This window comes from Cebidichthys violaceus, unplaced genomic scaffold (genome assembly GCF_023349555.1).
Source record: "Cebidichthys violaceus isolate CVI_PGR_0920_01 unplaced genomic scaffold, fCebVio1.0.p SCAF_4, whole genome shotgun sequence".
Lineage (NCBI taxonomy): Eukaryota > Metazoa > Chordata > Actinopteri > Perciformes > Stichaeidae > Cebidichthys > Cebidichthys violaceus.
The window spans coordinates 14,770,374-14,840,683 of NW_027176594.1; the positions used below are offsets into that span (position 1 = coordinate 14,770,374).

Below are 70,310 nucleotides of genomic sequence, written 5' to 3' on the forward strand. Positions count from 1 at the left end.
CCCCTGTTCAAAAAGAGGGACCAGAGGGTGTGTGCCAATTACCGCGGTATCACACTACTCAGCCTCCCTGGTAAAGTCTACTCCAAGGTGCTGGAAAGGAGGGTTCGGCCGATAGTCGAACCTCGGATTGAAGAGAAACAATGCGGATTCCGTCCTGGCCGTGGAACAACGGACCAGCTCTTCACTCTCGCAAGGATCCAGGAGGGGGCTTGGGAATACGCCCATCTGGTCTACATGTGTTTTGGCGGACCTGGAGAAGGCGTATGACCGGGTCCCCCGGGAGATACTGTGGGAGGTGCTGCGGGAGTATGGGGTGAGGGGGCCACTTCTGGGGGCCATCCAATCCCTGTACGCCCAAAGCGAGAGCTGTGTCCGGGTTCTCGGCAGTAAGTCGGACTCGTTTCCGGTGAGGGTTGGCCTCCGCCAGGGCTGTGCTTTGTCACCAATCCTTTTTGTGGTATTCATGGACAGGATATCGAGGCGTAGTCGTGGGGAGGAGTGTTTACAGTTCGGTGGGCTGAGGATTGCATCGCTGCTGTTTGCAGATGATGTGGTCCTGATGTCTTCATCGGGCTGTGACCTCCAGCACTCACTGGATCGGTCTACCACTCTACCGCACCGTTGTGACAAAAAGAGAGCTGAGCCGCAAGGCAAAGCTCTCTATCTACCGGGCAATCTTCGTTCCTACCCTCACCTATGGTCATGTGGACTGGGTCATGACCGAAAGAATTAGATCGCGGGTACAAGCGGCCGAAATGGGTTTCCTCAGGAGGGTGGCTGGCATCTCCCTTAGAGATAGGGTGAGTAGTTCGGTCATCCGTGAGGGACTCGGAGTAGAGCCGCTGCTCCTTTGCGTGGAAAGGAGCCAGTTGAGGTGGTTCGGGCATCTGGTAAGGATGCCACCTGGGCGCCTCCCTAGGGAGGTGTTCCAGGCACGACCAGCTGGGAGGAGACCCCGAGGGAGGCCCAGGACCAGGTGGAGGGACTATATCTCCAAACTGGCCTGGGAGCGCCTCGGGATCCTCCAGTCAGAGCTGGCTGATGTGGCTCGGGAAAGGGAAGTTTGGGGTCCCCTGCTGGAGCTGTTGCCCCCGCGACCCGATCTCGGATAAGTGGGTGAAGATGAGAGAACAAACTGCTCTTAACTCAACAGTATTAGCATAACTTCACATGCACGTTACTGCCCCGGTACAGACTCCCTCCACTTCCATGCTTCACCTACATTCCCCTGGGTCCTAAGTCCCTCCAAGTACAGCTTCGTATCACTTTATGTACCAACTACTTTTATAACAAATACCACACATATTACACGGTACTCAGCGTTGCATATGTGTCTGGCCAAAAAAAGCAAAAAATAAATGATTAGTTTAAATTATTATTTTTATTTTTTAAAGTTGTTTTGTTTGGAATATGGATAATAAGCATATACTTTAGTTATCCTACTGATAATTTAACAAACAAAACTTGACGTAGATAGGTTTGCAGTTTTCAAGGTGTATATTTCAAATTACATCTATTACACACATGAAAATAAAGTTGTGAACACAGGCTGGATATTTATGATCAGAATCATTATAACTGTATTTTAACTGCTACTGTGTAAAGGACTACTGCTGTTAAAAAGAAACTGATTTCTTTAAAGTGTGCAAACCAAATGTTATTGCACTTTTGTTCATATAGCAGTACTTTTAAAATAAAAGTGCACAATACGCTACTTTTGAATTCATTATTGAACATTGTGCATAACAATGCGATTAATCGCGATTAATTGTAGAAAATAATGCGATTAATTGCGATTAAAAATTGTAATCGTTGCCCAGCACTAATTTAAAACAAAAAAATGAAGACGAAAGTGGTGTCAAACCAAACCCACCTACTGCTGAAGCATATAATTTGCAGATTATAAGGCTATATTTTCATTTGCACTTTATTTCAATTCTATTTAGAGTTTATTTAATTTGAAAGTCATTATTTTGAATGTATATATTTTATTACCACATATTTATTTATCAAATTTCCATTTTTTTCTCAGCTTTTTTGAGAGTCCCTCCTTTTTTTCTGTAGTAAAACCTAATTATTAATTATTTTTGTGTTAATAAGCCTGACTTGAGCCTTTAAATTTGTTCTTGTATTACCTATATGTGTGCCATGAATTGTTAGCCTGTTGGGTGTCTTGTTGTATGCAGGTTTACATACACATAATAAATAAATGTGATGATCACATTGTATCATGTCATTTACTGTATTTGACAAGGTTGTTGCTTGTTAAACTGTAAGTGAATTTGATTTAGTTATTGAATACAAATCAAACCTAGAGTGAGATCAATTAGTTAAACCAATACAGTGTTAATATTTGAATGGGCCCCGGGCCACTTTGTACTTGAAAAGTTGGGCCCGAGGTGAAAAAGGTTAAGAACTCCTGTCCTAGGTAACTTTGCCTGGGTAAAAAAAAATGGATCCCGCTGCGTGCATGCTTCAAATACATTTTGAAGTATGTTTTTTTTCTTCCCAGGTAAAGGCTTTGATGACGTTATGATTGTTTGTGTAACCAAATAAAAGCTGACATATGAAGAGTCAACATGGCTGTTGGAGAATGTTGTCCTCCTATTGCCCATATTTGTTTCAAATTCAAATCCTCAGTCAAGATACCTTTGATGATATACATTTTTTGTTCTTCAATTATTTTAAATACATTAGGGTAAGTACAGAGGCCTAGATACAAAAATCGGCCATATGTACTTGTCAATTCAATTAAACAGGGAAGTCACAAACCTTTCACATTAAGGGATATATGTTTATAGTGCACCGGCACTCACTTGCTGCTATACTATAAATCTTTTTTAAAAAGGACTTGCTGTCAAAATAAAACTTAGGCTTGTGGATAATTAACTCAAAGGGTCATGTTTGACATGAGGTACACCAAGTTAAATTGCACATTTTGAGTAAAGTTCAAATTACAGGGGACTATAGGGACAGAAATACATTTTACCCTTATTGCAATTGCTGCAATTCTAAATAATCACCAGTAGAGGTCGACAAACGTTAACAATTGTTTTGTTTTTGTTTTTTTACCAGCTTTTAAAGTAATTTGATTTTATAAATACTCTGATTCCTTTAAAATCATGTCATGTGTTTTATGTTCTCTTGCTTTTCACAGTTGTTCTGATTAGACCTCTGCTCAGGTTAAAAATGGGCAGAGCTATGGTGTAAAATAATGTGCCTCCATCTACTAATAAGAATGATCAAAGTGTAATTCGTCCTACCTTAACAGATGCACTAGAGCTGTTAATCAAGCTCAGTTTCAAACTACCGGTTTGTGCACACAGACACAAGCCTAAGAAGAGGCCGATCCAGGGATTTAAAAAGTAATTTAAATCACCTTTGTGAGTGTTTTCTGGGTGTGCACAGGCTTTCAAATCTGTATTTTGGCAGCACTATCTTTTGTCATTGGCAACCTCCAACTGTAATCTACATTGTTGGACCTCATCTGACTGAAGGCTGTCTAGTTAGTGTCTCAGGAGATGATACTCAGCATAAGTATATATTTACTGACTGGCCCATCAGTCAGTATACAGAGGCTACAGAGACAGAGGCTTCCTGGCTACAGTTTAGATTTATGATACACCTAGATAGCTTTTTTTCCGTTATTTGTTTAGTGTAATGATGTTGCTGTTTATGTGGTGTTTTGGATTGTTTGTTTATGAATTGGCTAACACTGAGGACACCTGTGGTTACATGTATGAGTCGGCAGCTACAGGATCTCATAGACAATGTTGAAGCACTTTAACGTTTGGATCTGTATGAAACTCATCAGTACGAAACATAAAGTGTGTTTGATAAAAACTAAATCCACCAGCTTTTTTTAAGCAACTACTGAGCCTTTTTTAAAAGAATGAAACTATATATTTGTGTTTTTAAAGATATTTATTTTACTAGAAGCTGACAGATGAAGGTGTCGATAAGTAGAATAAAAATGATCCCTTGACATCACAGGACATGTTATAAGGTCTGCATGTTTTTCATGAATTTGTTTTCACAATAAAACCCTCACAAGTAAGAGGGGAAGCAGCAGCAGTTTATCACAACATGTAACAAACAAGCAGAACATCAATGTGTTTATGGAGCAGCCGTCAGGTAAAGTTAGTGATGTCAGAAGAACAGGGTCATCAATGAAAAATAATCACTTAGACCATTGATTAGCTGAGAATGATTTTAAGGATTAGGGAACTTTTTGTAGAGTCTGTGATGTTTGGCTTTGAGATACACATCAAAGTAGTTCTTGTTTACAATGTGTTACTCTCTTATCTCACGGAAGCCGGACGATTACAACCGGAGAGCAGCCCTTCAGAGTGTTCTTTTGTTTGTAGAGGGTGAATGAGTGTCATAGAGCTGTTCATAGAACAGTTTACTGTTAAAGACTGCACCCCTTCTCAACAGTAAAGTCTAAGGGATTTAGGTAACAACTAATAAGTCTGTCAGTGTATATTGATTTGTTTCATACATAGTTATTAATAAGGGGAGCAGCTGTGTTGTTATAAGTTAGTGTTAGAAGTTATTTCGAAGCTGCTAGTCCCACTACCACTCCAACCAACACACCTTGAGTTTAAATAGTTTAATAGTTCAATAATAGTAGCTCTCAACTCCAAATATATCTTAATATATAATAATAATAATATACTACCTGTAGAAATGTTCTCAGAGTTGCCATTGAAACAGTAGAGTCAACAATAGTAAGTTATTTAAACATTTCTGCTGTTGCTGTTTAACACTATTTGTTAACATATGAATAATAAAGCAATGTTGATTCTTTTTTAGATTAATTATCTTTTTTTTCACAAAATAATCAATAAGAACCGATAAGAGTATTGATAGTACTAGCTGTCCGAGCCCGGAGCGGACGACAACGGCTGTCTTGCGGCTGGCAGTCCTGCAGCGACGGCGGCCGGTCGCTCCGAGCCCGGAGTGGACGGCGGTGGCGGCTAACGGTCTGTCTTGCAGCTGGTAGTCCTGCTGTAGTGGCGGCCGGTCACTCCGAGCCCGGAGTGGACGGCGGCGGCGGTGGTGGTGATGGTCTGGCTTGTGTCTGGCAGTCCTGCGGGCCTGGAGTCCGAGCCCGGAGTCGACGGCTGTCTTGCGGCTGGCAGTCCTGCGGCTGGCAGTCTTGCGACTAGCCCGGAGTCGACGGCGGCGGTGGTGGCGATGGTCTGGCAGTGCTACGGCGGCGGTGGCCGGTCGCTCCGAGCCCGGAGTGGACGGCGGCGGTGGCAATGGTTTGTCTTGCAGCTGGTAGTCCTGCGGTAGTGGCGGCCGGTCGCTCCGAGCCCGGAGAGGACGGCGGCGGCGGTAGTGGTGATGGTCTGGCTTGTGTCTGGCAGTCCTGCGGCGGCCGGTCGCTCCGAGCCCGGAGTGGACGGCGGCGGTGGCGATGGTCTGGCTTGTGTCTGGCAGGCCTAAGGCGGTGGCGTCCGGTCGCTCCGAGCCCGGAGTCGACCGCTGTCTTGCGGCTGGCAGTCTTGCGGCTGGCAGTCCTGCGGCGACAGCGGCCGGTTGTTCCGAGCCCGGAGTCGACGGCGGCGACGGCGGCGGCGGCGGCAGCGGTGGCAATATACTCTACATATACATATACTCTAATCTGCAAGGTCTACCTAGAGGGCATCGGGCCTCTCTCCTTACATAGAGAAATAGAGTAATAGAGGCTGAATCTGATTTGATAAGAGCTCTCCTTAAAACAAGCTGCACTGTAGGCAGAGCAACTGAGGAAGACAGGAGCTGTGCAATGAGACAATAAGCTAATGGGAAAAAAATTATAATACTTGTGGTGTGAGAACTTATTAAATTATAAAATAACTATAAGCTATAACTTTGTGATTCTGTTTAGGCCAGCAGAGAAGGCTTAGCTGGCCCTGATGGCCAACCACTGCAAATACCACACATATTACATGGTACTCAGCGTTGCATATGTGTCTGACCAAAAAAAGCAAAAAAGAAATGATTAATTTAAATTATTTTTTTAGATTTTTTAAAGTTGTTTTGTTTGGAATATGTATAATACGCATATCATTTAGTTATCCTACTGAGAATTTAACAAACATAAAAAAACATGACAGATAGGTTTGCAGTTTTCAAGGTGTGTATTTCAAATTGCATCTATTACACATGAAAATTAAATTGTGAACACCGGCTGAATATCTATGATCAGAATCATTTTAACTGTATTTTAACTGCTACTGTGTAAAGGAATACTGCTGTTAAAAAGAACCTGATTTGTTTAAAGTGTTTGCAAACCAAATGTTATTGCACTTTTGTTCATATAGCAGTACTTTTAAAATAAAAGTGCACAATACACTACTTTTGAATTCATTATTGAACATTGCGCATAACAATGCCTTTAATCGCAGAAAATCATGCGATTAATCGCGATTAAAATGTTAATCTTTGCCCAGCACTAATTTAAAACAAAAAAATGAAGACGAAAGTGGTGACAAACCCCCCGAAAAGTCTAAATTTACAATCCTGACTTCATTAAGTACGGCTTTGTGAACGGAGGTAACGAGGCAGAGCCGAGAGCCCAGTGTGTGGACTGTTGTGACTGTTGTTATTGTTATTTGTCACAGATATGAAGAACAACTTCTGGTTCTGCCATGCAAAAATGAAGACTGCTGAAGCATATAATTCGCAGATTATAAGGCTATATTTTCATTTGCACTTTATTTCAATTCTATTTATAGTTTATTTAATTTGAAACGTATTATTTTGAATGTATTTTATTACCACATATTTATCAAATTTCCATTTTTTTCTCCATTTTTTTGAGAGTCCCTCCTTTTTTTCTGTAGTAAAACCTAATTATTAGTTATTTTTGTGTTAATAAGCCTGACTTGAGCCCAAGTATTACCTTGATTTGTTCCATGAATTGTTAGCCTGTTGGGTGTCTTGTTGTATGCAGGTTTACATACACATGATAAATAAATGTGATGATCACATTGTATCATACCATTTATTTGACAAGGTTTTTGCTTGTTAAACTGTAAGTGAATTTGTTATTGAATACAAATCAAACCAAGAGTGAGATCAATTAGTTAAACCAATACAGTGTTAATATTTGAATTGGCCCCGGGCCACTTTGTACTTGAAAAGTTGGGCCCCGAGGTCAAAAAGGTTAAGAATCCCTGCTCTATATGGTATTCAGTGCATTAACATAGCAGTAAATATATATTTGCTATGTAAAGATGAAGTGGAGTAATGTCCACCCTCTGCTCCCACCGTGGCACTCACGGGTACTCTTTCTTCCCACAGCTCACTGATTTTAGGGATTAAATACGAGGACGCACACACAAACACACACTTCAGAGAAACTGTGCAACTGCTAAAATATTAACAGCAGGCAGCAGACTTCTAAGATACCTGGCCCGCCACAGTGCATTTCAAACAATCTTCAAAGGCAGAAGCTACAAGGTGATAGAACTGTTGTCTGCTGATACTCAGCAGTCTGTACTGCAGGGCAGCAGGAAGATACCGGGCTGAGAAAAGAGTTCAACTTGACTTACCCATGTTTCTAATATCCAATCAAACGCCACTGCCAGTCCAGGTATTCAATGTGTTTTATCTCAAGCACAGCATCAGCATAAGGGTGCTCTACTAAGTACTAAAGATGCTTGATATAAAGGGGTTGAATAATTTTGATTAAAAGTGGCATTTTGTGTTGAATTTTGGAGAAACCACTTGTAACATCAGTAATATTGAGCTATTTAAATCGTCCTTGTTTGAGTTGTTTATTGAAAACAGCTGAAAGTTCTAATTTTCAATGGGGGTTGAATAATTTTGAGTGCAACTGTATGTATTTTAATTGATGCACTTTCCCATCGAGTATGTTTTCTTTAGTGTATAATCACCTGAAAATAACGGTTGTGTTTTCGTTACTTTAAAATGAGCTGGCACTGGCTCTAGATTGAAACATTTACACATCACTTTGGCCACTGTAGTTCTCCTACAGGATTGGCACATGGGAGGAGTTTCAGTTGGTTGCAATCTGCAACCTCACCGGTATGTTGCCAAATCCATCACACTGCACCTTTAAAATGTACCCATCTAACACTTTAGTTCATGACACCTTCAATTGACTAAATTCCCTCCATCGTCATCTCTATCAGTTCTACTGGCAAAGTTAGCATTCCACAAAAAGTACTGTCTGTTGTTGAGTTGCATTGTGGGTAATGTAGGCGCCCAGTTTTGACAAGGGAGAAGAATGCATGGAATATAAAAGACGATAACTCTGCTTCTGCTGCATTGATTTTGATCCTTTTATTTGAATATTTGAACTGTCCATCATGAGTCCGACAGTGATGAATAGATGGAGTACTGTTAAGAAGATCATCTCGTACTGTACCATGCCATCATCAGCCAAACATGGGTTCAACTGTTACTATTCACTGTTCAAATTGTCCCTGATAATTAAAGTGCTGTGTTACAGAAGTATCATTTCTGTTTAAATGCATGCACACTGCTCTGTCAGCACTCCGTCAATATCTATTAAAATACATAAAATCATTTAGGAGTCCAAGTTAAAGCACCAAGGTGAGTGTTAACAGCACAGTATGAATACAAACACATTTTTAAAAAAAATATTTCAAATCAGCAGCGTAACGTGGCGTTTTGGTGTTCGCTATATCTTCGAGGTGTGTTCATCGGCTGGTCTGGCTGGCTGTGTCAACACTTTGGTCTGCAGGAAGTCAGACACAAGTGGAGCAACGACTTCAGGGTCATTCAGGTGGACGTGATGATCGCCTGGTACGGTCACCAACGTGTGCTGAAAGAAAGAGACGGGAATATTAAACGAGGGATTTGAGTGTCACAGTTTAACCTGCAACTGTTTTCTTCTGACCACCTGGGGGCAGCAGAAACCCAACGTTGTTGATGTGGTGAACAGGTCATCAAACAGTTGGATATTTACACATCAAGCAGTAATGGAGCAACATTAGCATTCATTTGGAGTCGTGTTTCGGGTCAGATGATCAATCCAAGTCCAATGTTCTCTCTCTTTTAGCTCTGATTTTGGTCTCCACCAACTCCTGAGGGAAATATCTCTCTATAGCTGCTAAATGCTCCGCTATGTTCACCAGCTACTCTCTGACTGTGTTTGTCATTTGGTGCAGGTAGTGTTCACTGGGTTTTTAGAGCATTCTTATTATAAACTGCCTGCTGCAGCTGAAAGCGACACTATGAACCATGCATGGTGATCCAGAACAGTTGCAACAGCTAAACAATGAGCTGAAAGACTCTATAAAAGCCGCAGATTCAGGTGATGATTCACTATGAGCGACTATGAGGATATGTTCTCTGAGATATTGAGGTCGAACTACGCAGCGACTTTTGCATCTGTCTGTCTGTCTACTGTAAGCACAATTACACACACAGGCTTAACAGCTAAAAATAAACACAAAGATGCAAGCGTACCTTACTTACACAAACACGCTGTAAAAATACACTCACTTTTCTGTCCCTGTAGGCCTGGACAATCGTTGATGCGGATTTCTTATTGTGTCCAACAAATAATTTCTCAAAGCCGTCCTCTGCTCTGGAAAGACAAAGAAGAAAGAGAAGATAGCATGTATGTTTCCTAGTATTGCACTGAGATTAGCACATGTGATAAAGAATCTGGGGTGGAGGAATTACTTACAGAACAACTAGAATTGGGGCTTTTATCTCAGACTGCAACTCCAGACTTTGCTCCAAACTGATGCGCACTATATTTTTCTGAAAACAAAAAAGACAAAACAATACAATGCTGCACATGGATTTTGAGGGCGACACCCGTGGGACAGATAAAAAGAATAAAGTGCAGTGGTGCAGTTCAGCAAAAACCTACCAGATTAATACGAAGGTCTCGGGTAAACGCCATACCTGCAAGAGATAAATACATTCTATTATCAGCATGGGAATAAAAACTCATTCAAAGTAAATTAAGTTTGTTCCAAGATGAGCGCCCATAACAAACATTCCAGAGGAGGGATGTGAAGACGTACCTCCTTCAACTTGAACTAGACCTCGCTCTAAAAGGATGTGCACTGACCGCTCAGACAGAGTCGGGTTTGCAGCCGACAGCCTGGAAGAAAATAAAAAGGCTTTAAGAAAACACTTGTACAACCATGACTGGATGATCGGACGTTCAGTAGTCCATTTAAAACAACATGAAGAGGAAAGATGTAACACCTTTCTACTGCGTTTTCATAAGTGTAAACTCTTCTCTTCTTCTCCTCTGACTGCTTTTCAAACTGGAACATCTCATCCATCCCCTGCCTCATCACTTTAAACATTTCTTTCTGTAAGAAAAAGAAGAAAAAAAAAGACGTCAGTGATGCGGGACAGCGCGGCTCTTCACAGAGAAATATTATGGAGTGAGGCAATTACAGTATATGAATGCTAAGCACCGACCCAAAGGACAAAACTGTGTCAGATTTAATGACAATGGTGAACAATTTTTTTTTTTTTTTTAAATGCAATGCCTTTCAAAATAACCTGTATATTATTTTCCATTTACTCACAATCTAGAATTCATTAGACATTGGGTTAGACATTAGACAAGAGTCTCAAACTCAGAATATCTGGGGGGCACGATGGACGTTGTTCTCTCCTAGAGGGCGCTCCGATAATAATAATAATAATAATAATAATAATAATAATACATTTTATTTATATAGCGCTTTAAAAAAGGCACTCAAAGACACTTTACATGGTAAAAACAGAAACAATAAAAGCAATTATAATAAGAACAAAATAGATGATAGATGATCATAACAGTAAAGAACAACATGAAAAAAAGAAAAAGAAAGCATACATAACTGACTTTACAGGTTAAAAGTAGATTTAAATAGATGAGTTTTCAGTGCAGTTTTGAAAGTGGCGAGTGACAGATAATGTCTGAGGTGTCGGGGGAGGGAGTTCCAGAGGGAAGGGGAAATAGTGTGATGTTATTTCAACAACACATTTGAACTCTGAGTAACTCGTCTTTCCTTCTCCTCCGTAGCTGCTCTGCATGTTTAGTGGAGTGGTGCCAGAGTTTCTGCTAGTTAAATTTAAGACTTTTTTAATAAGATATTTAATACCCGTTTCCTGATCATACGAGGCAAAGCATGATGGAAAGCCGGCGTGGATGATATGACCTAGAATTGTTGATCATTTTCTGTAATTCTTTGCCGTATATAACAATAATTAACAATGACATAATCAATTAAGAGAATGCAACCTGGATACGCGGTATAAAATGAATAGATCGATTAATCACTAAAAGGGGGGAATGCAAAATTCCAAAACACAAGACCTCCCTTGGCAAGTCATCCTTCTCTTTTATCGTCATAAAACAATGAAATAATCTCCCAACAGAACTTAAAAACATCTACACATTTTAAAACTTTCTTCCACCTGACGAGACATTGGATACTCAAACAGCAAACTTCTTTGCTCACTATTTCACTATTCTACGGGCGGAAAATGACAATCTGCTAAGACCTGGTACATTAAATCTCTCCATATTATATACAACGTTAATATTCTTTGTGCATTCACCCTGTTCAAATAACAAAAAGAAATGTCCACTTCTGTTAAATCTGTCCGTGCTCGGCTTCAGGTTTTTGTGACTGGTAGCTGAACAGATAGTTTGGTGATAAATGTGAAATAAAATAAAAATATTTGAAGTTAATAATTACATCAACAGTAAAAGACTGTAACAATGCATTCTCAACATGTGGGAGGACCGAGGAAGTCCATTGTATTTTCCCTCACTCTTAACTAAGCAACAAATTACAGCTTTGAGGAAACCGAAGTGTAATAACTGAAAGTACCTGATCTACAGGTAAGAATCCATAAGAGTCCAGCAGTACGACAGAATCCACCATCTCAGGATACAGTGCACTGAACTGTGGAAAACACAACAACAGGGACTAAATACCACACGGTACAGCAAAATACTCTCTACAGAGTCAGTATACGTGTAGTGTGCAAACAGTAGCATGCCATGACACTGTCACTTACCATTCCAGCAACGTTACCACCTGAAATAAAAAATATATATTTTTTATACTGTAAATATAACTTAACATGAACATTTCAAATGCTCCCATTCTGCTGTTAAGCTGCACTCACCCATACTGTGGCCTATGATGGAGAAGTGGCTCCAGTGCAGAGCTGTGGGAATCATTTCACAGATCATCAACCAGGTTCAGTATCTCACCACAGAACACTCAGGCTCTTATTAGTTGAGAGACAACGTCACTGCTGTGGTTTCTGCAATACAGATGCACTAGAGCTGGGTGGTAGTATTAGAATATGTCACAATAGTAACCCTTCCTCAGAGGGTAAAGGCGTATTGGTTGTCATTTTTGTCATCTGCTATAAAAAAATAACTGTGAACAAAACTCTTCAAGTTTGTAAAGGAAAGACCATTCAATAACCAAAAAACTGTTTATAATAAAAATATACTTGGAATCCTTCCTTTTGGTTCACATGTTCATATAATAGAGATATGTTTCCATTGAAAGTTAACGATCACTAATAATGAATCACCACCCAGACCCAGGGAACACTGAATTTGTGGGGTGACGTGTTCTACAATTTCGTGAACTCACTCACCTTCAACGACTCTGCGCACGTCCATCACATACTCAGGAAAAGAGTAGAAGACTCCGGGATGACGATGAGACGACAAGCCGTGACCCGCCAGATCCACCGCCACGTATCTGCACTCTGAGAGGACGGACAAGGAGGAGAGCTGAGTCTCACCAAGCGACTGTCGCATATCTCTTTAAGCAAACAATTACCTGTATTAGACTAAAACATTTTTTTTTATGAAGCAAATATGGGTATGGAATTAGAAAAGAAAAGTAACCAAGCTCAATTATCAGGAGAGTGTTTAGTCAGGAGGAAAGTTAGTCAAATCGGAGGGCTTCTTTGCTTCTCTGTCGAAAAACGTGTTTTTAATGAGTGACATTAAAATTGACGTATTTTCTTTTCAAACAAACGCTGTGGCCCCAGCAGCTCCTGGGCACTGCTGTCACTTTGAGGCTTACGGGGCCAAATGTGTGAGTCTGTTTGCTTCCATAGCTACAGTGTATGACAGAGCACACATTTCTCTTCACGTTGACCTAAAATGATACACGAAGAGTGAACATTGCGGAAAATAGAGCAAGTTAGAGATGATTATTAATGAAGATTTTAAAACTCCAGTCCACTCTCGCTCTGAACCTTCTGATGCATACACACTAATGTCCCAATCAGACTTTTACTAAGCTACGGAGAAGGTTCAATATTTTAGAAAGTTATAACTGGATTTGACAGAATAATATGCCCATAATGTATGAAAAATGCCCAAATACAAGTCCCCAAAGCACCAGTGAGCTTCTTATTGTGAGGAAACAGTGTTGACCACCCATCATGCAAAATCTATACATTACACTGATTTGCTAAAGGTCACACTTTGATGTAATTAACCAAACACCATAAACCTGTCTGAGCTGGATGACTTTGTAAAAGACAGCCCTAATTCAGAAAATAAAGGGGACATCCCAAGTCTCTTAATTGCATCCCCGTTTCCCTCACTTGCTTTTCCTTGCGTCTTAGCTCCTCCCACCAGGGATGCATGGAGAGACGGAAGGAAACCATACGAGGAGAGAGGAAACAAGGAAATATGTTTTGAGAGAAATGAGACATCCTTTCCTCTGAAGCGCCACGTGAAGCAACGACTGTTTCTGATGACAGCGGCCGCTGATCACAGCTGGATCACAGCTGATCACAGCTGGATCAGCTGTCAGTCGGCTTTAACAGCTGGAAAGACTTTTGAGGAGTTTGTGTCTGCACACATGATCACTCTACTTAATAATAGTAACTAATAATACTAATAAAGACACAGTAATCATCACTGCCAGAGTGGAGGTGTTTTATCTCTGTAGTCTGGTACCTGTTTAACAAACTGCATTGAGTATATCTTCTGTGTTCTGTGTCCTGTTTATAAGCGCATGATCGATTTCTAGCAGTGGAATGCATTTGTCTTGTTTATTAATTATTTGCGTCTGTATGTTTTGAAATTCTGATCGTGAAGTCATTATTAAATAACTAAGAATATAATTATGGTTTCTCTTGAACACTGGAATTAATTTATTAGGCTCAATGTTTCGGCAGGAATTATCAGGCTCACATGACTAAAATTATGACATGATGTAAAAAGTGTTTCGTCTCTCTCTCTGACTTTAATTGTATCCATTATAATAATAGTAAATGAAGAAAGTTGTTTGTGGTCCTTCTGTTGTTCAGACCTCCAATGAACATATATTTTAACCAGATGGTGAATCAGAAAACTAATCAAATATAAAGCTTGAGTTTAATCTGATCTGTCTTCCGTCATGTATGAAACTCCAGTGATATTTACTAAAATCAGATCAGGCCGATCAGCTGCAGCGTCCAATCACATAACTGATGAACAATGAGGGGGCGTGTCAGCCACTAAAACACTCCCTGAAAGGCTGTTCTAGTGCGTCCTCGCTCATGGCTCCTCAGAGATCCCTCTTCGCTCCTCAAAGCAGAAATACGAGCTTTGGGACGGCCGTCAATATGGCGGAGCAGAACAACGTCCGGTTCAAGCGAGGAGCGAGGAAATGACAAATAAGACTTGGAATATACCCATAATTTCCCAAAAGGTATAACTTGTTTCTTCGGTGTTTACACTGTGAGTGGCAGCAGGAATTGATTGACAGATGTTGCATATAAATATATATATATATATATATATATATACATATATAATGCGAGTACGTTTTACATGAACAACAATTACCTTTGGGTAGAAGGGGAATGAGAGTGTTGAACGTGCCACAGTTATCAGCCCAGCCGTGCAGGCACAGCACAGGACGACCGTGATCAGGACCCCAGACTTTCCCTCTGATCTCTCCCCATGGTACTGGTATAGAGAGCTCTGAAACTGGACATGAAACACTCTTGTTTAGTTATGCTTATGACAAGCTGAAACCTCTTTATATGTTCAACCGACAGTCCAAACAAAAAGATATTCAATTTCCAATAGTATAAGACAGGGAAATGAAGCAGACACTCTCCTTTTGAGAAGTTGGAACCACCGGATGTTTTGCAATTTTACTTAAGAGATCACTAAATCCATTCATCATTGAATATCAGGATTGTTGATTAATTTTCTTCACAACACAAATGCAGTCTTTCTTCTTCTTTTTAGTACATCTGACTATTCTGCAAGCAAAGTATCTTCTACCTACATTCATTTCTAACCCAGTTGAACTGCTTTTTTAAGTAAGATACATATGGATCATAGTGATGAAAAATTTATGAAAACATAAAGTCCTTGTCCACGTTTACTTGTATTTGTCCATCTCTTCGCTATAGTCGTGCTCACTGTGTGTTATCATTATTGTGTTCAATAAAGAGCATTAATAAACTTTTTTCTTAAGGACACCCAACCATGCAAAGTTCTTGTTAACTTTTACAGTGGAGCAATAGAAAGCATCCTGACATGGTCTGTGCACGGCCCAGGACAAACCGCCCAGAACATAACGGGTCATCTACTGACAATCCCTGAAATGGGTGACAAGAGGTGACTGCAAAGAGCCCAGAGGATATTAAAAGGCAACGACTGAGCAGCTTCTTTCTTCTGGCTGTGAGACTCATCAACTCATCCTCAAAATATAATTTACTTTTGCTTTGTTTTTTTTTGTGTGTTTTGGGATCACAAACTGCATTTCGTTGCCCAACCCTGTTGAACTATGACATTAAATTAACCTTGTTGTAACCTTGTACTGGACCGTGGTGAAGTTGCCTCAGTCTGCAGCTCATACACAAACATTATTAAAACTATGCAAAACATTTCCTATTTTCTGTAACAGTCATAGTTTTAAAAACGTCTGTTTGCTAACAAACACGCCTAAGTTTCTCCATGCAGACAGACATGTTGGTTACCTGTTTGTTTCATCGCACTGGAATGCAGGTGTCTGACACCCTTCAAAGCCTGCAACATGTTGGAGAACACCTCTGCTGAAGAAACGATTTAAATAAAACCTATACGAGTGGGAAAATATCTTTAAACTTGGAACTTTAACACGGTTTCAGCCTTTTCCGAGCTCAACAGCGGTATTTCCGGGTGCTGAAAGCCCACGTGATGCTAGCTAAAGATACTATTGGATAGTATAGTAGATAGTCGAGCGTGGAGTTAGTGTCTAGACCAATCATCTTTAAGAAGAGGCGGGGCACGGTAACCTGCAGTGGTTTTTCTTTGACCATGGCTTTTACTGCCACAGTGTTCACAGTTCACTAGCTTTCTGACACGTCCTGTGAGAATACTGTATACAACAGCAAGAAGAGAACACACAGAAGCAGGGCATGGCACTCTAAGATTGTTAGATAAAAACAGAAAGAGTGCAGGAAACTGTGTTGAACATACAGTGAGACTTAAAAAGGCATTTAAACATTGAAAAAGATGCAAGGAATTATACAAATACATAAAAGTGGTACTATAAAAGAGTAGAATACAATAAAAGATACAACTGAATAAAGAGTTAAAACCATAAAATAAAAGTTACAGCAGTACAAGATATGAATGAATAGCGACATTAAAAGTCTTTCCTCTAGATTTATGGTTCATAACATTGCAGCAGGTCAGAAATGTATTTAGGCCCTAAACCATTCAGTACTCTTTAAACCAACACTAAAATATGTTTCCACGGGCATTTTAGGTGAGACATAAGCAATTCTCTAACAAAATCTTAATTCATATTTGAACAGCGCTGCCATTGTTGACAGTTTGATCGGAGTCCACAAGCTTCATGAGCAGTGATTGACAGCTGCGTTGGAGATCAGTTTTAACCACTACATAGTTTTAGTGAGGAGTGGTGGCTGAGAGCTGGGACACTCTCACATGCCCTAACATGTACTAAAAGGCATATATATTATTATAATATATAACATAATAAAAAAGTAGGGTTTATTGCAGGGTTGTTGTATTAGACAACATTAGTTTTAGCTATAGCACAGTCGAAACACTTCATGCTGGGTCTGACGACATCTTTAAACTGTTCGAAGATCACTTTAATGTGACATGGCAGACAGAACATGACTACATCCTTCATATAAACTGATCTCCCATTGAGCGGGTCAATATTGAAAAGAAAAAAAATTCAATAAAAGAAATCTGTATGTTTTCTCCCAAGTTTTCAGCTTCTTGCCTAAACACAAACATGGTGACCTTGCTGGCGATAATCTAAAAACAAATGTGGAATCAGAAGTTTCCAGATTATGTTTGGAGGTGTCAACATTTGAAGAGACGTGCGGTGAGAGAGGTAGATGAATGAGAGGTCTGGAATAATTTGGTGACAGGATGGAGGGAGGGAGTATAAAAGGTCAGCTTGGAGGGGGGAAGTCAGGCAAAGAAGAATTTGGTTTAATCACACAGGATATTTTACTACTCTGCAGGTAGGTACTGTCTTTTTTAATCTTAGAATAATTCACATTTATTGATTTAGGTCATACTGACAGGGAATGAAAGTGATACTAGTTTCTGGAAAATCACATTAGGTTCAAGCTGAATTTGGTTATAATTTGGCAAACTTGGTCATTTATCATACATTAAAGATGCAGATACATTTTCCTCATGGAGATTGTTTTTGAGGAATTAAAGCAGTTTTAAGTTACACAGTCATCTCATATAGTAAACAAAAAACAAAGTGTAGTGCGTTGAAGGGAAGATATGTTTTGTTTACATGCTCTTTATTATCACGTGACAGCTTTCAGAGCATCAGAACCAAAAGAGCGTCTGATTTCACTTTACATGAATTATTCAGGGCTACAGTTACTTTACAGACTCGGCGAGGGCAGCCGAGGTAACGTAGCCACCTTATTTATGACTCACTCCTGAATGCAATGGTTTCTGGCTGCTGGCCATCAAATCAAACAGGAGAAGGTGTTACCTGATGTGATAAAGGAACTTTGTTTTTCTCTAATTGTTCCTTCATGTCCTGTGATGGAATCTGTTTGTATTCTTCAAATCAGTGTTTTTGTGACCCATTTCTCCATCTCCTCAGATCATGGCTGACTTTGACATGGTGCTGAAGTGTTGGGGTCCGGTTGAGGCCGACTATGCCGCCTATGGGAGCCTGGTTCTGACCCGGTCAGTGGCTCTGACAAGATAAGATTACTCTTTCCTCTAGGTTGGGTGGTTTGCAGGGAAAATGCAACGCAGGATGCTTTTATTTATTCACTCAACTGTCCAGTAATATTTTTGCGTACGTTTTATTTCCCAGTGTGAGGACGTGACCGTTGTATCTACAACCCCTGGTGTCTGTTTACAGTTTATTCACAGAGCACCCAGACACCCAGAAGCTGTTCCCCAAGTTTACCGGCATCGCCCAGGGTGACCTGGCTGCTGACGCGGGGGTTTCTGCCCACGGTGCCACGGTGCTGAAGAAGCTGGGTGAGCTGCTGAGGGCCAAAGGCAACCACGCCGCCATCCTCAAACCTCTGGCCAACAGCCACGCCACCAAGCACAAGATCCCCATCAATAACTTCAAGGTGGGATCGAAGCACAAAGGGGGGGGTCTTGATAGTCCATCGTGGTTTTGATCCTTCCTCCCACGTGCATTTCTTTGTGTTGCCCCAATCTGATTTCACAGTAACACTTTGTGTGATTTTCTCCTCAGCTGATTGCAGAGGTCATTGGTACAGTCATGGGAGAGAAGGCAGGGCTGGATGCCGGCGGGCAGCAGGCCCTGAGGAACGTGATGGCCGTCGTCATCACTGACATGGAGGCCGACTACAAGCAGCTGGGCTTTACCGGCTGACGGTGGAAGTCACATAAAGTCATAGCAGGGTCGGATGACAGAGAAGAAAATGTTCCACCTGCAAGATTAAAGATAATAAAAATCTTCTGTAACCATACATCAACTAAAATGCAATGAAAGGATATTCATTACAGCACCACCTAGAATTACTGCCTCATATATTACTATAGAGTTAAAGATCATAGGAAACATAATGTATCTTTTACTGTAATCTTTCATTATGACCACCTTTTTATTTCTGTTAAATAATTAATTTCTCTTCCAGGATTCTTGACTAACAAACTGTAAACCCTTGTCAAATATTACCAATAAAATAAACTATATGGCACTACTCTGCTCATTCATTTTTAGTCACATTTCCAAGTTGATGAGTCTGTTATTTGTCACCTCCTGTGTCTTTGATGTTAAGGGTAATAGAGCTGTAAATTGGTCCTGTTAAAATGAATTGCTGCTCATTAGAAAATAATAAAGTACAAGGGGACTGATGTCTTTGTTAAAAACATGTACTCTGAAAGACAATCCAGCATCTGACAGATAGGAATCAGGTCAAGTCTGAAACCTTTAGCATCAAGTGTTCTGGACACGCACAAACAAATACAAGACACACAAGTCAAAAAAACTAACACTTGAACCCGTCACACAGCAATGTCACCAGAGACCCTCGTGCACAGAATTATCTTTAGTCATTTAGATGCAATGTGGACATGGCCTCTGCTTCATTAAAATGCTCATCATTTTGGTGATACTATAATATGAAGCCATTGAATGCGAGGTTGATCTATGCTTGTAACCCCCGGTCACAGATGGTGCAAGTCTATTCATTTTGTCAATTAGTTGAGTATTTAAAAAGGACAAATCAAACAAACACACAAACACGAAACACTTCAATTAACTCATGACCCCTGCAGGTCTATCTGACAAATGTCAGACAACAGCCAAAAAATGTTCACGACAATTTGCAGAAATATAGAATTTTTTTTCCATTATGAAAGAAATCTTCAGCCACGCTGGCAGCATTGCTTTATGGGGGGCAAAGCCAGACCGTCAGTCCACCACTTAAAGACTGATGTATCTGTTGCCATAACGATCCCCAGAGGGTGGATCCAGCTCTTCAAACTTTTTCTCCATCTGATCCAGTGACTCTACAACTACAGCTTTCCTGTTGTCCAACCTTGATTAATGGACAAATACCTGCTAAACGAAAGCCACATCCATGTATTTAGTGCTAATGTTAATTTCACAAATGCTGCTAAACATCTAAATGAAACCATAATAATTATTTTGCTCAAAGCACCGCATTTGTTTTGGCTAGCCGGACAATAATTACTATTTATGTTGACTTCAATGTGTAATAGACGGTGGGAGGATTCAGTGTTATCGTTGACCTTCCTTCTGACTTGATGCCTTAACATTGTTTGTTTGAATGATGGATAATTGCCATGTTGATAATCTAACTATTAATAGTGTGTGTGCGTGTTTGTGTGCGTGCGTCAGTGCATGCATGCAGACGTGACAGACGGCACAGAGCCTCTGGTCACACTCTGAAGGACGCACTGCTGCTGCTGCTGCCCCCCCCCCCCCCCCTCTGAAGCCTGATCCAAATGTTGGTCCAACAGAGGTCACACATTTTACTGGTACTGAGGACAGAAGACTCAAATCCAATCTGTGACAAACAGGAACATTTAATCTGTAATTTCATTGTGTTGACACTCAGTTTTTCTGTCAAAAGCATCGCTCTACAAATTATTTACATAAAAAGCATATTGTGCTGTATTCTAATTATATACACTGTGCATTACGGAGATAATCTGCTGTTTGGAATGAAGCTGTGCAGCATCAGGTTCTTATTGGCCCTGATATAGAACGAGCAGTCTTTCATTTGTTGATGTCAGGGCACAGTATAATCTAAAGGCCCTGCACACCCACAGGTGTTTGTTTTTTTTATAAATCTGGCTGATTACACGTCTGGTTAGGGTAAGAGGAGCTACCATTGAAACAACATTGTGTTAATCAAGCAGAGTGTAAACACATGCAGCCAAAAACAATTAAAATCATCTATGTGGCTGTTAAAGAAATGGACATTTAATGTAGCTGTAAGACACTCCATCCAGCTGTCAAAAACTAACAGAGCTTAGATTTGTGATCTTTCGCTGCAGGGAGGCCTTTGGACTCGCTACAGCAGGAAAAGCACAGGTGTCAGTGATAACCTTAACGATGGCTCTGCAGCCATGTGGACGGGTCACAGTCGGGTGAACACAGGTGTAATTAATAACACTAATTAGGGCCCTGTTGCATTAAGTCCTTGTATGGTGCATGTTGGCTCACAGGAATGGCTGCGACAATAGAATGGGACCATAATTCATTTCAAATCAGTCACACCTGTGTTCACCCTGATATGACACGTTGGCTGCTGTGAAAATGGGCCTGTACCAGGAGCCCGAACACTGAAGCAGCTACTCTAAATGTTCTTATTCACATACGTTTTCCTACTGGGACATGTCAACAATGTCTTCTTCTTTACAGATCAGGAGGAACAGAACAGAAACCTCCGCAGCTAAAATCCAAAGCACAATCACGTAATGTGAAATGGAAAAAAAAGAAAATATAATTTGGAAGAGTCCACTACTGCAAATAAATATACACACGAGACGAGACATCCCTCCAGAGAAAGTTAATCGAAGCTCGGCTGCTCGATGTCCGGGGGCATGGTGCTGCGGGTCAGGTTGGACAGGTAGAGCGCGGTAGCCATGGGAACAAGGCCGGCTGCCACCTTCAGGATGGTCAGCAGCCTCTCTGTGGCATTGGTCACGCCGTCTGGTGTCTGGAGGGGAAGAACATCAGACGAGAAACAGAAAAACACGCTATAGACGGAGAACATTTGCTGTTCTGACCTCTGACTGCAGAACACTATTTAAACGGTATTTAATCAACATGAACAAACGGCTTCCCCAGGGTTCATGCGGGACGTTCAATTTGAGACCTTTTTAAAGCCACGTAGAACGCAATTTAATACCGTGTGGCCGGTTCCATGATCAAACATAATTTCACAGTAAATTACTTGACTATTTTTATAATAAAATAATCTTTTACGTGTTTTTTCTTGCTGTAAGAGCTTCCGCTTCTTATTGTTCTTGTATAGGGCGGTAAACTAAATATCACTGGGTTTTAGACTGGTGCTCGGACAAAACAAGATATTCTCACATTTCTCACTATTTTCTGACATTTTATAGACAAAACAATTAATCAAGAACAGAAATCAATAATGAAAATAATCCTTAGTCGCAGCCCTAATACCCAACATCACCTTCTATGGTCTCTTTTTGTTGTAGAAACTACATTCAAGGACTTTTTTAAAAATGACTTTAAGACCTACAGATAACCCGTTTCCACTTTGGCGATAGATAGAAAAAAGTATGTAAATCTATGTCTTTCCCTCATGATGCACATGCTACATGTGCTAAACGCAGATAAGTCTCTGAAATGATGTCTTAGGTTTAAACTATCCTCACTAACGTTGATACAAACCTGATCCTCTGCGAACAGCAGGGGGCAGTGCAGCGACGCTGCCAGCTTTCTGGCGACGTCCAGACGCTCGACGGGGACAGCAGCGCTGCGAGCTACAACAGACAGATCGGGTCATGTTAACTACATAGGGAGGGATGACACCTGATATTACCAATACAGAAGTATCCATTTTACGGTTTGTTCTCCATTTCATGGCTTTTGCTCAAACAAATAAGTCGCCATACCATTAGTGACCATGAAGCAGACTTTCCCGAGGAAATATCCAGGGTCCAAACACTTCAGGGAAGCTTCTGCCGACTGGAAACTGTGAAATAACAAAAGGTCACACGATAAACTGTTACATCATATATTTTAAAGGTTCTCTATACGGTATTGATACAGAGCATTGATATGGCAGTAAATATATATATTTGCTATGTAAAGATGAAGTGGAGTAATGTCCACCTGAGTAGAGAATGAAGTCAATTTCCCTCTGTGTCTATGTGTGCTTTTAGTTTGAGAGCACTAAATATGCTCTGAATTTAATATTTAGCCCCTTTTAATATCTAGAGTTATCAAAGCAGTGGATGCATTGCTATCGAGTTAAAATTCCTCTATATATTAAATAACAGACGGGGTAAGTGTGACACTTAAATGTGTGGTTGAAGAGAAAGAAACTGTGACAGAGAGACTCAATTTGTTTACGGACAACATACAAGTAGAATTCATCGGGTTTCATTCGAGCAAACTAATAAAGAAGAAGGATTTGAAAGATACCTGAGCTCTGAGGTCAGGTTGATGATGAACACCACAAGGTCTATCCTCGGACGGCTCTCCTCATTCTCCATGGGCAGAGGCAGACTCTTGGCCAGTCTCCTGATGGATGGGTACAATAAAGGCCGAGTGTGGTCACTGATATGTAGCAAACAGAGGCGGTAATTCTGTGGTCACGTCACATAGGACAGATGGGAACGAGGTCTACAACTGAAGCCGGTGTCAAAATGGCACTATGCAGGTATCGGTACTAGTTCCTCGGAATAGCAGATGGTGTTTCCAGTTGTGTGCCTAATGACCATATCCTCTAACGTACCGGCTGACCTCAGCAGTTTATAAAGGACATCAGTACTCACACGTTGACGGTGAACGCGGTCTCCTCCACCAGAGCGTCGGCTAAACTCTGCTGAAACTGCTCCTCGCTCTCCACCAGCTGGAAGACAAACACTCCAAGTCAGCACATAACTGGACTATAACACTGTGCACTATAACACACACACACACACACACACACACACACACACACACATAAAAAAATAGTCTAAAGATACAGTCTAAAAACATGGGTTATTATGTACATAGTTTAATTTAAATTATTTATTAGTCCTGAAGAGTTAAACTATCCATTATTGCATAAAAAAGGTTAAAATTAGTCAAATAGTGTACTTGTATGTAGCAACTTTAATTTTTTTTTTTTAATTTATGATAATCTTGGAAGGACTATGATCTTATACTCAAGTAAAAGTAACAATACTATGACATTAAAATACTCTATTACCAGTTAAAGTACTGCATTAAAGAAAAGTACTAAAAGTAAAAGTACTCATTATGCAGAATTATGCGCAATTTCACAATGTTTGATATCACTGAACTATAATCAGTGATGAATTAACGAGTTAATCACTTTAGTGTTGCAGCTGGTAATGGGGGAAATAATTATTTTAATACACTGCTGAGCTAACATAATTATAGTTACAATATATATATCAATGTATTAGTTGATTTATATTTTGTATGAATAATATGCAAAGTAACAGCTAACATTTTAATGTAACAGTGGAGTAAAAAAATAAATAATATCCACCAAAATGTAACGTTACATGTGTGGAGTAGAAGTATAAAGAAGCAGAAAATGGGAATGCTCAATAAGAGTATCTCTGAACTGCAATTAAGTGGAACTACTAGTAAATCTACTTTGCACCACTGTGAAATGAAGAGTTGTGAACATGGGGACGTTATTAAGTCAGACAGGATACAACGTCACTAGACGAGGTATTACATGTGCTTTGTTTAAATAAAAGTATAGCTTTATATCAGGGTATCTCTCCAGAACAGACCACAGGAACGGTGCCATTGAATGATGGCTGAGCTAGCCTAACGTTACCTCACTTATAAACACTTAGCCTCTCTCCTCTTAGCTCACCCTGAGCAGCTAAACCTGACTCAACACCGCACCCGCTGCTTAGTTTAACGCCAGCTTAATGAACCACAAACTCACCAAGATGTTCGCGGAGTTCAAACCAGGCAGCTTACTGAACGGCTTCAGCAGCGACATCCCGATAGAAACACTCCCCGTTTCATAAATGGAGCAGACAAATGCAATCTCTGGTCGTTTCAGGCGTTATCTTGTCGCGCTTCTTTTCCGAATGTGCGTCTGACGTCATGACGTTTTCCCTACATCGGCAGTCGACGTAGTGACCTTTACCCAGCAAAGGCAGCTCTCTTCTGCCACCTACAGGACGCTGGGTGTTTCTGAATCGCTAATCCAGGATTTATCTGCAGCGGGTACTCCTCTCAGCTAAAAAGGAGTACAGCAACTGGACTTAAGTACAATTTTGAGGTACTTATACTTTATATTCTCCATATTATGTACTTAAGGCTACACCCTTTTTTTGAGGCAAATATTGTACATTTCAATTCACTTTTTTTGTTAACTAGCTAGTTTTTCAGATTAATATTATTGCAAATATATAATCAATTAATGCATTATGATGCATTTGTCCTAAATTAAGCCACCCGGAAGTACATAAATAGGTTAGCCCCACCTTTAGAAGCTGCAACATTAGTAATGCTTACACAATAACATATCAATAATTATAATATATATTATTCTGAAATGATTTCTTGTTTTTAACTTAGTTTTGAATGCAGGTTTTTTTTTTTTTTTTTTATATACATTTATTTCTACCCTGCACAAATCATCCCGAGCCATGATCCTGCAATGACTGAGATACATTTTCTGGTTTTACCAGGATGATTTTTATAGTCAAAAACAACTTTAACATTTATACTATTGATAAATGACAGGACCAAAAAAGCTAAAATACAAACCTTAACCTTTTGGACTTCATTGAAGGTAAAAGGAGCTCTAGCTCCAACACAAGCTCTAACCTCAACACTGAAGTTGTATCACAAACAATACAACATGCTTAATTTGTCTAAACTCTTTCGCACAAACAGGAGGTGAAGTCAAAGAGAAATTTGAATAGAACAGAACATTTTATTCACGTAATGGTGGCACAGCAAAGTAGATTCCCCCAGTACATCCAGGTCGTATCACAGCAAACAGGAGTCCCTGGGTCTTTCAGTGTCAGTACGTACATATGCACATCATCTATATGCATTCACATGTCAGGAACTGAGTGGAAATATTTGGATGACTTCTTTCAGGGGCGGACAAGTGAGTTTATTAAGTAGTAGGAGCTCATCACTGCATCCCAAATTTAAAAAGGCAGGCTCCTGGATGGGTATCAGAACTCTCAAATGAGATTGTTATGGCTTGAAGGCAGCAAATCAAACACAAACATCAGAAGTGCCTTCGGTCATTCTCAGCTCACCTTCAAACATTACAGCCGGGGACGCCACGTTAAAGAGTCCAACCCATGTAAATGAATCCGCAGCCGCCGAGACAGACGGATTTCTTATGGAACAGGAAACACAGTGTCAACGTCGACGGTTGTGACTAATGATTTTTTTTTTTTAAAATAACGAAATAAAAAGAGACTCAAAGTAGGGCTGCCGACTCATCGCTCACTCGTCACTGTCAAAATAACTTTACATAGGATCGACAAAATGAAAAAAAAGAAAAAAAAAAAAAAAGAAGAGAGAGACTATACTGCTTCCACAATTCATATTTATAAAAGTTGGTTTTGCATGTTTTCCTTCACCGCCACCACGGAAGTTGTTCCCTCATCCCCATGTTAAGATTCCACCGTCCACCCCGCTGATGTACACGTCCCGCTCTTACCGTGAACGCACGCGCGCGCGCGCGCGCGCGCACGCACGCACGCACACACACACACACACACACACACACACACACACACACACACACACACACACACACACACACACACACACACACACACACACACACACACACACACACACACACACACACACACACACACACACACACACACACACACACACACACACTCATCTCCCCATGCTCCTTTTTTAGCAAATAATGTATCCAATCCGAAGACTTTGGAGGCGTCCACTCCTGCTCATATCTCCCCAGACTCTCGCTCCTCGGAGCTGGAGCGCCGGTCTCGCTCGTACGACAGGGATCTCTCCCGGTCCCTGGTCCTGGCTGTGGCAGTGTCCGCGGAGGGTGGGGGGGGCTTCTCCCCACCCTCCCAGTCTCCGTACTCCGCCCTGTCCTCACGCCAGCCCTCTCCTGCTGCGCCCTGTCTGGACATCTCCTGGGAAGGCGAGGGCTCTCTGTCGCGAGTGTGAGATGATCTTTCTCTGGAGGACCTGGGGTGGGAAAGAAACCATCGGCCATCATGATTGATCATGACAGTCATCATGAAGAGTGCGCACAAGATCGACGACCTGGTATTATTGATTTGAAAGATAGTTGCCGATATCTCAGACTAGCATGGTGAAAGTTCAATTTCACTTCATGAACTTGTGCCTTAATATTTCCATCTTCAACCATCTTTTAAAACAATGAAAAACTATATTTTTAATTATTGGATCGTAGTCGGTGGCTGTTGCATTAAAGCAAAAGTAGTAATGTTAAAATCAGTTATCAGATCAATATAAAAATGAATCTAGAGCTGAACTAAAATTATTATGACTATTGATTAGTCTGTGGAATATTTTCATGATCAACTGATTATTTTACTCCAATGAATGGCAGAGAATGTTGGTCAAATGCCCGTCACAACTGTTAACAGGAGGACGGTTGTCGTGATGGATAGAAGCCACACCTCTTCCTCTTGGGCCTGTGAGAGTGGGAGCGCGAGCGATGCCGCTCCTTGTGTCGATGTTTCCTCTCTCTCTCCCGATCCCGGTCGCCGCCGCCGCCGCCTTCTTCTCTGGAACGAGAGGAGTGGTGGCGTCTTGAGCGATGGGAGGACGAAGTCGAGGTGCCTCCGTCCCTAGAAAAATAGTTTTAAGGAAAAAGATTTAAGTAAAAAGAAAGCTGCACTGCTACAAGAAATAGATCATCAGATTAATGCGTGACACTGAAGCATCTCGTCTCATAGTCAGTTTAGTTGGTAGATGACTGCCTACACAACAGCTACTGTCATTAAAGACATGACATTTGCTGTGTGACATGGCACACGTGGTCTTTTTTAGTTTAGGTTTTAATAAACTACCAATACATGTATAACGTGTTTCTATGTTAGAGCTGTGGTTGTTCTTGATTTCAGGTAAGGTAACCAGAAGTTAATTTCTTTAGGTCCACCACTGCGACTGTTTTCGTAATCTCGATTAATCAATTAGTTGTTTTGTCAATAAAATGTCAGAAAATGGGGAAATAAATGACAATCACTGCTCCGCCAAAACCCAAGATGGCGTTGTCCACAACTCAAAGATATTCAGTTTACGGTCATAGGGTACATTCTAAGTCATTTCCTCACTCCTCGATCCTTGCTGGAATCGGAAGTTGTTCTGCTCCGCCATATTAACGGCCGTCTCAAAGCTCTTATTTAGCTCGAAGGAGCGAGGAGAGAGGAGGGATCTCCGAGGAGAGAGGAGGGATCTCCGAGGAGCCATGAGCGAGGATGATAGAAGAGTAAAGAAACCAGAAACACATTTAAGAAGCTTGAATCGGATTAATTGATTATCAAAATAGTTGCCAATTAATTCAATAGTTGACAACTAATTGCTTCATGGTTGCAGCTCTAACACAGTGTGTTGGTATTCCAGCAATATTTGCAAAATATCTTACAACTTCTCCAATATAAAACACTGCTGTACGACAGCTAGCATTGCAAACCGTTACACCTTTGTGATCAAATTTGAAACACTAAAAAGACTTGATGTAATGAAAGACTGTCTGAATAACAACAATGGACACTCACTATAAAACCACAACATGCCAATCTTGCATGGAATACACACAAATATGTGCTGAAGTAGGGCCGCAACTAACGATTATTTTAATAATCGATTAATCTGTCGATGAATTGGCGGGGAAAAGGCGAGTGAATAAAAACGTGTCTTTAGTCTTGCAAACTATTCCACCCCTGCTTTACTACTGTTATTAACGAGCTAACGCTAACTTGTCATGCTTGTCAAGCTGGATAAGTTGTAAACAGCAGCACCAGGAGAGCTACTGGAGGGACGTTACGTTCCTCACTTCAAAATGGAACAACAGTAGGATTCTGTGGTGACTTAACCTGCTGTTGAACTCTTCCTCTTCACCAAGGACTCCAACAGGTTTACGTTTTAGGTGTTGAATCATCGCCGTGGTGCTCCCGTGTCGTGCCATGTCGCTTTTGCATATCTTGCAATTAACACACTTTTTCGATTTATTTAGTGTGAAATGCTCCCACACCTTGGACTTAGGTCGTACTGATTTCTCTTCCTCCACCGTGTGTTTCAGAACGTTACAGGTCTCTCCGATGGTCTTTCCTCTACCTCCACTCTGCTCTGCACTCAACTCAACTTTTTAAAAAATACTCAAAACATCTCAGCGACGTGTTGAGTGGCGTAATCGCACGACGCAACGAATCAATAATGAAATTCGTTGCCAAAGCTTTTAATAATCGATTTTAGCGATTCGTTGTTGCAGATAAAGTACACTTGCTACACGCGCGCACGCGCGCACACACACACACACACACACACACACACACTTTACAGCAGTATGTTGCACCATGAATCTGTAGATTTTGTGAAATCATGAGTCACTGAACAAACTCCTTGAGTGAATCGGTTGAAAGCAGACATACCTGTATCGTTCTCCACTTCTAGATCTGGACCTAAGACAGGAACACAGTTCGGTTTACACAGGACACTGAGCTTTTTCTTTGCACGCAACAACGTTAAGTCAGACCGTTTCTTACCTCCTCCGCTCCCGGTCGCGCTCTCTCTCCCATTCACGCTCTCTCGCTCCCTCTCTTTCACGCTCGCGCTCCCTTTCTTTTTCGCGCTCCCGCTCTCTTTCCCCCTCTCTCTCTCGTTCCCGCTCCAGCTCCCACTCTCGCTCCCTTTCGTCGTCTCTTTCTCGTTCCTCTCGTCTTCTCGACCGCATTCGTTCTTGTTTTTCTATAACTGCTTTCTGGATGAAACAAAAATAGAACAAAACTGAGCACAACAAAATGGAAACAACTAAAATGTCTCATTGAACAATAATCGTGCAAATTAAAAGTAGTTCTGTTCTAGTGCTCCCCTCACCCTCAGCTTTTCAAGCTTCTCGCGGATTTCAATGAACCCGATGTGCAGTTTGCCCCCAAAGTGGTCGGCTAGACGGCGATCGTTGTCGTGAAGACCCAAGTAGGCAGAGCACACCTCGCACACTCTGAGTTTTTGTTGCTGAAAGCTGGAGGCTGGCATGGAGTTTCTGTACACATCCTGTAACGACAAAAGGCAATGAGGCCGTGGCGCTGGAATTAAAGTACAGACACACAATAAAAAAAAAGAAAAAGATTTTAACTTGTATTTAATCTCGACTGCAAAATACGCCGTTGTCAACTTTCTGACCTCTGCTTCTTTCTTCAAGCCTCGAGTCTTCTCGACCATCTCCAGCACCTGCTGGGCCTCGTCTACGTTCCCCTCGCCCCCGAGCTGCTCCGCCCGGGCCAGCAGCTTCCCGATCTCTTCGTTCAGCTCGTGGACACGTTCAGCCTTTTTCACCGCAGGAGAGACAGAGGGGGACATTTTTTTATTTCTACACACTTTGCACAGATTCATGATAACCACTTATTCTCTGTCATAAAGCACAGCTTTCCAAAAAAAATAGAAAAAAAGAAGAGTTTCTCACCTTTGCAGCCACTTCAGCGCTGATCTCATCCTGCGTCTCTGCTAGTCTCTTCTTGGCCAGCTCGGTTCTGCGGTCGCAGTCAGCAATGAAAGACTGGAGATGTTCGGCAGCCTGCAAGAAAAACACACAAGTTAAATGAGTTTCAGTGTGTAGGACATACAAATTAACCAGATTAAACTTAAAATTCATCTTAAAACGTCTTTTAAAAAACTAAATTTGCTATGCATGCATCTTTTTCTTCTTAATAACTTTCTGAGACACACTAGTTTCCTTAGTGCTGCTTTAATTAGACCTCCAACTTCTTATGCAGTTACTCACGATTTCACAGCAGCACTTAGACCAAAACTCCGATTTACTTGGAAATGTGAGAAGCAAGCATAGAAAGCCAGAGTTGGTCTGGCTTGTAAATTTGGCACGTGTGACTCAGTTTATGACAGAAAGTTGCATAACTCTTTGACTGAGTGCAGTGGAGACAAAGAACACAACTACTACTTTCTCGAGAGCTATACATGATGGGGTGTTAGGGTGTGTGTGTGTGTGTACTACTCACATCAAGCTCGAAGAAGTACTCCTGTTCTTTAGAGGCAATCTCGAAGTCCGCTCTGAGGGCCAGGTCATGGACTTTCATACACTCTCCCAGATCCATTCTCTGCAGAAAAACATCCACGTACTGCGTTTGTGTGCTTCATCACTCATCTTGAGATTTGTCATTCCAATAATTCCCTATTTGTTAAAATGTCATCCTGCCTTAGAACATTACACATTAAGGAGTGTAAACGTGATATCCTTTGAATCACAGAGCTGCACGGCCAGGTCCTCGACACAGACTGTGTTTCTATATGGTTATGTACAGCACACTAACAAAGCATTGAGACACAGGCACCTCTTTGTACACCCGCTTATTTAATTTGAAAATTAATAGTGATTAAAGTGTTGACTCCGCTTTAACTCAAGGGTGTTTGCATTCACATTTTGATGAATAGTGTTGGAAATGTAGCCCTTTTTCCCCTTAATCTCTCTCACTCTCAATTTGAGGGGACAGAAAGTAATTGGACAAGTTAAAAGTTACATTCAATTGTTTAAAGGCAAAATATGGCTGTAGTCTGTGATCCAAACCACAGCTGACATTTGAAACTGTTTCTACTGATGCTATGTCAGGCCCTGTACTGTAGCCATCCTCCCGTCTCACTATCAGGACTTCCATCCCATCCTAAGACAGTGAGACATTTGAATGGGGATCAGATGTGTCCTCCACTGTGCACAACCTAAACATGCACATGACGTTATGCAATTTTTAGTTCAATGTGCTGGAGTAGGACCAAACCTGTGATAACAGCTGTCCTAATTATTTCTGACTGCAGTAAATGATATATGATGCGTGTGAACATGATACTCACGGTGCCAGACAGAATATCATGAGGACAGGAATCCAGGAGGTGACTTTTGCAGACCCGCTCATCTGTGAATTTGATTCTCTGCCGCATGGAATCTCCTTAAAAAAAAAAGAAGCACAAGAGCACTTGTAAGCCAGTGCACCGACTGAAACATGGCACGATACGTACTAAATCACTGAGGTTCAGACTTGCCATGAATGAGTCACCTTGCCAGTAAATCCTAAAAGTTAACTGCTCAAATAGAGTCTGATAAAATGACAACATCTGGTGGAAAGAAAGGGAGCCACGGGTAAAAGAGCACACGGACCATGATTAAATACAGCGCTAACGTGTTAGTAATGTTTGTCTTTTTGTGAAGGATGTTAGCAACAACTCAACTTGCCATGTACACTCGGACTCTCTCTCTCTCTCTCTCTCTCACACACACACACACACACACACACACACACACACACACACACACACACACACACACACACACACACACACACACACACACACACACACACACACAACAGGTAGCTAGCCGGCTAGCTATCCTCATGTTAGCTAGCTCGGTTCGCAAAGCATGCCGCACTGACTGGCTTATCGGTTAGCTTCCCGGCTAATGCTAGCACCAACACAAACTCCCGTCCTGCTCGGACCATACACCAGTCTCCACCACAGCCAGCCGTGCTCACCGTCTCTCCCCGTCCCCATGAGCTGGTCCAGCATCGCTCGCATCTGTGCCTGGGCCGACATTGTTTAGAGTGTTTAGCTAACGGTGTGTGAGTCACTCCTCGCCAGCAACAGTCCTCACACATGCAGCCTCCTCGACTGCAGGCCTCGTTGGCACCTCCGCCAACCGCGGACAACTTTTCCCACAAGGAGGAAAAAGCCCGACTCCAGGCGAGACAGCGAGCTGGTTGTGAGGAACGGTGGTGCAATGGATTGGTTATCACAGCACTTTAACAACAGCTAAATGTGACTTTGTAACGGTTGATGGCTTCGGGTCGGTTGAACAACGTCTGTTTGAAAACTGGAGTCCCGTGGTCGTGTCGTGTGTCGAGTAGAGAGAGCGGTGACTGAGTGTAGACAGGGCGGTGGGTTCGCTAACTGGATCTGTACAGAAACAAGTCACCAGTTCCTCTGTAACACACTCTCTAACTGTATTTGTAGCCAGTCGGCTAGAAGTTGGCAAGTTTATTCAACGTCCTTTCTTCCGCCTTTTCCACTTCCCCTCCGTGCGCGTCGCCGCGGAGCGCGCTCCAGTCTCTCCGCCTCGAGGAAGTGCTGCAGTCAGCCTCGCGCGCTGGTCGGTTTAGTGACGTTACACCTCACTCAAACGTCAAAATGTTAGGAAATATTATTTTTTTGTATAAAACCTTACAAATATGAACAAATTAATTGTGGAATATGTAAAAAACCTCAGCAGTATTTGGAATACATATTTATGACATTATTTATTTAATTTGACATTAATATATTATTTTTATTCCAAATAAAGTGTCAGTGTGGACAGTAATGCTGTTTTTATGTCAGGTTTACCAACAGCAAACGTACAATTAAGTTAATAGACAGGATTTTAGAAATACTTTGGTAATGAGTTCAAGTCTTTTCATTATTTAAATGTGTAACAGTACATTTGTATTTTCTCTAAATGCCATTTCAAAACCCTCTCCACATTACCAGTTTATACAATTCTAGTGGAGAAATACAGAATTATGTATTTATGCTGACTTAAAGATAGTCCTTTTTAAATATAAATAGTCTAACTTACTTGAATTAGCCTATACAGTATCTACCTTTGTAATTGTAGAATGTAAACTTTTTGTTAAACCATTTCCAGAAAAGAAATACTGAGATAATGATCCTCCTCACTTCCGAAAAGCTTTACACTATTACATTTCCTGCAGTAACATTATTTTGGTCTGTACTTGGCATTACAATGGTAAAGGCTTGCATATGTAAATAACCAAGTAGTAAAGTTAATGAATTAGCTTATCCTTTAGGTCAAATTCAGCCAGAAAAGAAAGTGTTGATTTAGGCTAAATGTATGGACAATAAACTAAATGTATGCTTGATTTTCATTTATTTTTGTCACTTTGCTTACACCCATGTATTTTGGTTTAATCAGTAAGACATTGGGTACTAATGCCGATTTGATGTAATGTTGTATTTTAAGTGAATTTGTTTAGTTTTGTCTTTAAAATGCACTTCAATCAATAGATGATTTACTTATCTGGTACCAACTTGCACTATTCATTATGTTTTTTGTACCTCTTGTCTTATTCATTATTTTGCAAAATTAATTTGAATGAGGTATCCACAACACAGAGACATATTGTAATTTGCAGTATAAAACTGATAAAGGCAATTGATGCATAGAAACTATTTATTACTGTTGGTCAATAGTCAAGCCGCGCCCATTAAAGACATCCCAGTGCCTCCCATCGAGGCGTCACCCACCCTCTATCACATTACTGGAAAAAATGGCGACGGGTATACTGCGGCTTCCGCTGCGACTTTTCACCAGAAATGCGGGGCTAACGAGCCGTAACAATGGCTTGAAAACATCTAACATATCCAGGTCGACTCAAAGCAGGACCGCAGTATCGACGTCGTCGGGGGCAATCTTACCGAAACCGGATAAAGTGAGTTTTATTCTGCCTTGGTTACCGAGTGAAAAACCAAGGAGAAATATGACTGACAGCGTAGGCGGGACTTCATTTTAAATTGACAGGTGCTATAGCGAATAGAAATGCAGGAGAGTCGCTGGGTTAGTCAAGTCAGCCAATTAACGCATGTTTACACGAACGTAAGATGTATTTCAGGAAGTAATTACGACTTATTTTGTCTATTCAAGTCAGTATTGATTCAAGTGGACATCTTGCGTTAGTAATTTCAATAATAATAATAATAATAATAATAATACTTTATATGTATATAACGTTATAGTACACTAACACGTCTTTTTTTGGGCGCTATATTGATGTCCATTGTGATTTAAAACTGCCTCTACACGCAATTATATCCCAAACAGAATGGCATGTATACAGTTAACGTTAGCTCTAACTGGCCTTCTAATTTGCCCTTTTACAGATAATTCAATATATCTGGAACATAACGAATAGCCAAATTGAAAGAAATGTTGTCTAAAACAATTCAAAAGTTGCTCAACTCATGGCTGTTTAAACTGTCTCTGGGGCCCCAGGACAAAAATGAGTTGATGGGCCCCCATTAATCCCACATTACACCCATCCAATGCAAGTTTTTCGATCTTTCTCTGCTAGAATACTGGCTGATGCAAGATGTGCTGTGGATACATTAATTAAGGGCAATGATGAAGCAACATGCACTGAGATAATGGATAAAGGATTTTAACACGAGACGTCTTCAAAACAGGGCCTCGAGTTAGAAATTAGGTAAAACAGGACCCAACATGAAGCCCCACTTCTGTGAGTTGATATTGTGCTTAAATCAAAGCTTTTCTGATTAAAAAAATACTTTGAAATTCTGTTTCAAACTTGAAAATGTATGTAAATGCAGTATTGCGTAGCCTGCTGTCGACATATTATGGCTTTGTTACACTCAGTGTCAACAATTATTTACATAGCCCAGTACCACAAATCTGCCTCAAGGGACTTTACAATCTGTATGGCATTTCTCTGCTAAAGTGACTCTGAAGATTAGATTTTTGTATTTGGCTTTGGGAGAAATAGTTATCCATAATCACAAATCTGGACCACAATATCCCAGAGCAAACTGAGGTGGGGATTAATTTTGTCAGTAATCTGAATAGCACATGCGTCTTACATAAACTTCTTTAAATGTCTCTTGACTACACCCCCCCCCCCCCTCCCTCCAATGTTTTCCAGACAGCATTTGGTCTCATCCGCATGACAGCAGTGGTAGTGCCTTTCCTGTACGTGGGAACTCTGATCAGCAAGAACTTTGCCGCTCTCTTGGAGGAGCATGACATCTTTGTCCCAGAGGACGACGACGACGATGACTGAGCCCACTCCAGAAAGCCAATGGTAAAGTCAAAGTGTATTGTAGCCGCACCCTATTTAGCATTTCAACAATGACACTCTTGACCCTTTTTTTTATGCACAATCTTATCCATGTGTAAAGGATGTAGAAAGCTGATGATGGTTAATTTATTTTTAAATTCACATCCACAGGGTGCTTTGCAATATTGAGTGAGAGCACACCAGCCGGCACAAGGAAGTTGGGGAAGATGGGGCACTTTGACATCCAAATACAACCCTCCACCTCCACCCATCTCCTCTCTCTCCCCTCTGCTGTTTATCTTGTTTTTGCTAAATTCACTCTGTTGAAATCTCATATCATGTGAGGCTGTCAAAACGACTAGTTATGCCTTCACTCTTGTTTGCATGTTTGTCTGACAACTCAATAAAGGGAGTCGATTACACGTGGATGAACACTTGTTATTATTTGGTCTTTGCACAGTGGAATTCTTCTCATTCTGACTCTTCTAAGTCACAACGTCGTTATTGTAATGTTTTATTTGGTGAATATTTTTATGTTGGCTCGCCATCATTGTTCCTCAAGGTAAGTATTTTTTCTCGTTGGTCCTCATTGGTCAGGTCTGCCTCACTCCCTCCTGCAGGGCAGCGTTGGCCAGTCTCAAGTGTTCGTTGAGGGAGCCCGTCTCCAGCTGGCTGCGACCCCTCGCGTCACTCAGCTCCACATACGCCTCCTTATAGCGCTCGTACGCCGCTGCTTTCTCCTGGAAAGAAGAGTGTGGGAACAAGTGTAGTAGACGCATCAGTTGACGTTAAAGTTGTAAACATTCGAAACGTAGGAATGAGAGGTCTGACCATGAAACGTACCTTTGTAAGAGACTGCACTTCATTCTGTAGACAGCTGATTTCCTTTTTAAGATACTGCACCTCGTTGTCTTTTGCTCTTAGTAATGTCTGAAAGACACAATGTGGCATCTTAATATTACCAGTTAAAACACTTTACAACATAAGCACAGTACTATAAGTACAACTTTGAGGTACTTTACATGAGTGCAGCCCTTTGAAGTGACTTTATACTCCAGTGCATTTGAGATTGAAAGCTGATGCTTTTTACATGACTACATGCATTTGACAGCTACCGTTTTAGTTTTACATATGATCTTATAAAATATGATGCATTAAAATGCTACTTGCACATTAACGCATTGGTAACAATAATCCAATACTGTAATAAATAAAAATGACAGGGTCCATTTGTCTGCATTACAAAAAACCTCTACTTTCTCTACTTGTTGCCGATAATACTCCGACTTTTACTTGTCATGAAGTATTTTTACGTAAGTAAAAGGTCTGCTGTCCTGCTATGAGCCATGCTGGATTGGTATCCAGGCAGTAGATGGCAGTATGAGCTGTACTAGAATGTGACCGAGCACAGATGCTCAACACAAACGAGGCCACCAAAAAATTAAAATAAATGGGTGACAATGTGTCTACAGGGAGCTATTACATGGGTACACAAGACCAAATCAATTTGTTTTTATCGAAATGGGCTGAAAATCCCACAGCTCATTGGTCAAATGCTGCTTTCTGCTGACGGTCACATCCACGTTTGTCCTTCAGGCCTAAATGAGTCTTTCAGGTGCGACGAATGAAACTGGGTTGGGATGCAGCAGTATGTTAAGATTTTTAATAAGCATCACCTGCTTTCACATGAGATGAGATGAGGCAGGATCTAATTTAGTCTCCAGCGTTAAAGTGGTACCTCTAATTCAGACGCAGCGCGCTCAGCGTTGCCAAGAGATGCCGTGTCCGACCTCTGACCTGTGATGAAATAGCGCATGCGGCTGATCTCTTCCGCCAGTTTGGCCTTCAGCTCCTGAAAGAGATGTTGGGCTCAAATTATGTCATGGAGAAGTAATGTGAACTATGTATGCTTATGAATGTTGCAGCTTCCTTATTAGTTTAACCCCACGAGAATACCCAAAACACAATCTCTTGAGGCAGTGTGACACTGCGTCAAAACGGACTCAAACATATGTAAACCTGGTTCTCTCTTCTGAGCTGCTCCAGCGCTCTCTCCTTGAGGTCGAGCTCAGCCTCTCGGCCCCGGCCGCTCTGCTCGGTGCGGCGCAGCTCCAGGCACTTCTGGGAGTAGCGCTCGGACAGCGCATCTAATTTGCCGTGCGAGACATCCGCCTGTGGCCTGACACGCACAAACACACGAGATGTGGAGTGAATTACAATAATGCACTGTCATGCAAGAGGGGGGTAGGGGGAGTCACAGTCAAGTGCAGAACATCTGAAGCCTGCAGCGAGAGCAAGTGAGATGGAGAGCTCGATTATAAACCTACATGTGGCCTCTGTGTGAAGCGTCCGCGTGTGCAGCTCCTCCGGCCAGCCTCCTGGCCTTCTCCACCTCCCTCTCCAGCTCCTCTCTGTGAGCTGCTCTCAGTAACTCCACAGCTGTGATGAGCAATCAGTTTGTTTGTTAATTTGGTTGCAAGATTTATTTAACCGGAGATACTGTCGTGCTTCCTGTCTTACCTTCAGCGGCAGCCCGGCTCTCCTCCTGCAGCATCCTGTCTCTCTGCTCCTGCAGCTCTCCGATCTCCCTCGCGTGCATCTCCTGCAGCTCCAGCAGAGCTTTGCGATGGGCCACTTCCATGACTTCTAGCCGGGCCCTACAGGGGGCCCCGGGGCCACATGGGCTGTCCACCTCTACCCCCATGGCTGTGCGCTCCCTCTTGATGCTCGCCACTTGGTTTCGAAGAGAGAGGGCCTGGGAGATGGAGAGGAGGGACAATATTGATATCGATATTAACATAATTGTCGTGCATTGAAAACACTTTAAAGGAATGTCCTACTAGTGTTCCTGCTCAGTACTTTAAAAAAAAAGTTTTTTTAATGGAGTGCCTTTAAGTTCTTTCTTACCTCTTTTTGAAGAGCTTCCGCTTTATTTATTTGAATAGTTTGAGCTCCATTTATGGATGGGTTAGATGCATCAGTTTGTGATCCGGTGGCAGGCTGTTCGGCCTCTTCAGGGCTCGATTGATACATCTGGACTCCAATAAGAGACTGCGCGCTCATTTCCCTAAATGACAACGTCTCAAATTCTACCCACTTCCTGCTGACGTCTGAGTCCATGGTCTCAGTGATGGGCACAGGTACACTCCCCCTCTTCAGCTCCATGGAGTCCCACCTGCTGCCCATCTCACTGAAGGAGACCCCTTCCTCAAACCACTTGTTCCTCTCCTCTAATCGCTTGGCTTGCTCGCGGTCCCAGCCCTCTCCCTCTTCTCTCTGACTGGACGAAGACAAGTCCAGATCCCGGTCTACAGTTTGGTCGTGGTGGTGGTCGGCCTGATGGGGGTTTGCAGCTGTGGCGCTGGAGGTGGAAGTGGTAAGTTCATAGCCGGAGTCCTTGCAGGTGAACCGAGCAGGGGGTTGGCATGACGACGGTCTCCGGGAGAGGGGGTTCTCTTTCTCGCTGCCGGTGTCCGATTGGCTGAGGTCGCAGTGAGGGAAAGACAGGGGGGTAGTGTTACACATCAGAAGAAAGATGATAGAGAGGGTTCGCCACAAGCGGACCACCCAATCACATTGTCTGCATTTCCTCACAGTGTTCAAGAATTTTCAGGTCACTGGAATGCCTGGAATAATATAATGAAGGATGTCTTGTTCTGTAATTTGTACATTACTAATTATGATTAATTAGTAATATATTATGATATATATCATAAATTTGTATTGGACAATGTTTGTCAGCTATGGATTGGTCACAGCCTTTAACTCTTGTGTCTTTACTCTTTGTAATGTTTATTTAGAATTTATTTTATCTATCATTTATTTTATATATGACTATATTTAGTATCTTTGTGTGGGATTGTCATGATTTTATAGTTCTGTGGCTGCAAACCAGCTTCAAATTGCCCCTCATAAGGGATAGTTAAAGTAAATGTAACTCAATTAAATGCAGTACTATACTGGAATGTTGGCCGTGCCACAGATGTTCAGTCATTTTATGGACTTTGCTTCTTTGAAATGTTATTTTCAACATCGTATTCCAGATTGTAGTGCACATTAGCCTCTCTGCAGGAGTTGATTGTATCTAAGTACTTTTCTAAGTACTGTCCTTAAGTGAACATTTTAGACACTTGTACTTTACTTAAGTATTTACTATTCATGCCACTTTATACTTCTAGTGGGCTACAATATAGACGGATATTGTACAGTGGATGAAAATGTGTTTGATACAATGTTATTAAACTACACAATAGTATTCTTAAAGGCATCAGCAATAATAATTTAATGTATAATAATTTAACATTTATCTGGATTGAGTACTTTTCATTTCTATACTTTAGGTCTATAACACCAATTTGCTTTTACTTAAGTAATGATTTCTCTGCAGGTGGTGTTGCTGCTAGAGTAGAGCTTCTGAATATTTTCTCCACCACTGTCTCCCAGAATAAAGTGGGACTCACTGCGCTTTGTTCTGGATCGCCTGCTTTAGTAACTTCACCCAGTTCCGACGTATTCTGGAGGTCATAACGGAGAGAGTGAACACTGCTCTCTTTGTCTGGAGGAGATCAAAAGACACACACACACACACACACACACACACACACACACAAAAACAGGAAGCAGCCGAACGTGTCATCGATGTGGAAATGGGGGGGGGTCTGACTGTCCATCAGAAACTGTACTGTACGACATAATTAAACACAAGTACAATAAACACATACTTGTATCTGGAGTCCATAGTTCTTTTCTACATCGCAGTCTGACACATTTACACAGGACGTCAGGTTGATCTCTCCATCTAGATCATCTGACTGCAGCACAATTACACAAACAACAAACACCAAAGACGAATGTATCAGGTACCATAGAATCGTTTTGGAGAAACTGATGTTGCTCATGCTATGGTGGCAACCTCTTTATACATCACTGTATGTAGATTGAAATAAGTTGCCCTTGATTGACAAAAATGTACTAACAAATCAGAAATTACTTTTATGTCAAACATTAGCTCCTACCTCCTCAGCATCCGCGTCTCTGTAGTATCTTAGTGTTGTATCACCCAGAACAAACCAGTGTTTCCTCCCCTGAACAAAACACAGTTAACATGGACAACATTAAATTCATTATTGTAGTCTATGAACGTCTTTGTAGATCATTTTCAGGTCAAGTCTCGTTCTTGGAGTTTTGTACTGTCTATGGAGTGTAGACAATTGTGGGTAAAACAGGAATTAAAATAGAACATTACTAACTTTTTAGAAAAATGTATATTGAAATAATTCAAAACATCTATTTACCTTGCCATGTTCATCCAGTATGGACATCCACCCCTTCAAGCAACGACACCTGTAATTAAAGCATCGTGATCAAGCTCTTTGAAAGCATTCTGTAATGGTTTCTGTCTCGCACTTGATTGTGAAACTAGAGGAAATGGAAACCGTCAGAGCAGACAAATGTGTCTCTGTGAGATAACCACATCTTTCTGAAGCACACATAGAGAGGCAGGCAGAACTTTAGAGCACAAAAAATGCTAACTGATGCTAAAATGATAACATGCTTCAATAGCAAGCAGGTGCTATTGAAGCATGTTATCATAAAATAATATACTTACCAGAGATGCATCCCATTGCACAGTACATATTATGAGGAGCAGAGAAAGAAAGAGACTTCGTGAGAGACGAAAATGCGTGATGTGAAATGAAATGGGGAAGTCACAAATGTGAGATCACATGCATTCATATAAATGTCATGTCAGGGTTTCAGAGCTACTACAAACACGTTTGATTGGTTGCATGTGAATCAAAGCATTGAAATAACATTTTCAATGTTTTATTTTGTGGTCATCCATCCCTCTGTTGTTGACTCAGCAGTTTTAGCTGAAACTGCAGGATACATCCTGAATCTATTAATGTAAAAATGATAAATCATATGAATATGCTGCCCTAAAACATAGAGTGCTAACTAATGGCTTTTTCCCTGCCTGAGAGGAGCGCCTGAGGTAAAGCAGCTGAACTAAATGAATGACCCATTTTCCTCCAAACACTTGTCTGATTTTTGCAGATGCGGAAAAGTCATGGGACCGCGCTCACCTGTGTCTGCGGCCGTTCAGGAGGAGCTCGCTCCTTCACCTTTGAAGATCTGTGTCTTCCACTTTGATTATCTGAACTCTTTCATAGGGTAAACAGACAGGGTTAAAAGCAGTTTTGGTCTTATCTCCGGCAGGAGTGTGTGCGTGCATGCGTGCATGCATGTTTACATGCGTCCGTGTTGGTGAGTGACTGTGCATCTCTGTGTCTGTCCTCTGAATATATTGGGTGGCCAATTATGGCTGCATGCTCAAGGACCTCTCAAGATTATGGGGACTCACGCTTTCTCAAAATACCCTTTATTAATAACACCTAACGGAACTACCAGCACACACTGCTGCGTACCTCTCGGCCACTGCTCTGTGGCTCCCTTTTATTGTTTTGATCGGTGTGTTTGGCTAATTGCTAACGAAACTACTCTGCGGCAACTCAGCTGCTGCTTAGTGGGGAGATAGCTTAGTGAGTTTATTTTTGGCAAGATTGTATGAAGTGTATTACAAAGCAACTTCGATCCAAATGTCTGAATACACCGCTGCTTGTTTTTCAAGAGTGTTTTATGCAACTTATGACCCATTAGGGTCTAGACGAGTGGTTATCCAATTGTTGGTTGCATTCATTCAATCACACAATACAGCAGTGGTCGTTGCAGGCACACCTGGCGGAGATCTGCACTCTACTGAGTTTCTACTTTCAACATGGATTGTATTGTTAACATGTGTGCAGTTCTCAAATCATACCTGTGAATGAATAGATGCAGCTGACTGTCTTCGAGATGACTGTCCATTCTCAGAGTCCCGGCATTTCTCTCGCCTATCTCTGCCTCTCTCTCTGACTCGCCCCCTCTCGTCTGACTCAGGTCTTGAACTGTGGATGTCTATTTCATCTTGGTACCTTCAGAGCCAAATCGGAGAAATATTTGACGAACACATAAACACACCAAAGGCACAATTGACATCCTTTTTTACTCAATGAACTTTCACATTCCTCTGCAAAGCCCTTTAGAGTTCTCGTCTTTTCTTTGGTCAAACTAAGGAAATTGCTCATGGTCAGATCAAAAGATATCATTAAAGTCTTTCTCTACTTGCTTAACCACTTTTACGAATCTTCCAGCTGCCAAAAGAACAGCCCGAAAGAACACATACACTAGAAATGCAGGATAGATGCATGGTTATAGCACTTGGCTATCCCTGAATAAATGCTATACAATGATACCATACAGTACCACATGGTACCACCAACCTGTAGGCCCTAAGCCTGTTGTCCCTGCATGGGCTGGGACTCTGGTTCCTCCTCCTCATCCCTGGAGACTCTTCCTCAGACTCCAGCTGGATAGTTGGAATACCAGCCAGGACAATGTAGTCGTCCATGGTCATCCCCACCTCAGATTCATAAAGATTGAGCAACATTTTACCTGATATGCGTAATGAGAGTTTTCTCTGACAAACAATTTAACAAGACTAAGAGTCTACAGACATGCTAGTGACTCAGTGAGGCTGTATTTAGGGCACAGTGGTGCTAACATACTGATGTTTAGCAGGTATAAAGATTAACATCTTATTTTAGCACGTTAGCATGCTAATATTTGCTAGTTAGCTGATGCTGATGGGAATGTCATTTTGCATGTGATTAGTCTTGAACAAAAGTATTGAACAAATTGACCTCCATCCAATAGATGTGGAAACATTTCACTCTAAGTGTCATCCTCTTGGGATCATGAATATCTGTACATTTTATAACAATCCATCTAATATTTCAGTCTGTACCAAAGTGGTTGACTGAGTGACAGGCAGACAGAGATTCATCCATAGAGCCACACCACTAGCTTGGCTAGAAACCAAGTAGTACCTGACATTCGTACCTCTTCTGTTTCTACTGCAACCTTCTTGGATTCAGAGATCAGCAAGGCTTCCATGCCTCGCCTTATGTTGCTCCTGCTTCTGTCACCGCTGATCTGATTGTTCCCCTCATGGCCTTTGTTGGTTTCTGTGATTGCAACATGTGAACCACCAAGCATCTGAGAGTCTGCACCTCGTCTTGATGAGGAACCTCGAGAGGGTGGGAGGCTGAGTAAAGAGTGGGATGACCCCTGCCAGGAGCCTTGAGTTGGACTCGGTCTGCTTTCTCTGGACTGGGGCTGTGGCTGTGGGGTGTGGCTGTGTGTACTGTAGCCGTTCCTGGATGGTGATACTTCGCGGCTGTTGCGTGTACGAGTGTTGGCCGAGCTGTTGATGGCCGTTCTGATTCGAGGAGATGCCTGGGATCCCTCATATGAGTGTTGCTGGATGGCTGAGGAGCCTCGGCGGGAGATAGACTCCAGATTCCTGTACAGCTTCTCAGAGTCCAAACTGTGTTTGTTTGAAGCTTGTGACGGACTTCTCAAGTCCCGGCTGCACCTCTTTTGAGCATCATACTCACCGTTCTGTAAATGGAAAGAGTCTGCGAGCCTGTGAGAGGGGGTGGCTCTAGAGGGCGAGGCGGTCCGAGAGGCAACGGAACCCCTCCTGCGAGATGGACTGGACCTGCTGGAAGTGTGGCGTGATAGACCATGTGATGGAAGCGGAGAGGTGTCATGAGACCGGGCCTGACTCCTGGAGGAGGAGCTCTTTCGTTGGGTTCTCAAAGGAGACTCTGTGAACTTGTAGCGATCTGGGCTCACAGAGCTGTGACGTGTTGGTGAATTATTCTGTGAATCAACTCCCCGTCTAAAGTTGGAGTGGTACGTGTACCTCTCTGGGGATTCGCTCCTCCAAATTTCCTGCATGTACGTCTCTGGGTTCCTCCTCTGGGAGGGCGTTCCGAGGTTGACGTTCCTGTAGGGGACGCAGGCTTTTGGCTCAGCAACATAGTTGCTGGGAAGAGGATGCCCCCTCTCATAGTAACGATACGAGCGCTTGTTGACCTCCTCCATCTGCCGCTCTCCATCACCTCTTCGGTCTGGAGAGAAGTAGCCACTCTCTTGTTCCCTGTCTCCTCTGGACTCTGAAAATCACACAAGCCTCATTTCCTTAATAGGTAATTTCCTTAATATGCACTGCAGCCTGTAAGAGAGCATGGGCACAAGTCATGGTCAAGAATGTCTAGTCAGCGTATATTTGTGGCCGTACCTGATGCCCGGTGGGACCTGTCTCTGCCCCTCCTCTCGTCCATCCAGGAGCATTCAGCTTTGGACGAGTCCAGCCGGGTCATATCTCTTTGGGCCACATAGTGCCCCTTTGAGCTAAGGGATCTGCTCCTCTCTGGACAGTCCCACTGATTTGGAGAGCTGGAGGAGGGCAGTTGAACATCATCACAGTTATATATATATATATATATATATATATATATATATATATATATATATATATATATATATATATGTATAAGAGGAAGCTTGTGCAAACATGGAGTTGTCAGCTGAAAAATGTGTTTACTGGACAGACTCTTGGCTTGGTGATCTAGGAGAAGAGGTTACAAATGCTATAAGGTGTGGATAATGTAACACTAATAACTACGTAACTACAACAAGTTATCTCGTTGTAGATGAATGTAAAATCACAGGAACAGCTTTTTTAGTGCAACTCTCTTCTCACCCACGGCATATCACTCTAACATCATGAATGTAAAATTGCAGATGTGCAAAGTGTTATGTAGTTCCCATCCAAACACAAAAATAAGGGTATCTTAAAGTATGCAATGATATAGTTACCACTCCTTCTGTCATGTCTGTCATCACAATAAATGTCATTAACTTAATCTACAAAATAAATCTTCACAAAAGTAAATGTCAATTTACAACAGGATGCGATGATGAAAGTATATATATTTTAAAATGTATAGCAGTTGACAAGGCCATCTATTCTGTAAAAACACACCAGACCTGATTATCCTTAATCAAACATACGACTGCAACAGAAAAGGTACAATTGAGATCCATTAGATTTACCCTGTTTGCCTAAATGAAGCACAAACTGTCACGTGAATGTGAATGAGTGTGCAGTCCATCAAAAATAAGATGGAGTTACGAACATTAGATTAGCATCACAAACCAGTTTTATTGGCAGAAATGAGCGTAGTGTGTGCAGACGACACATTACATGATTTCTGGGTATTGAAGAGAGATTCAAACATCTGCTTCTTCCTGCTTCTGGATTAAGGACTGGCAAAATGTGAATTTGCCTATAATGCTTCGTCATGATATAAGCATGATTTGAATGAGAACAGCAAAATTGCATCAGCAAGCAACTTAAAGCAGCATTAACTGATTTTTTTGTCCACTCGGGACAGTGGAACATTTGCATTCATTTTTAGCTATGGCAGTCCAATAGTCTCTTTCCTTTTTTGCTCTGTTTTCGGTCTCCACCAGCTCTAAAGGGAAATATCTGTCTCTTTAGCTGCGAAATGCTTCAATATGTTCCCTAGTAAGCTGCTGACTGGTGCTGGGCAGGTAGCATATTTTTTTCTGAATACCATTGCCTGCTATTGTTGAAGACAAAGACTTTCTGAGTGAGAATGTTCTGTTTCCCAGTATTTATATATGCTCACTGCTCAGGCAGACTGTTCTTGGAAAAAAGAAGTGGTTTCTAAAATCAGGATACAAGATACAGTCACCTGGCTTGTATGTCAGTGTCACAGATATTAAGTTCCAACTCAGGACTCAGACTGTGGACCAGACTCCACTCGTAGGTCCAACCTCCGCTGACATCATCACTACTGGCACTTGTGGTCACCTCAGACAGGGCACGGGGGTCCTCATCTGCGTCCTAGTTGGTGGGGTACAGAAACACATTATTAAAGCATTTGGATAATTCAGGGAAAGTCAAACTGGCCTGTGACCGAAGTATTTAAAACTAAAAACATATGATCAAATTCGAAAAGTCAAAATTGTGAAAAGTTGTTCACAGAGGCAATTTTACTGGCACTATTAAATTTGGTTGTGTCTGTAAATTAGATGTTCATTGAGATTTTGCTTCACCTACATTCAAAAGAGAACGCTTTGATGCTATTACATTTGATAATGTTTAATATTATTCCCCAACACAATCCCTTACATTACATTATGATCCTGACAAAACCACAGTCTGGTGTCTTTCATCCCATATATTTTAAAGAGCAACAACAACAAACCGACTTAAACTTACCCTGTAGACACTAACATATAGCCAACTAACAGCCCAAGTCCAAACATTAAGACATATTTCACTTACTGTGACTGCTGTCTGTTGTTTCAGCTAAATCTGCTGTCGAGGCTCCTTCCTTCCTTCCCTCCTTTCTTCTCTCCCTTCATTCCAGTTAAGCCAATACTTTTAGACTGCACAGGATGTAACTCAAGCTAGACTCTGGTCACGCTCATGATTATTTCATTGCTCTAGTGCTTTTGCATTACCAGAACCGCCCACTCAGCGTCTTTCTCATCTTCATCTTGATCCCTCCTTCAGCTCTACCTCTCATTAACAGGTGGACCACAAAAGTTTTGTTTGTTTTAGTTCTTGATCTGTTGATAGTTTTAAAGAGCGTAACAGTGTCGCCTTTTGTTTACAGATTGAAATGTGTACAGTTCAGTAATAACTTTGATGAAAAAAAGAACTTTCTTAACTTTATTCCTCTGCATGGTTTCACTGAGGTGGGCCAGCATTATGTGAGGGGACGTGTTTGAATGTGTCATACGGGCATATCAGATTACGACTCATTCCCTGAGGATTGTAATGAGGTTTCATTAATTAATGATACAGAATCAAATGCCACCTTGGTGTATTATCCTTCTCCCACCTCCACGGTAGTTTCACTTGGTGATTGTTGACCTCATCCCCCTCAGTGTGCAACTTGTGGGACAGTTTTAACACACCAGCCGTATTGAATGGTGGCATGTCATTAAAAAGCACTTGACCTAATGTCAATAGACTTTGACCTCGATATATATTGTGTAATCTTGATGGACATGTATTAATAAATGTTTTAACATTACTGGTGACATACACTTGGCTGGTGCTAATTGTGAGCATCAGGGCCGGATTTTATCAAACTGCTACAGGTAAACATTTTTAGACAATGATAAATGGATAAATTATTAAAGCAAAATCTTTCACTTGTTCTCCTAATAGCAAATTTAAAATTGAGAGCTCTATTTTGCGATACACAAACACTGTTGCTTCTTTATTGCTGTCTTCTACGTTAATCAATGATCGGTTGGAGAATGCTAACATTTTTATCTGGGACCTGTTTGCTTTAGCCTCAGCCTGTTAGCATGATTTTACGTAGCCAACAGTGGAAGAAGTATTCAAATCATTTACTTCAGCAAAAGTAGCAACACTTTCTTTGCTATTGGTTGAGCCTTCGACTTCATCGGTCAGATTTTTACCAAAGTTAAACTCCACATAATGCAAAGATGCCAATTTGCCACCGGAAGCAAATTTGCATTAATTCGCACATCAATCAACTGTTTTTGTCATGAGTACTTTCACACAGAATGCAAATATAATACAGCGCCTTTATTTATAAAGAATATGAAACTACAACACTGAGGCTCTGTAGTCTGACTCGAGACTACAAATGTGTTACTTTGACTCTTTTCGACCTTGACAAAGGCAGCACAGACTAACTCCCATCTTTTCGTTCTTACCTTTCACAATAAAAGCCCTGGTATTTCCCATTTCCACTTTGTATATTTGTCACTCCCCGTGTGTAAAGGCTTTTATCCTTCACTTTTTTATTTTATTTTTTAAACTTCTAAATTATTTTTTAAAACATTCTCGTTTTTTTTAAGTTTGATGAGCACATTATTATTTCACAAACCTACTGAACTATATATAGGCTACCTACCCACTCTTGTGAGCCGTCCTGTTGAGCAGCAGCAGCAGTAATAGTCTTGTCGCTGAGGTGCATATGATCCGGCCGCAGGCAGGAGCAGCAGCGGGAGGGGTCAAAGGTATTGGGCTGGAACTGACGGCAGTAGTGGTCTTCACCAGGGGGCGCCACGTCCATCCTGCTAAATCTGTCATCTGAGGCGTTTGGCTGGGTATTCTCGGGCACCTTAGCACTAACATAGCCTTTATTTTCAATAGATGTGGTGTTGTTATTTCCCAGGGGGCTCTGTATCATTAACATAATATCAATAACAACTCTCATCAAAACTCTAATTAGTTGTGATTAGACAGGCTTTAAGAGATTAAAGGCTGATTCTTTGGATATCTATTTGAATTGCATACAAGCAGATATACATTTTTAAAAGTATGTTTGTGATGTTTTTACTATAAATAGAACTCGATGAGTCAGGCCTCCGTGTCACAGACAATGTAGTATCTCTTAAGGAGAGTTTGTGAGAACTCAAATATCCTGCTGGTTGAAACATACACCACTATTGATGGGATCCCTTTACATCTCAGAGCAGAAAATAGTGACAGTGTGTAATGTAACCATTACATAGAGGGACTCTTCCAGCATAAGTTATCTAGAGGTGCACATAGGCTTATCTAATAGTGACACTCTACCTTATAATTGTGATCCAAAGTCTTTGTTTTCACAGACAAAAATGTTTGTTTTATTTCCAAGAGAAGATCCTTCATTGAAAGCTCAGTTTCCTCACAGCAGGATGGAAATGTGGTGTGATCATGGAGGCTACAAAGGCCTGAGTCTTTTTTCTTTTTTTTTTCAGAAAACTACCATTCATTGGTTCTGACATTGGCCCAATATGGTGACTGTGTCCTATCAAATATCATCTCTAGAAAGTGAAACATAGCACGACTCGTCCCGACAGATGTCTAATGGACAGCGGTGGTGCTTGCTGCACAGATGGTTACTCTGACAGTGCGGCCCACAAAGAGGAGAGACAAAAGAGCAGGAAAGAGAGAGTTACAACAAGTAAGCAAAAAGAGGTGTTTCACAAATTGTCTCACTTTTGTTTAAGTTTGTTCATATTTACCATTTCTGGGAGACCAATATAAATGAAGCAAGGCATCTATTCTTGATGCATAAGACATCTAAAATAAATTATTTTAATTGGTTTTAAGCGTTTGAATGAGCCGCAAGAGGGGGCCTTTTGTCTCAACAGAGTGTGTGTGTGTGTGTGTGTGTGTGTGTGTGTGTTTGTGTGTGTGCGTGTGTGTGTAAACTTATAACATGTCCTGAATTTGTGATGATTAATTAAAGTTTTGTAAGCCTACATTCTATCACGTAACGTTATCGGATAAACCTGCAAGATGTTGGGTATAATTAAATGTTTTGGCAAGTAAAATGGCAATTAAGGGGACATATTTTTGTCTTTTGCTTCCAGACAAGCTACATTCAGCTTGTCTGGCCGCCATAATGAGAGAGTAGAGCTCCATGGAAATGCAATCGGAAAAGTTCAGCTCACACAACGTCAGACAAACAGGAAGGTAAACACTTTAATGATCGTAAAGCTTCTTCATGTTCATCATTAGGACATCTTAATATCATTGCAATGATGCGAGAGCTCCAATTTTCCCTGTTTTCGCTTATGTGAAAATGAAATTGGTCAAGATTGGTTTTATATACGACGCATGAGGTCCTCATACATTGACGTCATCAGGAGACCCTTTAAAACTAAAGTGGAGTTCACGGTACGAGCGACACAGCAACGTTCTTCATGTAATTTTCAATGGAGGCCGGTGACATGAAGCTACAAACTGAAGGTCAACACGTGTGTGGGTGACAGGGGCCACTCCAACGACGCGGTGGAACCTCAACCAATCACACGTTTTTGTTTCACCCTCTTTTGTTCCATTTGAAAACATAATAATACTAGCCAGTTTCCAGGGCTAATTAATGACATAACTGCGTTAAAGAATACTTGAGCAACATTTCAACGGCAATTTGCAGCGCTAGGTTGTTTTGTTACTTTTGTGGCTCGTAGTGTGAACATATGAATCTGCGTCTGAAATCCCCCCCTTGTTTACTTTTTCTCTACTACCTGTATAGTATAGACACTCAGTAGTGAGCAGTGGTGGGCTGTCAGGGCCAGCTAAGCCTTCTCTGCTGGCCTAAACAGAATCACAAAGTTATAGCTATTTTATAATTTAATAATTTTTCACAAATACACTACAAGTGTTATAATTTTTTTCCCATTAGCTTATTGTCTCATTGCACAGCTCCTGTCTTCCTCAGTTGCTCTGCTTCCAGTGCAGCTTGTTTTAAGTAGAGCTCATATCCAATCAGATTCAGCCTCTATTTCTCTATGTAAGGAAAGAGGCCCGAGGTCCTCTAGGTAGACCACGCAGATTAAAGTATATGGGGACGAAAATTGTTGATTGTCATCGTTTTCAACCAATCAGACCTTTAGTTTGACATGTTGGGCGTATTCTTTGACGTGCCACAGCTGTCTAGGTGGCCTGCTAAGTACGTCAGCATTAAGGTGCGCCGTGATTGGTCAGTGGGCCAGCGTGACATTTGTCAAACAGAAAGCTAGCTAGTAGGTCTTAGTATTTAGTAAGAGTTCAAGTTGAAACATGTGTAAGAAGTTATGACATTGACATGACATTTTTAGCGTTTTTAAATGGATTTCTGGATAAGGACATTTCCAGAAAAGCTGGACATTGTGTCAAAGGGTCGGTCAAGCCCACAGCTAGCAGCCCTGACCCAGCATGGAAAAGGATTTGTACGAACGGTATTTCTAGCTGACAGAGGTGGAGAAGTGTTGCACATTTTATGGCTAAGCATGCATTTCATTTCCAACTGAGCTCTTGGTGTTTGGAGCTGTTTGTAGCTACGCTACGCTAACCAAGGCAGCTACAGGACAGGACACACACAAGCTACGTGCTTTTGAAAACGTTTGGCGAGACCTGAGTGGACTTTTTAAGTGAAGAGCAGCTGTGGTAAGTTAACTGATTTTGAGTCTTTACATCTGCAGTAGTGTTTCTACAGTGTCCATTTGTCTATCATGTCGTTTTTATTAATAATATGAATGGCTCATGCTCTAGCGCCGCAGTGTTGCTGGATTGATTTGTTGCTTTGTTGTCATATGGTTCTTGTGAGTTTTTCTTGTCATTGTGTTAATTACATTGATTTGAACTATATGCATTGTCCGTTTATTACTAAGCATCCCGTCATGCGCGGGGTTATTGTCCGAACAATTGAATCTGTTCGAGCTCCCCGCTAAGCTAGCCCCCCTGAAGACACGTGCGGTGCCTCAGCTGTTTTTTGTTGTTGTTCCGGGTTCAGAGGTCACAAAGCCTGTTGTCTGTTACTTGAGCGCAGTCCACCGAAAACATTATATTTACCACAATTTAAGCTAGTATTATTCAAACGTATTGTTCGGTTCTTAAGCCTCGCACCGAACGGTTTAATACGAATACGTGTATTATTACACCCTAGAAACAAATAACCATAGTGGTGGCATCATAATGAGCTTATTAGGAGATGGCTCAAGTGTAGTAGGACAGCACAGAAGGCCCAGGTATAAAATGCACGGTCCGCCACTGGTAGTGAGACACCTACCAATCATCGTCATTTTGCATCAATGCTAACTAGTTTAGTTTTGCATGACTGAAACTTTTTGCATCTATAAAATGCAACCCTTTGCATCGTGGGATTGATAGCCGAAAGTACTTTTTTTTTTTTCTTTTATGGAAATTTTGAAGGGTCCCTTGAAGTGAAGTCTTTCCATTTTGTTATGACAAACCATTGCGACCCAATTCACAACAAGCCTTATGTATAAATCAAAATAAAGAGATATATATGTTTGATACATTTTAACTTCCTTTTATGTACGTGTTGTCACGAAGGGAGCTCTTGAGGAGGACTCGGGCGCAGAGTAGAGGTTCAGCTGACAATCTTTTATTTCCAACAAAAATACACAGGGAAATCCCTGGAAACAAAAAACTCCTCCGAAGAGGGATGAACGGGGAAATGCTCTGGCTAAACTAATAGAGCTGGGCAATATTAAATAACGGGAAGCCAACAAAAACCTCTCTTAGCGAGGAAAGAAGAAAATAACAAAGTAGAACTAAAAATGCTCTGATTTAACTCAAAGAGCTGCAAAGTCAAAAAGGCAAAAGCCAAACCAAAAATCTCTTCTCGAGGAAGGTATTAAACTACAAGTAAAAATGCTCTGATTTAACTCGAAGAGCTGAATAGTCAAAAAGGCAAAATGCAAAACCAAAATCTCTCTTACCGAGGAAACAAGAAAATAATCAGTCACTAACAAAAAGACTCTGAAATATTTCTAAGGGCTGTGAAGCAATAAACGGCACAAGGCCAACCAAGGACTCTATAACAAGGTTCGGGACAGACAAAAATATGACTTGGACTTGATACTAGCATAGGGCGGGTGTGCAAGACGAAAGGACATGACACACTGGCACAGGACAAGGGGAGACGCAGACTATAAGTACACATGAGGGAAGTGGGGGAACAGGTGGACACAATCAGGAATCAGGGAAGACAATCAGACTGGTGACACATGAGGAAGGGCAAGGAACCTGAAACGAGAGGAGAGTTAATTTCCAAAATAAAACAGGAAGTCACAAAACAAACGTGGAGACAGGACAAAAACCCAGCTTGACATACAGGTGTGACACGTGTTATTGAAAATACATACACATGTAAATTACTTTACAAAGAGACCAAATAAATGCATTTGCAGAGTTAACTATCTCATGCATTACATATCGTCTCATCAGTAAAACAAACAGAATGTAGCTTTTTATATTAGATTCACTGTTATAAGTAGGCTTCAATTATCAAAACAATACGAACATTCAGGCTTACTCGTGTGGCTCAAAAGTGTACTGCAGATATTAACGTTAAATAAAAGACTACGGATGAAATTCTGCAAATGTATTTGGCAGCCCTGATCTCCTGCTACCCTCCTTTGGGTCTCGACCCAGTCTTTGGGAATGACTATTATTGTGGATAAACAGTTAAAGAATTCAGGAATTCAGGCAATGTGGTAAATGGGGAGTTTGGCTGTTGTAAGTTTAGTGGTTTTGACTGTGGTCAAATTCTTACAACCGTGATAAAAAACATTCCTGTTAGAAACTTGCGATTTTACAATCTGATCTGAAAGCCTAAGATTTTTCTTCAATGAAATTGATTTTGTCCCCCTCTAAGAGAGGAGGGGACTGTGATTGTTTGGTCACATGCCCTGTGCTCAGCTTTTAGCGTTGTGGGTTTTACGTCACATGTAATCAATTGTGTCCCTCTGCTTCCCTCTGTCTATAAATAACATGAAAATAGGCCCACTTGATAGGAAAAAAACCCAGAGAAACAAACTCTGTAACAGAGTTTCTCATAATTAGACCAATCATAGATGATTAATCAAATCCCCATCAGCAATCACCTCAGAATAAAGGGCAACAATTGATCCAGCACTCCTAACCTTGATCCACCCAAGGCAAGTATTGATCGTATCTGGTATTCCTGCTCAGGACAACCTTCTGAACTCAACAACTTTAACAGCCAGTATTCTCTTCACCCTAAAGGCGTGATTCGACTATAAGTTTACCAGAGACTCTATCAAATCATTATCAATCTTTAGCAGACACCACACAGGACTTTTGTCCACAAAACTCGTGTCCCATTTTGTCAGGGTGACGGGGTGACCGTGGCTAAGTGGAGCGCATGGCCGCCTTTCAATCAGAGAGACGGCGGTTCAATCCCCTGCTCTGCTAGTCTCATGTCAATGTGTTCTTGAGCAAGACACTTAACCCCAAAATTGCTCCCGTAGCTGCGTCTATGGTGTGTAGATAGATACTGAATTGTAAGTCGCTTTGGATAAAAGCGTCTGCTAAATGACTGTAATGTAATGTAATGTCAGGTGAGACAATAGTCACGTGACTCGTTAGTCGCCACACTCCAAAAATGCTCTATGACAAAGATTTCGCATTACAAGCTCCGGTTTGAAACAGTACACACTTCCTGTCTCCTAAGTGGGTGTGGTTTTTGGTTGCTGAGACAGAAAAAAGTTCATTTTTCTTCTGATTTGTGTGTTTGAAATTTAATTTTAGTGTCAGGATGTTCGGAACATGTGGCTTGTTAAAAATGGGTCCAACAGTTTCTTAAATATTTACCCTTTAAGATTTGGTCATAATCTGTGCTCATGCTGAACTTCTCCCAGTTAATTGACACAGGACCTGCCTTTTGTTCTTCCCTACACAGTTCCCAGTTCTTTTGACTGCTGTTATCATTGTCCTTGACATGGCTGAATGCTCTGAAGTCCACTTCCTAGGGAACTACTTTGTGATCAGTACACATCTAAAGTGGTTTTGTTGTTTAAGCCTAACTTGCTGTGAAGACTGAAGTTTATTCTAAAAAAAAAACATTATGCATGTAACAAGTGTATATTTGCACTTAAGGAATGAATTACCTTTGTGGTTTAACATAGCTGTAATTATATTTAGTTATATATAATTACGCACATTAACACATACTTACAGTATGTTAATAAATGTAATTGTTTAAAACAGTTTGTAGATGTGTTTAAAAGCCATGAAGAGATGTTGAGTTCCTTCTTTCTTTTTGTTCTTATTATTGTAATTTTCCAAAAAAACAAACATCCCGGAGCTTTCAGCTGCATCTTCATCAGCGGATGAGGTTTGCTCAGTTGTCATGGAGTGTGAACAAGACGTATTTATAGTATTTATAAATTAATTAATAGTATTTATAAATTAATTAATTTGAAATTCATGTTTCATATTCATGTTTCATATTTAAATAATAGATGAATGTAGCTTGGATACAAAGCTACATTGGATGCTTGGGATGCATTGGATGCTTCCCAAGAGGAGTTATAGTTGCTGACGAATACAACACTTGATAAGTTCCTTAAATCTTCTCTTACAATGTTTTATAAACCATTTATGACTTGTTCATATACTACTTATAAAAGTTAAATAGCGAGGGTAAATAAAGTGTTACTTCATATGAGTTAAATGAAGTATAGGTGTAATTTTTTATATGTTTTGTTTTATGCCTTGAGAGAAATTGAAGTAATGCTCGCAACACGTATTTACACAAAACCTCCCAAAAAATGTTTTGTGTACAGTTCTTATTTAGAGTAAATGCATTCATCCACTGGGAACGATTGCCTCCTTCTATCTTCCTCTCGCCCTCCTCCAGCCCCCCCTTTCTCGGCCTGCTTTTCTAAAAACACGTTGACCTGGATCAGCTCTCACAGTGAGAAATGAGGTGTCCACCTGCTTCTGAGTAAATTGTCTTTCGTGGCGTTCGAGGGGGAGTCATCAAGTAGGGCCGGCACCACAGAAACCACAGAAACCAGCTCCCATTGTCCGCTTATCACGTTTTAACAAGAACAGTTATTAGAGGGATGTTGAGGGCTTCTCATTGACCTCCTCAATGAGGTGTGTGTCTGTGTGTAATGCTTTTACACTTGTGATAATATGTGATATGTGAAAATATGCCACTAAAATGCATTTGTGTCTACCTAGATCAGAGCTATTTCTATACACAGATGGCCGTGTTAGCAGGACAGACGGTCTTTCCCCTCACCTCCGTCGAATGCACGACTTAATACTATCTCATTAGAGAGGGTTCTGCGGGGAACCTGCTGAAACACAGCTATCTTAATGCTTCTGCGCCGTTATTTTATTGTACTATAATGTGTGCAACCCACATGCATTTCTCAAGTGTAAGTGCCACCTCATGTTTGATTGTAAAACTTTGTGTCTGCGTGAATCATCAAACTGCTGCCTTCACCAGCGCAACAGTAACAGCTCTTTCACCCAGACTCGTTAAATGGAGGACATTGTGTTCCTTCGACGGCGAGTTATTGTCAGCCCACTCATTCCCACTGTGTTCCCACTTAGTTAATCCCCTATGACCTCTGACCTGTGCCCACACTCCTCGGCCTTATTTTACTGTACTCCCACCTCCCCTCCTACGTAATGCAAGACCCACCTGTTGTCTCATGAAGCTAAAAAGAAAGTAGGTCTATAAATAAGCCACTTGGAGAGAGAGAGGGAGTGTATTTATATGCTAGAGAAAGAAGAGAAAAATAGGGTTTCCATGGAAACTAAAGAGCTGCGTCTAATTGGTAATAACACCTCAAAGAGGTCTGAAATAAGAAACCATGAAGTCGGACGCACTCCCACTGCCATGCTCGATCAACATTTGTTGTTGTTTTTTTACTTTATTAATGCTTTTTAAATGTATTTACAGAGACTGATGGTGTTCAATCTGTCCGGTACAAAATGGGTTTTTTGGTCTGTTCTTTCTATTTCTATTTCTGGGATGAATAGTTATCAGAAATGAAAGCAGGAGAGATTATTTGGTGCACACGCACGCACGCACGCACGCACGCACGCACGCACACAAACAAATAAATCAAACATCAACCAGTCTGCCAAAAGAAAATCCCTTTTTTCACGAGAGCTATTAAGATTGGTGGCAGAACAGATCCACATGTCATCTCAGGCATCCCAAAATCACCCTTCTGATTGTTTAATTAAGTGGTGCAGCTAATGATTATTTTTTATTATACATTATTTGCTTTAGTCTATAAAAGTTAGTCTGCATAAGGCCCATCTCTACTCCCTAGAGCCAGAACCCAAAGTGACTTTCTTAAACTGCTTGTTTTCTGAGCAGTAAATCAGCACATTTGAGAAGCTGGAAGCAAAACATATTTTTTTTTGTCATTTTTGCTTGATTAAAAAATAGTAGCTGATTAATTTTCTTATAGAAAAGACTAATAGTTTAATTGATTAATCAATTTATAACTGCAGCTCCAGCATCTCTGCCACTTGCAGGTCAACAACGGATGTTTTTAATTCCTCATTTTCAGAGTTTCTTGACAAATGAAGATTCCAGTAATTGCGAAAGGACAAAAACACAAATCACCGTTATGTAACCTGTGTTTAACGGGACATAACTCATTAAGGACTTAATCTTCTCCTCTGGCATGTAACTGCATGTAAATGTGCCGGAGACGGACGACAACGAGCTGAGAGAGGGTCAGAGACTCAAGGTCGCCGCTCATTCAACCTCTGTGAAAAGCATCACTGTTGCAATGTTGTATGTCATTTTTACTTGTCATTACAGCTATTTGTGTCATAACAAGTAAAAGCATGCAATAAGAGCTGAGTTGAAAAGAGTGAAATGATGATGGTTTTTTGTTGGGTGCTGCTGCTTGAGGCCGAGAAGCGGGACAGAGGACGAGGAAGCAGTGGACTGGAATTACTCCCTTCCGCCTCTCGGTTTATCTTCAGGAGGAGAATGGCAGTTCACTCATCATGGTTGACAGTGCAAGTAATTTGGGTCTTCCAAAAAAAATAAATTGCTAAACCCACTACTTAAATTAAAAAAATGTTAAGTCAGTTTTGATTGGTAACTATAGATTTTAAGGACAAACAATACATATAGATAGATAGATAGATAGATAGATAGATAGATAGATAGATAGATAGATAGATAGATAGATAGATAGATAGATAGAACCAAGGAGAGGTGGGACAATCCCAGTCAAGTTAAGACCAACAAGTCAAGTTTGTTTGCGTTTTCAATACTAAATAAGAGCCCTTAAACTACTGCTCACTCAAATTACTTGCAAACTAGAAAGCAGCACCCAGTGGAGTGCAGATCTCCACCAGGTGTGTCTGCAACGACCACTGTTGTATTGTGTGATTGAATGAATACAACCCAAAGTTGGCTAACCCCCCCGTCTAGACAATGGACGGTAAGGCGTTGTAAAACACACTTGAAAAACAAACGGTGATGTAGTAAGGGAATTGGCTCAAAGCTGTTGTATTAGACATGTCATAGGATCTTGCCAAACACAAAATTAATCTCATGCTGTCTGCCCGCCTAGCAGTGGCAGAGTATCAGCGATGTACCCAGCAGTATGTATCCTTTTAGTTCCTTTAGCTGTTATGGTTAGCCAAACACAGCGTCCAAAATAATAAAGGTGATCAGCAGAGCAGCGGCCGTGAGTTAGCCAGCAGTGTGTGTACTGGTAGTTCTGTTAGCTGTTAGCCAAACACACCACAAACTGTTATCATCCAACTGTGTCTCTGCAGAGTAGTGGATGGGGGTCGGAGATGCACTCAGCTGTGTTATCACTAGCGGCCCCTAACGGCCGGGGGCCGGTTAAGAGTGGTGAGTGAGGAGTATGCAGGCATTCAATGGCTGTATAAAACAGGCAATAAAAAGTATTTTGAGTAACTGCAACCACAAGAGGTTCTTGAGCATGCAGCCATAACTGGCCACCCACAATATAATGCAGTTTGCTGAAGCAGAATGCAAGATTATCCATGGACAGACACAGAGGTGCACACTCACTCACTCAGTCACTAACTCACTCACTCAGCCTAACTCACAGCCTAACTCACGGACACATACACTCACGTGACCAATTGCGTTTTTATGTAATCGGGCTCAGCAAGGATATCAATTTGTTTCAAGTCAAAAGTCATTGGTGTTTAAGGGAACTCCTCCATTTTTACTCTTGAAGTTCAGTTAACTAATCAAGGAGAGGACCACACCCTTATATCATGTCTTCTGTAGCTATAGAGGTTTCTAAAGTCTAAAGGAAAAAAACCTGTGGTGTAATCAGGGTTATCTCTGCTCTGGTGTGGAGATTTCACACTTACAACAGTCATCAAATAGAAGATGGGGTGTGTTATAGGGAACGTAGGATCCATCGTTTTTTGGAACTTCAATGCAGCTTTTGATACTTTTTTTATTCTAGAGTTTTTGTGTCTCTCTGTGTTTTCTTTTGCATTTTGCATTCATTTATTAAAAAATGTGAAAACCAGTAAGTACTGTATAATCTTCCTATTTTAAGCAAAAATAGATACAAATGCATTCAAGATCACTATAAACTTACTGTAGCTGCCACAGTTTTGCACTAAGTCTATTTAATAATCCAATATGAGACCAAAAGAACCCCATAGAGTCAATACAAACACACTGTAAAATGCCTCAAACACTCCCACTGAGTCTCTATACAGAAATCTTGTAGGATTATAAAAGTCTTCACGGGTGTGTTTTTGTTGGATGTCAATGTAAGTCTGAGTGGGCTAAAGTCTAAATCATGCAATCCACATCTCCACACTCTGGGGAAAACAATAGCATATATATATATATAAATAGTAACATAATCAGAGCTTTCTCTCTCCCTCTCTTTCTCGCTGTCTCTCTCCCACACACACACACACACACACACACACACACACACACTCTCTGGCAGGGATCGGAGCAGATGCACAACCACCAGGCGGGAGCAGCTCTGTTCAGCTACTATGGAGCTCCGACTGGAGACATGTACAAGTTTGTGCAACAGAAATCTGGGTGCGCATTTATGAAAACACAGTTTGTTTATTGAAGGAAAAAACGAGGAAGCAAAGAAGAGAGGAACAACTGAAGCATTTTTTTTTATGAGGATGAAACCGATGTTAGTCTTCGAGTGATTCAGTCTACAGTAACATCAAGGTAAGAGTTTATAGCTTTATGTTCTTATTTTTATTATTGGTAATGTCTGTTGGCTTTTCTGGGAAGATTTGAAAAAAATGTAAAGCCCAAAAATGCTTTTTATTTTTGTATTTTGTTATGATCAAGAATTTTAACTTGTTTACTTTCCTTACTCCACTTAAAAATCCACTCCACTCAAATTTATTATATTAAGAAAGTTCCACATTGGTATGTCCTGCGTTAGTTTGTCTGTCCCTAACTTATTCTAACTACTCAAAAAACAACAACAATCAATACTTTGATAAACCATTCATGTGGCTGAGTAAGTGGACTGTAAAATATTTGGGGAGCGTAAACTGATAGAAGAAAAGATTTTAAAAGCCAAAATCATTTTTCAAGGTTAGGGTAATACTCAACCCCCCCCCCACCACCACCACCCCTCCTCTCCCAGCTGTCGATTATTCCTGCAGGCTTTGGATTGATTTTCAGCACTGGACAGCTCCTGTGGCCTCAATGAAACCAATTCACGTCACAGCTGCTGCTTAGTTTGCAAACTGCCCCGTCATAACTTCTGGTTGCACTGTGTAAGCCATTGACTTCCTCCAACAGTGATGCATGTGCAAAGATGGAAACTTTACTTTTAACCATGTCATTTTTGATCGGTGAAACACTTCTGATACACATACAGGGGCCGAGGCAACAAATTATGGCCCAAATTTATAGTGTGGTTCAGAATATCTTCTATCAAGCAGATGTGAATTGACGTGTCTTACGTGAAAATGTAACCAAAGAAGTATTAAGATCTTTTACATCAGTAAAATAAAATACCCTACACTATAAATGTAATCCATTACAAGTAATAGTTTCAAAGTTTTACTGCAGTAGAAGTATAAGTATTAAGTTCCATTTTACTCTCTATTTTCCTCTTTAGGAACTAAACAATACTTAGTTTAGTAGGACGACAACAAAAACTTATAATAATTATTATTATTAAGGTTATACGTAAAATAAAAAAGAAAAGTACTCTATGCAAAACGTGCCATATGTTTCATACACAGTAAATTATTACCTACGCATTAACATGAAACCAGCATTTTAAGGAGGATCTATAACAAATGTTCTGAAAATTTAGTGCAGCAACAGTATAAAGGAGCAAAAAATACAAGTAGCTCCAAACTGTATTCAAGTACAGCACTTGAGTAAATGTATTTAGTTAGTAGTAGAGAACCCAAATGGGCTACTCTATTGTTCATCTATTACTGTTAAGAGTTAGTTGTTGTTGTTGGTGTGTGTGCGCGTGTGTGTGTGTGTGTGTGTGTGTAGGATGATGTTCCTCTAGTGAAAATAAGTACGTGGCTGTTAAACACACAGGTCCATTTTCTTTTAGGACACTGTGTGGACCTACTGGTGTCCTTGGGGACCAATGTCCTCTTAAAGACATTACACAGATACAAAGATACAGGGAAAAAAAGAGGAAGAATGAGAAAGAATCGCCGTGTAAATACAGGGCATCACCAAATGCAGCTCTCTCACACATTTTCACATATTCCTTTGTCAAAGAATTACACCTTTGGCGTGTGTTTGTGAGTAAATCTTTTACTTTTCTGTAAATGACATTACACGTTGTAGTAACATTGTCTGACGTCATAATCTCTTCATCTTAATCTGTATTTTTTTTCTCACACTCTGTCCAACGTAAAGGACCTCACGGCCTTTATTCCTTTTTTTCCTTATCCCTCTCTTCCTTTCTCATATCATTGGATCTCAGATTACACAAAAGGGCTTAAACCAGGTCACACAGCAACTGCCATCCACCTTTCATATTGTTGTTTGGATTGGGAGATTAAGGGACATACTAATCTGGTATTTGACAAGGGCTCCCTCCATACTTTTACTTTGCATGAGATTATGCTGTAATATATGTCAGTGTAGTTCTACTGACGTACCTGGATAAGACCTACGTCAGAGTCTTCGACACACTGCGTAGTAATAATAATCAGTATTTGTAGACAGCTGTGGTTTACTGCATGTTTTGGTGCTTCTTTATGAGTGTAGGTGGCTAATTTACAGGACCAGTATGTAGGATTTAGTGGCATCTAGCGGTGAGATTGCAGATTGTTACACCAACTAATTAAAGACCAGGCAGCAACCTCTGCGTCTACAAATTGAAGCCGATGAGGAAGTACCTTAAACTTGCATTCTTTCTAATGGCCATCAGGGGGCGACTCCTCTGATTGCAAAAAGAAGTGTGATTGTATAAAAGTAAAATGAGAAAACAACCCGACTGTACTTCTCTCTTGATTTATTACTTATTGATTTAAACATGAGTTTATGGTCTCAATCGCTATAGTTTCAAGTCTTCTTCAACACAGCATGATGTTCATTTAGTAAATTATGGTCCATTTAGAGTCAAATAGACCATAAAGCAGGGCATGATTTAGAGCGGGGCTACCTTGTGATTGACTTGTTTAATGTAAAAACGCAAAAGACTCTACCTAGAGCCAGTGTTGTCCGTTCTGGGCTGCTGTAAAAACATAGTGGACTCCATAAAGATGACCCGCTCCCATATAAAAGGCTCATTCTAGGCACAAACAAAAACACAATGATAGTTTAAAATAATAAAAAATAAGAACTAGTTTCTGGTGATTATACACTGATGAAAACATATATATACCATTTCTGCCAATGAATTCCACTGAATCCTACTCACTGGTCCATTGCTTATTTACTCCTCCTCTCCTCGGTCAGTTTACCACCTCCTCATCCTCCTCCCCTCAAGTTATCTCACATGATAAACCATCACAAAACACACACACACACACACACACACACACACACACACACACACACACACACACACAGCAAATCAGCCCCATAGAGGGAGAGGAGAGATGTTCCTATGGAGACAGCTAATACAGTAACTATGATCTGCCATTAATTACTTGTACTCTCCTCCAGGGATGTCGTCAGCTGAGAAATAAAGCCTGGCAGATACTGGCTGAATTAGTAGCAATATTGAGTTAATGGTGGTATTTATTGGTCATCCAGGCATACAATTACAATCACTAATATACATATACATCAGCATTTATGAAAAAAAAGCATTTACAGCCACAAACATGAATAAATCTCAGTTCTTTTGGGTTTAATGTCATAAATTGAAATGTAAACACAGCTTCACTGGGCAGGCATGAAACGAACATGGATTAGGTCTTTGATAAGTCACAGATACTAAAACAATAACATGAATCCAGTAAAATGGACTAGTGTAATGCTCCTGCAACACATGCCACATTTGTGAAGATTATAATTTTTATCTTGAAAGTTTTTGACATCATTTTTTAAGTCGTAGTTAGTCTTGACTCAAGGATCACTCGATAGCTTTTTGTCTGGATGGAATTTGCTCAGTTGTCATGGAAATGGCAGCAGAGCATTTTTAGGACTTCATGTCCACGTGCGCCAAAAAGCAGAGCCAGTTAGTGGACATCAAGTGTGGATGGCTTTGTCTTGGTGTTTTGTATAAAATTCTGTTCCACTATAAACCTGATGGTCATCATGGCAACAACACTTTCCCCACACACTATTATACTGCATTACATTATCAACAGGTAGACAAAAGAACAGTCCACTCACATCTCTGTCATTTCAACAACAACTGATCATGATATACAGTCAGCTTTGCATGATTCTAATGATGACAACCATAAGTATCATTCTTCAGAAGTAACACTGAATTATTCTCAGAAAAATTTAATAAAATCACACCATGCAATGCAACTTTATTGACCACACCTTTCCAATGTAACAACTTATTTAAAAAAAAAAAAAGAGGCAAGTTATATATTTTTAATAAATAGCTGTGTCTTGTAAGTTCATGTGGAATGGACCAAATGTTTGTCATGACACAGAAATAAAAACAAACCAACAACATTAACATATGGAACATTAGAAACAACATCAACATGTAAAAGAAACAAAAGATCCGATGCTGATGTAACAATAGTAACAGTATAAAATAAAAAAAAGATAAATTCAGCAGAACTACACCAGAATAATGATGTCTTTCAATCAAGCAGACTGGCTTGTGAACTGTGTTGTTCCGTCCTGATCCCGCTCATGATGCTGCTGGCACTGACACTGACCTACGCGGTGACTGTATTGGCATATTGGCTGTCGTCTTTAAGGACTCTGTGAGAAAAGGTTGGGACTTCACGTAGAGGACTCACTCCTCCAGCTGTGGGAGTTATCGAGCTGACGCAATCATCTGCCCTTTTGGGATTATCCAGTTGACAATCACTCTTCATCCAGCCAATCAGCAGCCAGTTCGTAACATCTGTCCTTGGTGTAACAGGAAAAAAAGAGTCTTGAAGCGTCACAAACACACACGTGCGCACGCACACACACACACACACACACACACACACACACACACACACACACACACACACACACACATTACATGACAACAAATCCCATCAAAATCTGTACGTGTTTGTGTGTGTGAGTGTGTTTCTGTTTGCGTGTATTTGTTATTGACGGTGATATTGAACAAAGGCTTTTAAACCGCTGTTGTCAGAGACTTTCCCAAGACAATCTATTACTACCTTTTTATTGTCAACTAATTTACTTGTATCAGCCGAAGGGATTCGGGTACCATAAAACATCAACAACAACAACTGCTGCCCTTTCGTGTTGCGTGCTATTGGTCTTCTATTGGTTATGCAACCCAGTGTTTTTTGGTTCTCTTGGTTCCCAGCTTGCTGACATAATAAGCCGAGCAAAATCACCCTTCAACCTTGTCATCAGGCCAAACAGCAGATCAATTGTTCCTCTAACAGTAGCTTATCACTGATTCATCTCTTTTTTAGACCGTTGTCCCTTCCACTGCCTGTCTGGTTTTCCACCCCTGGTTGGCCATGAAGGTCCCTAAGGCTAACCACTAGCAAGTACCTAATCAATAAGCTTTCATCACCAAAAACTGTCTGGTCTGCTCCGTGCATTAGGGCAAGGCCAAAATTTGCAGAGAGAGATATTTGATTCTTCTGATTTTTAGTTACGCTCGCGACGTGGCACTATGGATGGCAATGTCGCTTGATCCCCCGCTTTAGTCTGAAATATCTCAACAACTGTTGGATGATCATGCCATGAAAGTTGGCTCAGGCCAAATTTCAATTTGTCTAAAACTATGACCAAAGTCTTGCAAAACTAATGTCATTCCCATCAGCCTCAGCTGTACTGCTGCTAATTACCAGATGTTACCATGGTCACGTCTGTTTAGCACGTTAGCGTGCTAATCATGGTAAACACTGCTTGCCACAGTAAACATTAGCATGTTAACAATGTCATTCTGAGCATGTTAGCATGTTCATGTTAGCATTTAGCTGAAAGTACTACATGTTAAATGCACTCAAGTTCACCATTGTGATGATTAATCAAATGTTCTTTGTTCACAGAAAATGTATCATGAGAAGGCAGCGCTGATAACAAATGCAAGAAGCACCTGAGCTCATACTGCCTCCCTGTCCAGCAACAGTACTTTAATGGTTGGAACTGCCCGCCCCAACCTACATTACTGCCCTCGCAGACACAGCCTGATGATCACCGGTGCCATGGGAGCGGTGCGAGTCAATAGGTAAGAGAGGATGGTGAATAGAACTGTGTCAGTGCCCACAAATGTTTTATTGAAGAAAAGAAAAAGAAGGTTTTGGATATTTTTGTTCCATATCACCCTCAAAAATCACAAATTACTGCTCCCACCACAAAATTACAGATATTAAACATATGTGTACTGCTTTTATAAGTCACCCTTAAAAAGGGCTTATTTTATTATTAACTGGTACCTAATAGCTCAATTATAAGTCATTATTTAGAACAACATTTGGGTTGCCAGGTAGTGAAAAATGGACACTATCAGGTGGACCCTCAAATAGATAATTTTACCTCCTTATGGAACATGGCTGCAGGGTATCTGGACAACACATTTATAAACTAACATTTATACCTGCAGACTTCATTGGATTATTACAGAAACCCTATATACATAACATTTATATTTCCATGCAGATGACTCACAAATTTTTGTTGAGAAACCCATGACCCTTTATTGAGTTTATTAGTTTGTGTAACTGTGATAGTTTATTACTCTTCATACATAGCTTATTAAGATTTATAGCTGCAAACTTGCTTGCTTATTAGAAAGTGTGAGAATCATGAGGATTTCTTAATGACTTGACTTTTTATACAGCATGAGATTTTTTACAGCCTGTCAACCCAAAGGTTGTTCTAGATAACGACTTATAACTGATCGATATAAAATAAAGTAAATGGTAAAACCAGTAAGAAAGACATTAGTTACAATTGATAAACCCTTTATAAAATGTGACGTATAAGAAAAGGGCACCAAAATAATCCAATTAACTGTTGGCAATCGTAGTTTAGCAACGATAACTAGGCAATGCAGGTCTGGCAAGCTTTGGATTTCTTCACATTTAAGGAGTGTGCATGGAGCTGTAGTAGGGAAGATACTCTACATTTAACGAGTTTGGAGGGTAGCACAAGAGCAAAAACGTAAAGAATTAATTAAACAGTGTATTTGTAAAAAAAAACAAAAAACTGTTCACCACTAATACATCCACTGTGTAGTATTTCCCTAATGTATGCAAGCCAATCCTGGCATTTTTCAGAGTTTAGGCTAATGTTAGCGGCTCACGCCTTTTCTCTTTTACAAACTGTTTGAAAATATGGACAAGTATGTAAGCTAAGCAGCCACAAGTCTGAACATTTTATTTGCTATCATACTTTTCTCCCCTCTGTTCATCCAGATACAGCATCGTTTCCACAGACGAAGATGCCCTGAAGATCTCCAGCTTGGGCCTCCACAACGGCCACAGTCCTCTGACTCAGCAGACGCTGTCGGGGGCCTGCATGCGGGCTGAAGAAGGAGGAGGAGAGTGTCCAGGAGGTGATGAGGCAAGAGGGGCTTTGTCTTTGAGAGTAACAAATGAGCCCATCATCCACAAAAGCTGCCGCGCTTCACCTTCATGTCGTCTGGGCCTGGATCTGGGCACCGGCCGCCTGCGCAGCCGCTTTGTGAGAAAGAACGGCCAGTGCAATGTGGTGTTCAACAACATGGAAGACAAGCCACGGCGCTACCTGGCTGACATTTTCACCACCTGCGTGGACATACGCTGGCGCTATCTGCTGCTCATTTTCACCACCACCTTCCTTCTGTCATGGCTGCTGTTTGGCGTGATCTTCTGGGGGGTGGCGCTCGTTCACGGAGACTTTAGCTTTCGCATACCCGTGAAGGAAGGGGATCCTCGAAACAACGTAGGGGATGGAAAAGACGAATGGCGGCCATGTATTCTCCACATCCAGGGTTTCATCGGGGCCTTCCTCTTCTCTATAGAGACCCAGACCACCATTGGATACGGTTTCCGGTGTGTCACCGAAGAGTGCCCAGTCGCTGTGGTGACTGTGGTGGTCCAGTCCATCGTGGGCTGCATTATTGACTCCTTCATGATCGGCACCATCATGGCAAAGATGGTGCGCCCCAAGAAGCGGGCGCAGACCTTGCTGTTCTCGCATAATGCCGTCATCGCTATGCGAGATGGCAAGCTGTGCCTCATGTGGCGCCTGGGCAACATGCGCAAGAGCCACATTGTTGAAGCACATGTCCGCGCTCAGCTCATTAAGCCGCACGTGACGGCGGAGGGCGAGTACCTCCCTTTGGAACAAACGGACATTGATGTCGGTTATGACGACGGGCTGGACCGGCTGTTTCTGGTGTCACCACTGGTGGTGGTACACGAGATCAACAAGAACAGTCCTCTGTATAACCTGAGCCGCAACGACCTGCTCAAGGAAGACTTTGAGATCGTGGTCATCCTGGAGGGGATGGTGGAGGCCACAGCTATGACCACTCAGGCCCGCAGCTCCTACTTGTCCAAGGAGATCCTGTGGGGTCACCGCTTTGAGCCGGTGGTCTTTGAGAAGGGTGACCGCTACCAGGTGGACTACTCCCGCTTCCATAAGTCCTACGAAGTGCCATCTACGCCTCACTGCAGTGCCAGGGAACTAAACCAGATGATGGGTCGTAGCGGGCAGTCCTCATCCTCCAGCTCAAGTTACTCCCGGTCTCCATCGCCATTTGCCCAGAGGGCAGCCCGCCACATCCTGGGCCCTCACTCCCCCAGCGCTTTCTGCTACGAGAACGAGGTGGCCTTGTGCTGCGGGGACGACGAGGAGGATGTGAAAGTGGAGGCAGGGAGTCTGAACGTAAGAAGTGACAGAGAGGTAAAGATAAGGGATGATATTCACTTGGGATTCAAAGAGACATTTGTGGAGGAGCAGAAGGTGGAGATGCTGTGCGTTCTGGACTCAGAGAATCAGATCAGCCTTGACAGATTACAGCCCACCCTACCTTTATACATCAGCAGAGAGTCAGGAGTTTAATCGATGGTAATGGCGGCCCATCCATTTGTTTCCTCTCTTTGTCTGTGTGCATCCAACCAAAGTATTGAACTAGTTTGAAAATAAAAGATTTTTTGCAGCTGTCACAAAATCCACTCGGCTTTCGATCATAACTTGCTCTGGTTCCAGGTATTACACTTTCAGTTGTAACATCAGCATCTAAACAACGCACAGCTCATCTTCTTTTGAACATGGTGACCAGGTATTTCTCTCAAATCATGAGGTATCTTGAAAACTGTATTGCTTTCTTGTTTTAGTCACTATGACAGTGTATGATCTACAAGTTTTTTTGTTCTTGATTTCCATTGAGTTTTTGTAAATATGATATGATTTTGTTTAATTTTGAAATGATTATGCATCATATACATAAATGCTATGAGAGAAAAATCTATTTATTTTAAAGGAGGCATGACACTAACGCCAAACTTCGACAGACTTATTTTCTGTGTAAAAAATAAAATATTTCAGTATTTTAAACTTCTGTCTTCCTGCTTGAGTTCTATTACTTTTCACATTTGATAAATAAGCCATTTATTCCATTATTCTAATCACTTGAAAAGGGCCATGAAACCAAGTTAGTCAAACATGTACAGTTGAAGAACAAGCACTTTATTGTTACTTTTATCAATAGATACAAACACTTTGCAACGGCGTTATGGTTTGTATGAACAAAGCACCTAATAAACAACAGTCTACACTGTTAATGCTTGAATTGTCTCTGTTGAGTCTCTATTGCACATCCCTTCAATGTTTCAACAGCCCAGCCATGATGATTACCACCTGTTTCTGAATAGACGAGATCACACAAATCTTATTTGTCTTGACTTTGGATTCAAACATATGTGGCTGCACTTTCTCTTTAAAAGCATGGTTGGATTACCAACGGGGCAAAGCGGAACACTGCCTCGAGGCCCCAGAGTTCGGCATTTCAGCCGTCGTCATAGTTTTTGGCCGTCGCAAATCAATCAGAAATCTTTTTACCAGTCGCCCCTGAAAGCCATTAAAAGGGATGCAAGTTTAAGGCACTTCCGCATTGGCTTCACTTTTCAGAATGGGAGGTTGCTCGCCAGCTGCTCAACGGATGGCAAATTCGGTCAGTCGTTGTGTCGGTCGGTCTACTACCGCATCCTCAGAATAGATCCTGATAATGTTCCTCATTCTTCATGCTTACTACTCATTGGGTCAAAAATTTTAATTGTCCAATATTTTGGTGTAACTCTGACCAAAAATCTGCAAAACTAATGACGTTCCCATCAGCCTAAGTGATACTTTGTGTTTAGTGCTAATTAGCAAACACTAACGCACTAAACTATGATGGTGAGCATGGTAAACATTATTGCTAGTTAGCTTACAGCTAGCATCTGTACAGTTGGTACACTGGTTCTTTGGGGCAAATAAACACAGTCTAGTCATACAATTTGTGCAAAAGACAAAAATTCACATTGCTTTCGGTCTGAACACACCTTAAAAGGGCCCTGAAAACCTTCTCAATCAGCTTCTCACTAGACGTACAGGGGTCCTACGTAAACACAATTCAGCAACATTTGAATCAGTCTGATGACAGTTGATGAGAGGCAACACTTATACATGGCAACTGCAAAATGTAGTGAAGCGGATCTCTGTAGTGTGTCCTGTCCATTGTACATGAATGGAAGTTGGACACAACAGGAATC

The 70,310-nt window shown here is 41.2% G+C and overlaps 7 protein-coding genes across 7 annotated transcripts; 3 read left to right on the plus strand and 4 right to left on the minus strand.

Annotated features, from left to right (window-relative positions):
- Window positions 1-8,286: 8,286 nt before the first annotated feature.
- LOC137884908 (serine hydrolase-like protein) lies at window positions 8,287-16,144 on the minus strand. The gene is made up of 12 exons (XM_068727000.1): window positions 15,970-16,144; window positions 14,822-14,965; window positions 12,625-12,738; window positions 12,139-12,180; window positions 12,028-12,047; window positions 11,838-11,912; window positions 10,210-10,319; window positions 10,023-10,102; window positions 9,866-9,900; window positions 9,677-9,753; window positions 9,490-9,574; window positions 8,287-8,806 (listed from the first exon to the last, which is right to left on the minus strand). The coding sequence occupies exons 1-12, from the start codon at window positions 16,025-16,027 to the stop codon at window positions 8,663-8,665; spliced, it is 984 nt and encodes a 327-aa protein (XP_068583101.1). The 5' UTR covers window positions 16,028-16,144; the 3' UTR covers window positions 8,287-8,662.
- A 1,226-nt stretch (window positions 16,145-17,370) lies between these two features.
- Window positions 17,371-19,170, plus strand: mb (myoglobin). Its single transcript, XM_068727217.1, has 4 exons — window positions 17,371-17,478; window positions 18,087-18,172; window positions 18,354-18,573; window positions 18,702-19,170. Exons 2-4 carry the CDS (start codon window positions 18,090-18,092, stop codon window positions 18,840-18,842), a joined length of 444 nt encoding a protein of 147 aa, XP_068583318.1. The 5' UTR covers window positions 17,371-17,478; window positions 18,087-18,089; the 3' UTR covers window positions 18,843-19,170.
- A 1,336-nt stretch (window positions 19,171-20,506) lies between these two features.
- Window positions 20,507-24,746, minus strand: pane1 (proliferation associated nuclear element). The gene is made up of 6 exons (XM_068727762.1): window positions 24,619-24,746; window positions 23,477-23,553; window positions 23,124-23,222; window positions 22,592-22,671; window positions 22,368-22,459; window positions 20,507-21,663 (listed from the first exon to the last, which is right to left on the minus strand). Exons 1-6 carry the CDS (start codon window positions 24,673-24,675, stop codon window positions 21,514-21,516), a joined length of 555 nt encoding a protein of 184 aa, XP_068583863.1. The 5' UTR covers window positions 24,676-24,746; the 3' UTR covers window positions 20,507-21,513.
- Window positions 24,747-25,596: 850 nt separating this feature from the next.
- zgc:158803 (LUC7 domain-containing protein) lies at window positions 25,597-32,989 on the minus strand. The gene is made up of 10 exons (XM_068727234.1): window positions 32,420-32,989; window positions 31,743-31,837; window positions 30,896-30,994; window positions 30,346-30,456; window positions 30,066-30,209; window positions 29,760-29,936; window positions 29,429-29,643; window positions 29,315-29,344; window positions 27,341-27,511; window positions 25,597-26,882 (listed from the first exon to the last, which is right to left on the minus strand). The coding sequence occupies exons 1-10, from the start codon at window positions 32,478-32,480 to the stop codon at window positions 26,630-26,632; spliced, it is 1,356 nt and encodes a 451-aa protein (XP_068583335.1). The 5' UTR covers window positions 32,481-32,989; the 3' UTR covers window positions 25,597-26,629.
- A 1,200-nt stretch (window positions 32,990-34,189) lies between these two features.
- smdt1b (single-pass membrane protein with aspartate-rich tail 1b) lies at window positions 34,190-36,159 on the plus strand. Its single transcript, XM_068727594.1, has 3 exons — window positions 34,190-34,372; window positions 35,597-35,755; window positions 35,903-36,159. The coding sequence occupies exons 1-2, from the start codon at window positions 34,211-34,213 to the stop codon at window positions 35,732-35,734; spliced, it is 300 nt and encodes a 99-aa protein (XP_068583695.1). The 5' UTR covers window positions 34,190-34,210; the 3' UTR covers window positions 35,735-35,755; window positions 35,903-36,159.
- Window positions 36,145-41,416, minus strand: LOC137885366 (TRIO and F-actin-binding protein-like). Its single transcript, XM_068727593.1, has 12 exons — window positions 41,340-41,416; window positions 41,026-41,074; window positions 40,747-40,815; window positions 40,453-40,542; window positions 40,192-40,286; window positions 38,639-39,212; window positions 38,252-38,486; window positions 38,059-38,170; window positions 37,751-37,910; window positions 37,470-37,583; window positions 36,575-36,661; window positions 36,145-36,471 (listed from the first exon to the last, which is right to left on the minus strand). The coding sequence occupies exons 1-12, from the start codon at window positions 41,348-41,350 to the stop codon at window positions 36,325-36,327; spliced, it is 1,743 nt and encodes a 580-aa protein (XP_068583694.1). The 5' UTR covers window positions 41,351-41,416; the 3' UTR covers window positions 36,145-36,324.
- An 18,539-nt stretch (window positions 41,417-59,955) lies between these two features.
- LOC137885363 (ATP-sensitive inward rectifier potassium channel 12-like) lies at window positions 59,956-69,297 on the plus strand. The gene is made up of 3 exons (XM_068727590.1): window positions 59,956-60,186; window positions 65,619-65,797; window positions 66,987-69,297. The coding sequence occupies exons 2-3, from the start codon at window positions 65,706-65,708 to the stop codon at window positions 68,617-68,619; spliced, it is 1,725 nt and encodes a 574-aa protein (XP_068583691.1). The 5' UTR covers window positions 59,956-60,186; window positions 65,619-65,705; the 3' UTR covers window positions 68,620-69,297.
- Window positions 69,298-70,310: the final 1,013 nt, after the last annotated feature.

Coding starts and splice junctions, on each gene's coding strand:
- LOC137884908 (XM_068727000.1), bottom strand. CDS start 16,027: ATGTTGCAGGCTTTGAAGGGTGTCAGACACCTGCATTCCAGTGCGATG. Junction 12,181..12,624: donor CGTGCGCAGAGTCGTTGAAG/GTGAGTGAGTTC, acceptor TGATTCCCACAG/CTCTGCACTGGAGCCACTTC. Junction 9,901..10,022: donor TCTAGTTCAAGTTGAAGGAG/GTACGTCTTCAC, acceptor TATCTCTTGCAG/GTATGGCGTTTACCCGAGAC.
- mb (XM_068727217.1), top strand. CDS start 18,090: ATGGCTGACTTTGACATGGTGCTGAAGTGTTGGGGTCCGGTTGAGGCC. Junction 18,173..18,353: donor GGGAGCCTGGTTCTGACCCG/GTCAGTGGCTCT, acceptor GTCTGTTTACAG/TTTATTCACAGAGCACCCAG. Junction 18,574..18,701: donor TCCCCATCAATAACTTCAAG/GTGGGATCGAAG, acceptor TTTTCTCCTCAG/CTGATTGCAGAGGTCATTGG.
- pane1 (XM_068727762.1), bottom strand. CDS start 24,675: ATGTCGCTGCTGAAGCCGTTCAGTAAGCTGCCTGGTTTGAACTCCGCG. Junction 23,554..24,618: donor TGAACTCCGCGAACATCTTG/GTGAGTTTGTGG, acceptor TTTGTCTTCCAG/CTGGTGGAGAGCGAGGAGCA. Junction 22,672..23,123: donor AACCTGACCTCAGAGCTCAG/GTATCTTTCAAA, acceptor GTTATTTCACAG/TTTCCAGTCGGCAGAAGCTT.
- zgc:158803 (XM_068727234.1), bottom strand. CDS start 32,480: ATGTCGGCCCAGGCACAGATGCGAGCGATGCTGGACCAGCTCATGGGG. Junction 29,937..30,065: donor GCTTGAAGAAAGAAGCAGAG/GTCAGAAAGTTG, acceptor TTGTCGTTACAG/GATGTGTACAGAAACTCCAT. Junction 26,883..27,340: donor CACAGGCCCAAGAGGAAGAG/GTGTGGCTTCTA, acceptor TTCCCACCCCAG/GTCCTCCAGAGAAAGATCAT.
- smdt1b (XM_068727594.1), top strand. CDS start 34,211: ATGGCGACGGGTATACTGCGGCTTCCGCTGCGACTTTTCACCAGAAAT. Junction 34,373..35,596: donor TCTTACCGAAACCGGATAAA/GTGAGTTTTATT, acceptor AATGTTTTCCAG/ACAGCATTTGGTCTCATCCG.
- LOC137885366 (XM_068727593.1), bottom strand. Junction 40,816..41,025: donor TACTGGATGAACATGGCAAG/GTAAATAGATGT, acceptor TGTTTTGTTCAG/GGGAGGAAACACTGGTTTGT. Junction 40,543..40,746: donor GAGACGCGGATGCTGAGGAG/GTAGGAGCTAAT, acceptor ATTGTGCTGCAG/TCAGATGATCTAGATGGAGA.
- LOC137885363 (XM_068727590.1), top strand. CDS start 65,706: ATGGTTGGAACTGCCCGCCCCAACCTACATTACTGCCCTCGCAGACAC. Junction 65,798..66,986: donor GGAGCGGTGCGAGTCAATAG/GTAAGAGAGGAT, acceptor CTGTTCATCCAG/ATACAGCATCGTTTCCACAG.